Consider the following 72,089-nt stretch of genomic DNA (forward strand, 5'->3'; position numbering starts at 1 on the left):
AACTTGCACCTCTAATGCATACAGAATCCGGTGGGAGCTTCATACTTACTCCTTATGAGGCTGGTATTATTTTTTAATCTGGCTTTATTGTAAAGCCATTATAGAATATGGCTATTGTACTATCTTTCTTGTACCTCTAATCTTAAGAGTGATTTTGCAATGTTCAGAATCATGATTTCTATAATTATATTGGTCTAATAATCAGACTCCTGATTCACTTACCTGATGTAACTCGTTAGTTTCCTCTTCTCCCAGCCTTTAAGTAGGCTTAAGCTATCTTTCGGTCTACTGCTCAGGGTATTATTACTTTCTCCTTTGGTGGACGCCATGGAACATCCATAATATAATCTTCTAACAATTCAAGCCTTTGTCTGTGAGGTGGACTCAATTATTTCTTTTAACTTTATACCAGAGTCTCCTATAGCTGTAGGAATGTCAACATATATGCTGCATGGATAATACTCTGTAATGTTGACTGCGGTCATAACGTAACTAAGATTAAATAATTCCTTTTGTGCCTTCTCAGTTTTCTTTAAAAGTGCGGAATTACTTCTCTTGGCCGTTCTGCCACTTGTTGCATGAATACTTGGCTTATTTTAGTGCGGACACCTATTGGAATTTCGTGCAACTCATATGATCTCAAATATTACTTTTGATTTTTTCTTCCTATTCATTAGCCATGATAGGTGCCACTTTCTTATGGAGTGTATACAATATTATAGTGAGACTGTTGTTACAAGATCATTTCTTCTTTAGGTCACTATGCTTATGTTGAAGACTTCTTCCTTATTTCCTGAGCTAGTCTTTCATTGTAGCACTTAGGGAAGACCCTCTGACTCTTGTAAAGCTGGTAGCTTTTTACATCATATACCCGACGAAAATTTTGATGTACTAACTCGTCAATAATTATCCTTAATTACTTATCTCTGCGTCCTTATGCTCATAGGGTTACTTCTGCACTCAAATTTTTATTATCTCCTCAGTGGAACTCTCTCTTTTATTTCCATAACACTTATACGGTACCTTTTACTGCCCAACTCCTATCAGAATATTCCTCAAGGATTACGATATCATATCTACGAGACCAAATTTCCTATGTTGGGTTTCACTTCGTTTATCTTGCATGATCTACTGATTTATCTGAGACCTCTTATCTTGCCATGGCTAGGCTCTTCTTGAATTACTGAATGAACTACTAACTACTCGTCAGTCCATGCTCATATTTACCTTCTGGGTAACCTCTCTTGGGTTATGTCTTCTACCTAAACTTAACTTTTGCACTGGCTCCTAATGTATCAAGTGTTCATTCGCTCTTATTTATCAATAACATCTAGTGTGGGAATCCTTATTGCCTCTCCCTGGCGTCGTGTTTTCATAATGTTCTGGAGTCGTATAATGTCTGTAGGATCTGAATAAATGCAATATCATTCCTTTCGTCATTTACTGCATTCTTCCTTTACTATTCTATAGTTACCTGAACCACTTAACTCCGACTTAATACCATATTACACCATCTTACCCCCTTTAGGGGTGTATTAATAAGTAATGCTATGAAGACTTACTTATAAATATTTTACCTCTTCATCTTCGACGTTTTTTCACGTCTTTATTGACTCTTACTCGCCTTGCAGTAACCCTTATGTACCAAGGATAATTGAATATCTTACACACGACGGTATCAAATACCTAGTGTAACTAGAACACTTAGTCCCTTAAGATTAACTTTGCTCAAAGTGCTTGCTTTAGGGAATTGTCTTCCTGAGTGACCTTTAAAGGTTATTATTCTATTGTCGATTGTATTATTGCTGGAATGCGATCTTTGAAATTCTCTTGATGTCGACTATCATCACCTCATTCGATCCCTAATTGATGTTCAGTTTATCTTGTTCACTAGCCCATTCTGATTTCTATTACTCCGGGGGTCTAAATTATTTTGTTTTTGTAATCACGTTGGACGCACCAAATCATTTCTCTAAATGTGGATATGACTTTTGTCCTATACTCTTTTATTGTCTCAAGACCTGTCACCTCTTATTTTTTCCTTCACTTGACTATAGACTCTATCATCATATCATATTTTGATTTACTGTTATCACCCATTTATCACATCTTACTCATTAGACTTCATTTACTCTCTTCTTATTCTCCTGCTTATACTTCTGTTTATCGCATTATTCTGAAAACTTCAACAAAACACTGTTTCACTTTTAGCTCCCCTGGCTCAACCCACCATTTCGGGTTACTCTAACCCAAGCTGGATCTTGATATCCCATCCTTCTCTTAAACAATATATGTTAGCTCCCATAGGGCATAACCGAGATGTGTGTGGCCAATTGTACATACCTCTATTTTTGTTGAAGGTAACTTAGAATCATTTTATTTCTCTACCTGACATGGAAATTCGGACAATTTTCATTAACTAGGTACCTCGTACCCTTCTTCACCTTGCTTCTGTTACCCGTTGAAACTTATACTTTTACATTCTGATACTCCCATGGCCTGCTATTCACGGTGTATATTAGATATTCTCGTCTTAGGGTAAATGGGAAATTCGCACATATGGTAAGCACGATCTAATAGGGTCTCAAACAGGGCCACGTAGTCAAGAATTCTCTCTCTACTAATGCTTTTACATGCTATTGTATTAGCCCTTTAGCTAGCTATAATTTTTCTAATTGAAAGCATCTATATATCATTAGCAAACATAAGTTTTGGCTCGAACTCTTATGACTCAGCTCTATAGCACTATTTGGATTTGAATGAAGGGTAACAAACTCCTAAATGCCTTATAGCCTCCTGCTTATAAGTGTGGTGCACAACACACCCATAAATAAGACTCTACTAGACATGGCTTGTAGACTCCCTAGGATACACTACTCAGATACCAAGTTTGTCACGCCCCAAACCTGAAGGGGCGTGGCGGCACCCGGTACCCTACTCGGCCCGAGTGTACAACTCTGTAACTATGAACTCTAGAGGAATGACCCTTAACCTAGGCCGATGAGGCCATATTCTGAATCATCTGAAAATATCGTTTGTCTTATCAGAGGGGTAAACAACCCAAAAACTCATATATATATATATATATATATATAGGCAGTCTCTCGAGGCTGCTGTGAACATCTACTGATATAAAAACTATACAAGACTTGTCTACAAGCCTTTAGAGATAGTTAAACTGTATCATGGTCGGGACAGGGCCTCGACCTACCCATCAAACCTGTATATATATAAAACGGACTCCAAGGTCTAAACCTGGTAACTCTGGGGAAGTGGAGCTTACCAACCAAGCTGATATTTGGCTCTGTCTACTGGGAAGGTCTACCCAGCTGTCTATCAGGACCTGCAGGCATGAAATGCAGCGTCCCCAGCAAAGGGAAGTCAATACAAATAATGTACTGAGTATGTAAGGCAACAAAATAACTGAAAGTTGAAACTGAACTGATGATATAATAACAGAATGTAACTGGGAGTCAAAAATAATCTGAAGATATGCTTACCTGCTGATACTGACTCAACTCTCTCCATATAGTATGTAAAATAGTTGTCCGACCCTATAAGGCTCGGTATGTGTAACTGCCCTGCCGTAGTAGGCTCGCTCATAGGTGCTCGGCCATACTAGGGCTCTGTATCTCGGCCATTCTGGGCTCGCTCATAGGCGCTCGGCCACAGTAGGCTCGGTATATAACTTACCATCTAATCAGAGGTTGCCCAATAGGGGCCTGCCCATCGATTATAGCTCGATGGTAATGAAAATACTGTAATACTGTATATATAGATTCTCTGCTCTCTTGACTGAAAAAAGGAAATGCTCAATTAAATATATATACACACACACACACACACACACACACACACACACACTCTCTACTCTCTTGGCTGAAAGAAGACAATACTAAACTGAATATGAAATCCCAATAAGGGAGGATACTGTCACTTCTGAGACTAGGATAATGTGAATAAATTCAGGAATACGAACTTCTCTTTATGCCTCGTTATCAAACTCATGTAGTTACGGGATCATGCCAAAATGAAGAAAGGTTTAGCCGTAACATACCTTATCACAATCTTTCCAATCACCAACTTGAACTCGCCTCTTCTCACCTTAATCTACAATAACGATAATAATACTATCATTAAGTTACGAAAGGTACAACTAACGCACAACAAACAACAAGCTTATTTTGTATTAAAACGGACAGCATCTTCCCTATAATTCTTACTTCCTCCAAATTCAAGATAATACAAACAACACCAAAAACAACAATAACAACATATATACATTATTTTCCAATCTTATGCACACCACAAAATACTACAAAATAGCCCAACACACCCCAATCTCTTCATACACAAAACGACCACCGTAGTAGTGTCAACAACCCGAAAATGCTACGACGAACGACCAGCCCAACATCCTGCATTTATGTGGTGTTTCTCCACACCCTTCCTCCTCCAAAAATCCAAAAAATAGTAGTAAAACACGCAGCCCAACAACACCATAAAACAGTCCGCTACAAGTGAATAACTCGAACTCACGGCTTCCGATCACCGTCCCGTGAGTTCTTACAAATATAGAACGACTTACTATGCATCTACAACAGAAAAAAATGGATTAAATAGAGCAGTAAACTTACCTTATTTGTTGGATAACTCGGCTCCTATCTTGGTTCTTCAAACTCTAGGCTTTACCTCCAATTAGTACTTGAAAGGGAGAGAAAATCAATTGGGGTTTGGGGGAAATTATTTGGGAGGAGTTTTGCAGAGAATGAGTCTGGTTATTTTGCCCCATTATCAGCCTAATATATGAAGGGGATAGGACTTTAAAAGGCCTCTTTGAACGACCCGAACAGGCCCAGTTTTGGATTCTCGTTTAAGCAAGTAGGTGACGGTCTGTGCAGCTTCGAAATAACGTCCATATCTCTCTGCTACTTTATCGTATTGACAAATGGTTTAATGCATTGGAAAATAGACTCATAGATCTTTAATTTGATGGGTGGAACACCCCATAACTCTACGTATATTGGGAGAAAATGGCAGTTACATTTGACCCAAAGTTTCATTAAAACTTATGAATGTAACTTGTGATGACTTTCATCGACTTTTGTTCCACCACTCGCTTGACTTCAAAACATAACACACGACTATCATACGACTAACATAACTCACAACATAACCTCCTTATCAATTTAAACACCATGGTCTCACTCCAAAAGTACATGTTATAACATTCCCACTTTGTCGACTTTCGACGAAACATTATGTTTTTTTTCAATTCCTTTAGCTTCTGAACCTTCCAACCATCTTTGTACTTGTTGTTCATGATATTCAATATTTGTAACCTCCAAGGTAATATGATTAACTTACTTTGTAAACTTTTCAAATAAGATTTCATTTCTGAGCTTACATTAATTGACTTACGACGTACTCGTACATACGAAAACATGGGTTGTAACATTTCCTAACACCCTATAGCCTCTCGAAGATAGGTACAGACGTCTTCATACTGATCCATAAGACTCTATTAGGCCTGCTCATAACTTATGAAACTTATGTGAACCTAGTGCTCTAATACCATGTTGTCACGATCCAATTTCACCTATAGGTCGTGATGGCACCCAACATCACCGCTAGACAAGCCAACTAGTGAATTAGACATATTCCTCTTTTAATAAGTTTTCGAGCAATTAAACTTTCCTTATTTTCAAGATTTAAGAAAATAAAAAGGTTTAAATAAATAAAACCAAGTAACAAGTTCGAACACCACAATTCCACTAGTGTGTGTGCCAAGACCTGGTGTCACAAGTGTATGAGCATCTAGTACATTATACAAAATTCTAACTATTGTCTGAACGTAAAATAGACAGAACACAAATACAAAAGAGAGACTCTAGGGGCCGCAGAATGGCTCATAAAGCAGCTCACCACTAGGCCTCGGTATATCTAGGATACGCGCCGGTAGGACCGCCTGATGCACCTGACTCACATCCTGCACAAAAAGTGCAGCAAGTGTAGCATGAGTACGTAAACAACGACTACCCAGTAAGTATCAAGTCTAATCTCGAAGAAGTAGTGACGAGAGGTCGACTTCGATACTCACTATGGGTCAATAATTATTTAGATAAAAATCTTAAATAAATATTGGATGTGTAAATAAATTTAAGTCTTCTCAACAAGCAGGAGCAAATAAGTCTTTCACAATTATATAATTTCCAAATAAGCCATTCTTTTTAAAGGTTGTAATCCTACAAGCCACAATAAAATATCAAGACACCAAGTATTATTATTATTAAGCACGATTTATGTCGAGGTCGTACGGCCCGATCCGGAATAATGTGTACACTGCCGAGGGTCGAGCGGCACGAACCATAGATGTATCTATCTACTGCCAAGGTGTTCGGCCCGATCCACAAGAAGAGAATGATACTTTATAAGCGTTTGACTTAAACATTATTGAGGTTATACACAAAATAATACGAATTTCACAAGCGATCTTTCACAATTTCTCTAACAAATACTAATATAATTTAGGCATTTTTAAGTTACAAGTATGGTGAAAAAAATTCCAAATAGTTCATGAATTGGGTATTAAGACTACCCGGACAATAGTATAATTGTAGCTACACACGGATTCTCTTTACCTCGTACGTATGTAGGCCCTACAATTAGAAATAATTATTTATTTACAACTCATATGGGTTAAATTTCCTCTTATAAGGTTAGACAAGAGACTTACCTCATCTCAAAGCTAAATTCCCGATCACGATTTCACGTTAAAGCCTCAATTTGGTACTGAAAAATCCGAAACTAGCCAAATGTTATATAATTTAATCAATACATGCTCAACAATTCGAAATTTAACTTAATAACTAATTACCCAAACCAAATTGATAAAATTCCTAAAATTCACCGCAGACCCACCTACCCGGATTTCGAATATTTTTGGAGGGAATCGTTACCCATAACCTTAAGAACTCAAATATACAATTTTCATCCCATTCCATAACCATCTTCATGGTTAAAATCTCATTTTTATCAAAACCTAGGTTTTTCATCTAAACCCTTAATTTCCACAATTTACATATTAAAATCTACCCATAATCTATGTATTTAACTCACAATAGGTAGAATTAACTTTCCTCCAAGTTGCTAGGCGAATACCCCTCTCAAGAAGCTCCAAAATCGCCCAAGAATGAAGAAAATGAGCTCAAAAATGGCTGAGCCCCGTTTTAAGACATTCTACCCAGCGATTTTTCACTTATGCGGCTCGACAACCGCATATGCGGCTCCGCATCTGCGGAAAGGGCCTCGCAGATACGGTCCTTCCCCTTAGGCTCTTTCACTTCTACGACCAGCGGCTCGCTTCTGCGAGATCGCTTCTGTGGTGCGTGCGCCGCACGTGCGACCTCTGTCAGCTCCTACGATGCCTTCTCCGCACTTGCGCCTTCCCAGGTGCGGTCCATTTCACCGCTTCTGCGGTCACTGACAGCCTACTCTGGGATGCTTCTGCTCCTTGTGGCTCACTTCTACGAGCTCACACCTGCGGCTGGCCAAGCGCATATGCGATTGCAGCAGAAGCTGGAAGCTTCAGCTACTGCTCCTAAATCCATACTTGGTCTGAGCCTCGTTCGATTAACACCCCGGGCCCCGCCCGAACATTCCAACAAGTTTGAAATCATAAAACGGATTCGTTCAAACCCTCGTAACCAATTAAACAACATCAAAACTAGGAATCATACCCCAAACCAAATTGATTCAACTTAGAAACTTTAAGTTCTTCAAACTTACTCCGAAAGCGCTGAAATGCTCCCGAGTCGTCCAAAATCTGATTCGAATATACGCCCAAGTCCAGAATCATCATACGAACCTATTAGAACCGTCAAATCCCGATTTCGGGGTTGTTTACTCAAAACATTGATCGAAGTCAAACTTACCCTTTTAAAGCCAAACTAAGGAACCAAGTATTCCGATTTCAATCTGAACCTTTCCAATTCGTGAACTAACCATCCACACAAGTCATAAAATAGTGAAACCACATACGGGGTGTCTTATTTAGGGGAACGGAGTTCTAGAAATCCAAAACAACTGATTGAGTCATTACATTCAGGATGACTTAGATTTGGCATTGCAAGAAATGAGAAAAAATGCGGATAGGATGACGGACGAGGAGTTTGTTGTCATAGACAAAAAGGCAAAATTAGGTATCATCTTAAATCTCTCAAATGAGATTTTAGGTGAAATTTCTGTAGAAACCACAGCCAAAGACATGTGAGAAAAATTAAAAACCTTGTATATGAAGTAGAACAGTGAAAAATAAACTTTACCTGAATTAGAATCTTTATACAATTCGTATGGGTGAAGGTATATTTATTCTCTCTCATCTTGATACCTTTGATTCTATTCTTATGGGTTTGAGTCATATAGAAGTAGAAATTAAAGATGAGGATCAAGTCGTATCACTGCTTTGTTCTCTACCCCCATCTTTTAAGCATATAAGAGATACTATGCTTTATGCAAAAGATAATATCTCTTATAAGGATATTAAATCTATCTTAAAATCAAAAGAACAGATAGATAGTGATATTACTAGCGAAACTAGTGAAACTCAAGCGGAAGTTGGCTTGTTTGTTAGAGGTAAATCTGACTCAACATCTAGATACAATAATTTAGAATGTCGCTATTGTCATAAGAAATGTCACATTATTTCAGAATTCTATAAGCTGGAAAATAAAGAAAAGCATAAGTAAAGAAACACAGAGCACAACGATGACACTGTTGAAGCTAGTATAACTACTGATGAGATTGATTAGGGAACTATATTTTTAGTAGCTGAAACTAGTTTCAAATCTGACAATGAGCGGATTTTAGATTTCGGTTGTTCATATCATATGTGTCGCAACAGGGACTTGTTTTCTACATATGATTCAGTTGAAGGCGGAGTTGTCCAATTGGGCAACAATGCTACTTGTAACGTTATGGGTAAAGGTACAATTCAGATCGAAATGCACGATGGTGTGGTGAGAACTCTCACCGATGTTAGATATGTTCCTGAGTTGAAGAAAAATCTCATCTCTTTGGGCACTTTAGAATCTCTTGGGTGCAAATTCACTGGTGAAGGTGGAGTTCTGAAATATTTTAAGGTGCTCTTGTGATCATGAAAGCACACAGATCTGATTCATTGTATACTTTATTTGGATCTACTGTTATAGGCACTACTACAAGTTCGATATCAGACAACTTGTCTGATTTTGATGGTATTAAATTTTGACATAAGCCCATTGGGGCTTTTCGGGAGGTGGAGTAAAATAGTTATATCATCCAATTTAGGCCAAATTGGAGATTTGTAAGATATGGCCTACATTTGTCCATAGCAAACTTGGAGCCAAAGTATTCAAACTTGGAGCCAAAGAATTCTAGCTTGGAGCCAAAGAAAAAAAGTATTTTCTTTTATTCTTTTTTCTTTACTTAGGGACCAAGAACTTTTTCCTATAAATATAGGCCATCTTACTTCATTTGAATCATCCCATATTTTGATTAAAAAATTATATTGAGTATTCTTGTGATAGAGAGTTTTGTTATATTCCATAGAGTTAGTGTTGGAAAATAATTTGAGTGAACCTCTTCTTTGTGAGTGATTGTAGCGAGGTTATTCGCTTGATATATATTTTGAGATAATTAGAGTTTCATCTCTAATTTTGTACGTTCTTTTGCATACCAGTTGTTATAGTAAAATTGCTCATCTCCGCTTGTGGATGTAGGTCACCTTGACCGAACCACGTTAAATTTGTGTCTTCTTTATATGCTTTAATTACTGTTATTATCAACCTGCATTGTCTTTGTTATTGTCATTATAATATTGTTTGACTACGTTTTGCACTATTCGAGTTCCTGATCCTAACAGTTTACCGATTACAATAGCATGGAAGGAGAGATTTAAAATCTCAAAGGAGAGAGCTCCTTTTCAAAAGTTTACATCTCATATTTATAATAGGCTCATAAACCATCAAAGGAGAGAGCTTGTTTCACAACATTGTCAGCGGCTTCTTTTCTCTTGAATCTTTTGTCAGGAATCGGGTTCCTCTTAGTTGCTTTGTCTGTGTTGTGCTTGTACTGATCTTGCTTGAGGGGAGGACATTCCTTGATAAAGTGTCATGGCTTTCCACATTTATGATATAAGTCATACCCTCTTGGCTTGCTGGAGCTTCCTCTTTTTGGAATACCTCCATTTCTGCGAATCATTTTCTGAAATCGCTTTGTCAGGTAAGCCATAAGCCATATCAGCATCCTCACCACTTGAGTCATTGTTGTTTGTCTTGAGGACCAAGTTCTTATCCCTTTTGGGCTCTCTTCTCTCATGATCCTTCTTCTTCTTCATTTCATAAGTTTTCAGATTATCAATGAGTACATCAATGGTCAACTTTTATAGATCCTTTGCCTCCGTGATAGCATTTACTTTGCTTTCCCAGGAACCAGGTAATACACTAAGTATTTTTCTGACCAGTTTGTCATTTGAAATGATTTCTCCTAGAGAATGGAGCTCATTGATGATGAAAGTGAAACGAGTATGCATGTCCCGAATGGATTCATCTGAAGTACTTACCTGAAGTCTAAGTACTATGTGTAATATGAACAAGAAACAGTTACATTTGCATAGAGCCTAAGGAAAAAAGTTGAAGGGCTCCTTGCCAATGCTGTAATGTTCTACCTCTAGCATGTATATGTAATGCAATTTCTCTACGGATGCTATCTGTTTTGACCATACCTCGAAATATGAGCATATTCCTTTCCCTCCATACTGCGTATACCAACATGCCAAACAATGTCCAGATTTTCTTTTAGCACCTTTATTGATCCATTGTACTTCTTCTTGCAATCTCGAACAGGTCTAGGGTGACCTAACCAGACTTGCCAAATTTATTTTTCTCTTTTAAATAATACTAATTGCAAAATGAACTTAAACTGTTCTTTTTTCGAAATTTGATACTTAAAACTATTTTTTAAAAGATTAGCCAAACATAATTTGCGTGCAAAAAATACTACTTAAATGAATTGGCTAAACACAAATTGTTGCTTTAAAAGTACTTTTTTAAAAATTAATTTTAAATAAAATCACTTTTAAATAAAAGTACTTTCTTGTTCACAACTTTATTAAGGTTGAAATAATGACTATTTTTCAATGACTTTGCAAACATTGACTATTTTTGAATTATCAGTCCGAAAACTGACTAACCAGTGCTATTTTTACCATAAAAATAAGCTTGCTTTAAAAAACACCTGTCCCACAAAATCTTTAAGATCACATTCAGCTTTGAATTAGGGAGTCCTTTTAGGGCAAAAGGCGATTCAAAAGTAAGCCGGTCAATCAGGCCAATCGATGTCAACCCGCCCCCCTAAGGGTGAACTCCATCAGTTCTCGATCAGGGTCGATTCGGGTTGCCCTAGAAATGATCGGGCTCAATTATTATTATTTATATTTTTTCTATTACTACAATTGACATTCACATAAGCTATAGGCAACCATTTTGATATTGAAGTCTATTTTTTGTGTACAATTTTATATATCGAAAGATTGAAATGTTGTACCACTTTGAGGAAAAGTGTAAATTGAATAGAAAAATAATTATTTTTCTCAAAATTGCCTCAGTATGTTCACCTAGATCTCGGAAAATATACGAAATAAAAAAAATACTTACAACTACCTTTACACCTATTGATAGTTTATCATCCTATGATTAAAAACTTTGAATTAGATTAGGCTAAACAATTATGTAATATTATATTAGGCTACTAATATTAAGCTAATGATAATACAAGAAAATACTAACCGGGTCCGGGGCCTTGGTGGGCCGAGACCCGAGACTCAAATTCCAATCATTTTTATTTGAAAAAATGATACTGTACAGTCGCTCTTAAAATAATAATCGAAATATATTTTTACCTCGTAAAAAAAATCGATTAACTTTGATACAGTCAAGCTTTGACCGGATATCTTTTGGCGGATAAATTTGTGAAAATTTATGTATAATTTTATAGTATAAGATAAAATGAGGTGTATTAATATATGCATTAGACATAGTTAATTACTACTCCTTAAGTGAGTCAAGGATGCCTTAAACAAAAACACTTTAACCATATCATTACGGACATGTTAAAAACTACTACTCCACTTTCTTTGTTTCAACTTTCGGTCATATAACAACATCGTCTGCTCTAAATATTTTTTTGGATATTATAGCAAATTATTGTTATAGAAAATATATAATATAACAAAACATAAAATTTGATTCAGAAAAAAACTTGACTTTTATAGTGAAGTGTTGTCATACAAGAATATTGTTATAGAGATGTCTAATCGTATATGTTTAAGAATTTAAAAGGTTCATCTTTGACTAGGGAACCATTAAATGTGTTAAATGGTTCATCTTTGTAAGTAATTTTTAAATATGAAAATTTTGTTTTAAAAAACTTGAAAAATATATAATTTTATAGTCAAAATTTGAACTTTGACTCTCTTACCCCCGAATCAAATTATATAAATTGAAATGCTTAAAGATATTAAAATATATAAGCAAGTGGTATATATCAACTGGCATATATGTCAGTTCCAGCAACGCACAAAATATGTTTCAGCAAACCGGCTAACCAGTTTCCCAGTCACCAATTCCTTTTCAACCTCAAAACCACCATTAAAAAAACCTCACACAAACAACGCACAAACAAAAAAATTAGTCGGCGCAGTTTCAACATCTATATATATAATCACAAAATCCCATTTTTATCAGTCCAAAAGAATAAGAAAAACATGAAGGGGGCAGTAGAAAATGAAGGAGAAGAATTAAAAGGGGTGGTTAGTCTTGAACTACTGAAGGAAAACATGGCTGATTTTGCAAAAGAAAGAGAGTGGGATCAATTCCATACTCCAAGAAATCTCCTTTTAGCACTGGTTTGTACATATCTAACACTTTTCTTTAACTTTTATTATTTGACACCCTTTTTTTTTGTAGAATGAAGCAGTTTTGGTTATGTAGGGTAAGGTTCGTACATAGTGCAACTTTGTCCTCTATGTGTTTTTTTGTCCGTGTGTTTGTTTTTTTTCTGTTGTGCTCATTTCTGGGGTTTTGTTTTATCATGTTTATTTAGCTTTTAGTCTCACAAAAATGGTGTGTTCTTTTTATTTTATGATTTCTTGCTTTTATTGTTTACCATCTGATGTTCTCTCGCCATCGTTTGTTTCGGTTTTCTCGATATCTTGCTATTGGAAACAATCTTGCTATTGTAAACAACCTCTCTACCTTCCAGGATAGAATTGACCAATTTTATAGGTACTTGGTATCCCGAAGTTTAATAACTATGTTCACCAAAACTTGAAATATAAAAAAAAAAATGATCGAGTGTTTTTTGCCTAGAAATTTGACGGTATATCGCGTTATTAGGCAATTTTTCTGTGTTCTTTTGGAGTAACTTTGAGGAAAAACTAGTTTTTTTTCTTGCTCAATGGCTCAGTCTGTAAGTCAGTTTTGATTCTTTTTGCTTTTGTTTTAGTTTTTTTTTCTTTTCAAGAATACTTTTGCATATAGCTTAGTTGAATCAAAGGATAGTTGTGTTTTTCACTGAAATTAGTAATGGCTAAGAAGGAAAGTTGGAGTCTTTGAAAGCTCAAACCAGTTTTCTGTATTTGACAAAAGCATGAAACAAAAGTGATCTTTCTTTTTCTTAGAAATATATGTGGGTTTTGGATCATGTCATTGTTGAGGATTTCCAAATTTGTGAAAACCCCAGAAAAAGCATTCTTTTTCCCTCAGTTTTCTTGGTAACCACACAAGGCAGTACTAATTATGTTCCCTAGAATGTAATTATAGCATTGCTGTCAAAATATGGAAACTAGTGCAACACTTGCACTAAAACTGATCAGTTACCATAACACACTGCAGCAAGGGAAAAAAGCATAACATTGATTGATTGAGTAAAATGAGTCTCAACTTTTATACATGGACAGTGCAAAGAAATTTTGAACTATCATTAATTAAACAATGAATGTAGTAAGTAAGCAAGCAACTTGAAAAATAGATAAATAATTAGGCACACGTTAAGCTATACTAATAATATAAACTAATTTAGTATTAGTTTGTATAAATTAAATCCTTTGATAAATAGCTTAGTGTCTTTTATCACTGTCTGTTGCTGTGGTTTCTTTTTTTCTCTTTACTTGAGTCGATAGTCTATTGGAAAATGAGGGATAGGGGTAAAGTTTGCGTACGCATTAACTTTTACGACTCCACTTGTGGGATTTCGCTGGATTTGTTGTATAAATAGCTTGGTGTCTTTTATTGCTGTCTTTTATTAAACAATGATTGTAGTAAGCAACTTGGAAAATAGGATAAATAATTAGGCACACGTTAAACTATACTAATAATATAAACTAATGCGGGAAGCGAGGCTTAGATGGTTCGGACATATTCAGAGGAGAAGCCTAGATGCTCCGGTACGGAGGTGTGAGCAGCTGGTTGTGGAGGACACGAGAAGAGGTAGAGGGCGGCCTAAGAAGTATTGGGAGAGGTGATCAGGCAGGATATGACAGATTTCCGAGGACATGACACTAGATAGGAAGATGTGGAGGTCGAGTATTAGGGTTGTAGGTTAGGAGGTAGTTGAGTCGTGCCTTACTTCGTACCATTGTGGGACTAGCCATGTAGGGTTTTTGTCTGAGATAGCTAGTGGCAATATTGTGGTTTACTATTTCACTTTTCAGTGCATGTCCTATTTACTAACTATCGCTTTTTCTAGATTTCATGGTGTTCCTATTGTTCTTATGATTGTTGTGGTGATACTAATATTTACTAATATTGTCTCCCTTTGCTTTGCATCCTTCTTCTTGATTTCATGGTGTTTCTATTTATTCTATGATTGTTGTGATACTAATATTGTTTATTTTTTGCCCTTTTGTCCTTTTTTTTTTAGCCGAGGGTCTTTCGGAAACAGCCTCTCTACTCATTCGGGGTAAGGGTAAAGTTTGCGTACACACTACCCTCTCCAGACCTCATTAGTGGGATTTTACTGGGTTGTTGTTGTTGTTGTTTGTACAAATTAAATCCTTTGATAAGTAGCTTGGTGTATTTTATTATTGTTTGATGGCTATGATTTCTTTTTTCATTTTACTTGAGTCGAGAGTATATGAGAAACAGTTTCTCTACCTGCTCAGGACAGGGGTAAGGTCTGCGTATACACTAACCTCCCAGACTAGAAACAGACCTAGGGTTTTTTATGAAATGGGGGCACCATACTTAAATTTTTTTTAGTGTTTAGAGTGCCAAATTATGTATATTTTCATATTTTAAGGTATGTGCACATACATGTATAAGGATTTTGCGAAATTTATGGGGTCCGATGACCACTCAATGGTATACGTAGATAAACTCCACTTGTGGTATTACACTGAGTTTGCCGTTATTATTGTAGTATAAATAACTTGTGTTGATGATGATGAAGAATTTGGTATTTGGTTATTTTAATGCATGTTTGTTTTTGAATACTACTAGGTGGGTGAAGTGGGAGAATTGTCTGAAATATTTCAGTGGAAAGGTGAGGTCCCAAAGGGGCTACCAAATTGGGAAGAAAAAGAGAAGGAGCATTTAGGTGAAGAGCTCTCAGATGTATTGCTTTATCTTGTCAGGCTTTCAGATATCTGTGGCATTGATCTTGGTATAGCTGCACTCAGAAAACTAGAGCTTAATGCCATTAAATACCCTGTTAGCCTTTCCAAAGGTTCATCCAAAAAAAGTACTACCCTTTTGTGCAAAAGTACAACAACAACCTCCACCAACATCAACATCAGCAATGAGAGTGAAGATGGTGTGACTGATGATCTTCTCTAATTTCCTTTTTGTCCTTTTAGTTTCTTAGACTTGCTATGAAACCTACTAGTTTTGGTACTAAAGTGGGATAAAAGTGTTGATAAGAGGTACAAGTTACCAACTTTGGTGTTTGCCTTGTGCATGTTTCCTTTGACTCCTGGTTAATACTATCTTTTCTCAGACAAATGTGTTGAGATTTGTGTAGTAGTAGTACTAATATAGTTGGTTGTATGCTTTATCCATGTTCCTTTGCTATTTGGTTAATGAGTAGTACTATTTTCCTCAGACAAATGTATTGAGATTTGTGTAGTATAATACTCTTAAAAGTATTCTCTTTTCTTAAACTCCGTACCCAGGTTTACATAAATTGAAATGGAGTGAGAGGTACTCTCTCTGCCTCAAATTATCTTCGCGTTTCTGTTTTATACGCTCCTTAAGAAAATATTAATCGAGGTGTGATCACAAAATAGGACAAATATCACTTTTAGCTTGTAGCAGAAACTATTTAATTCGATAGTCACAAAAATGTAAAATTTGTATATAACATACAAATATCTATATATATATACAATATATATAAAAGTATATATTTTTCAAATAGTATTTTGAGAGTGGCTATACAATATCATTTTTTCAAAATAATATAGATATAGTACTCCTATATTACATTACAATTTTGTAATCAAAAGTTCTGCAAGCAAACTACACTGAACATGCAAATGTAGCCACTTATCTCCAATAAAAAATATGACATTGCATTACATTTAATTAAAAATCTAATAATGATGCCACGTAAGCATAAATAGATAATATCTAAGTTAAAAAATCTAATAATGATGCCACATAAGCATAACGGTCAATGACACAACACGTTCTCTTTCTTTTGTCCAAATTATCGCTATAGGTCGTCTACGATTATGGTGTGTATTGACAATTTTTACTATGCAATTTCATTGTGGGTGTTTCTTATTGAGCAATATTTTTGTCTGTTAGTATTGCTTAATAAGCAATATTTTGACTTTAATGGAACAGTAATTTGTAAAAATAGGTTCTTATTAGCTTGTTGTTCTTGTCTGTTAGTTGTACATTAAATTGTTATGTGAGATCGATATGATAGTATTTTAACTTCATGGAAAATTATAAAATGATATGAAGGATGCAAAAACAGGTTCTGTGCTAGTTCTGACGTTCATATATTTAGTGAAGTTATAGGTGGTAGTGTTAAGGTTATTACGTAACAAATTAAGTAAGATATTTTTAGCAAAAAATAATTGTTCTCTTCTTTTCCTTCTAATTGTCAAAATATTAAAACTCATTTAGGTTATGGGTCAAATCGGGCTGAAGAATAAATGAGTCTAACTTAGATATGGTCTATTTAAGCTTATGTGGCATTATTGTTAGATTTTTTAATTAAATTTAATGCCATGTCATATTTTATTGGGTATTTTGTAGTTTTTGAACTAGAATAACTTTTAAGTTGCAAAGGTAAAGTTTAGTGACTTTTAAGTGATGAAACATAGTTAAGTGACTTATGTAAAATAAATGATAAGTTGGATGACCATCAGTAAAATTAACACCTTAATACATAGTTTGGCCTCCGAACTTGTATCGAAATATCTTTGATACATTCATATTTCACTGAAAATCTCTTGCACTCCATTTCTTTTTCCTGAATTGTGTTTAGTACATGCTATTTATGTTTTTGGAAAATAATTTCATTTCATTACCAGGGAAAAAATAATAATGTACAAGACAGTTCAAAACCCCCTAAAGCTAGACATGAACATAAGTTGGAAAAATGGGTTAGAGTGTTTGACACTGTTAACTTGGAGGGGCAAAATTGAGCCACTATTTTAACAGCGATGGGTCAATTTTGTACCAAAAACCAAACAAATGGTACTAATTCTCTATTTCCAACAGTTTAGGGGCAATTGTTTAACAAATGGTATAAATACACCTCGGATATTTTTTATACGAGGTGCTGTTATCATTTTCCATTTCTTTTTCCTTTTTTTTCTTTTGCCAAAGGCTTGCATTTCTGCTTCTTCTTTTCTCCCGGTCGCAGTTCGGATCAAGGTAATTCATTGTATTTTATAATCTATTATTTTTGCAATTATTTTGTTGTATAAATAATTAAATCAGAGTTTGCAATTTCTATGCTTCTTTTTTGAATTTTCAGAATGTTGATGATGCAAGAAGAAATGATAATAGCTTGCGGAGGTTGTACTTAGAGCTGAATTAGTCATACGTAGCCGTTATAATTGGTTAAGTGGGTTAGGATATAATTTTATAGGTTATACACTTTAGTCCCTCAATAGTTTAAGTTACAAGTTTATATAGTTACACTTTAGTCCAGAAGATGTCACTGTTGGGGCACTTTAGGTCCCTGTCAGAATTAGTTATATTCTCTTGTCTTGTAGTGAGTAGTGGGGATTATATAGGTGCTTGTACTCATCTGAATGATTATCAATCAAAACCCCATTTTCAATTTTGCCCTAACTTTCTGTCTTGCTTTTCATTTGTAGCTGTAGCCTAGTTATTCTCTTTTCCAGTTTTTTTTGCTTGTGCATCAGTGGCATCAGAGCAGTTCTTGGCTCTGTGGAGATCATGACGTCGAAGATGAATGAGGTGATGAACATATTACAGAAAATATCACTGGACATGTCAAACTTTGCAGCTAGACAAGAGCAACTGGAGATAAACCATGAACAAAGTTGCAGAACTCAAGATGAAGCTTTAAACGAGCTAAGGGAAGTGTTGAATGAAGTTGTGCTTGGGGAAAAAAGACCAGAAAGAGATAAGGAACTAACGTACAATGGAGGTGAGCTATATTCACCCAATGATAAACCCTTCGATCTAGCAGATCTGGTGACTCCCACAACAGGAGGCAACCATGTGGAGTACCTTCCATTCCTGCTAGTATTTCTGCTAACACCCAGGCTTTGGGTTCTTCTCATTCCTAGGTCACTCATGCTGGCTCGAGCTCATCAGTGACATCTTCAAACAACCAAACATCCTTCAATCCCAGCTCCCAAATGCCTAACCCTGTCAACATATCAATATTAATACCACCATCTCACCAACACCAAAACCAGAACTTTGGAAGCCTGCAGTCTCCACATTTTAGATCTAACCTATCTCAACAGCCTATTCCTTATATTCCCCAGTTACCTGTGAGACTTGGCCTTCCCATACCACCTTGTAACCAGGGAACAATGATAGGCATGAACCTTGCTTATAATCCTTATCACTCGCACACTCCCTTCCCACTTGCTTACAACTACCAAAACACCCATGTACCACCTCCACTATATCACCAAGTCCCTTATGTACCTACCCCTATCCATTATCAGCCACATCCCACAACCACTCATCACCAAGCACCTCAGACAAACCACAATGTTCCCTTACCAAATTTGCCTTATACCAAATACACGAAAGTTGAGTTTTCTAAATTTAATGGAGTAGATTTAAGAACATGTAGAATAGTTTTTTGCTGATGAAGAAGTCTCCATTCAGCAGAAGATGAAACTGGTGTCACTTCACTTTGAAGGTGATGCATTACAATGTCACCCTGGGTATATGAGGAGAAGAGGGCAAATGCCATTGCCTACATGGGATGAATACCTATGGGCCCTTTGTGATAGCTTTGGAGCTGAGTATTCTGACCCAATGACAGAGCTAATGAATGTTAAATACACCAGTTATGTCAAGGAATACCAGAAGGCCTTCAATAGTGTGATGACCATGCTTAATTTATCTGTGGAACATGCAATCAGTATATTCTTGAACAGCCTCAAGCCTGAGATCAGCAATGCAGTAAGAGTAGGCAATCCTGGCACCTTGCCACAAGCCTATTGCTTAGCTAGGATGCAGGAAGCAAGTTTTGCTGCACAAAGTCGAGCCATCAGGGTACATCAACAGGGCCTTCTATGATCAGGAACTCAATGGGACACCAGTCCAGCTCTACACAGAAGCCTAACCATAACACTTTTAAAAGACCACCCGTTGCCAAGTTTGAGAACAAGAGGAGAAGGTTAACACCTGCAGAGATGGATGAGAAAAGGGCTCAAGAAATCTGCTTCTTTTGTGATAAGAAATTCACCCCTGGTCATAAAATGCAGGGCAAAAAGACACTTGTATTCCGTGGAATTAGAAGTGCTAGATGACCAATAAAAAAGTGTGGAAACAGAAGAAGATAGGGAAGTTGTTGCAGGAGAACCTGAAGAAGTATTGGAAGAGCCTTTGGAGAATTGTGCCATATCTCTTCAGGCCTTGAATGGAACCTTGGGCTACAAAACATTAAGACTCAGAGGATTCACTGAACAAAACCTATTGAGGTCTTTATAGATTGTAGCTCCACTCACAATTTCATAGATGAGGACACAACAAGGAGGTTAGGATGTGAGATATGTAAGATAAGACCACAACTAGTTCAAGTAGTTGATGGAAGGGAGGTTCCCACTGAGCAGATGTGCAAAGAGTTTAAATGGTTGATGCAAGGAGCAATTTTCCAGGATGATTTCCTAGTATTTCCTATTAGCAAGTGTGATTTGGTATTAGGCATACAATGGCTATATCCATTGGAAGATGTTAAATTCAATTTTAGGAAGTTGGTAATGGAATTTGAGTATCAAGGGAAACTACTGAGGCTCCAAGGTATACAACCAAGTTTCAAGGCTATGCAAGCAAAAACATTAGAGAAACTAGCAAGACAGGACTCTCAATTCTTTATGGTGAGAGTGAAGGGGGGAGAAGATGCTGAAAATACAAACGATGGGAGTCAAGCTGTAGAGGAACCTGCTGAGATTAAGGCAGTGCTGACGGAATATAGTAAGATCTTTGGGGAACCTACACAACTACCCCCTTCTAGGGGTGTCTTTGATCATCACATTCCTTTGTTAGAAGGAAGGACACCTGTAAATGCGAGACCTTACAGATATTCTCCTATACAGAAGGATGTTATTGAGAAGATGATTCAGGAAATGTTAAAGCAAGGAGTCATTCAACACGGTTCAAGCCCATATGCTTCTCATGTGGTCTTGGTAGGGAAAAAGGATGGGTCCTGGAGGTTATGTGTAGACTATAGGGACTTGAACAAACAGACAATCAAAGATAAGTTCCCTATTCCCATTATTGAAGAATTATTGGATGAGTTAGGGGGATCACAAATCTATCCTAAAATAGATTTAAGAGCAGGGTATCATCAGATAAGAATGGCTCCTGCAGACATAGCCAAGACTGCTTTTAAAACTCATTCTGGACATTATGAGTTCTTAGTAATGCCTTTTGGGCTAACTAATGCTCCCTCTAGTTTCCAAGGACTCATGAACCATATTTTCCAAAGGTATCTCAGGAAGTTCATCCTTGTCTTCTTTGATGATATCCTGATTTACAGTAAGAGCTTGGTTGACCATGTGGTGCATTTGAAAATTACCTTTGATCTACTAGTTCAACACCAGCTACTAGCAAAAAGAAGCAAGTGTGTGTTTGCAGCTAGGAGAGTGGAATACTTAGGACACTATATCTCAGCTGATGGTGTCTCAACTGATCCAAAGAAGATTGAAGTTGTGCAATCTTGGCCAGAGCCAAAGACTGTGTCATACTTGAGGGGCTTCCTAGGCCTGACAGGATATTACAGAAGGTTCATCCAAGGATATGGCATCATTAGCAAACCCTTAACTGACCTACTGAGGAAGGATGCGTTCAGATGGTCTGAGGAAGCTAAAGTTTCATTTGAATAGTTGAAGGAAGCCTTAATCACAGCCCCAGTTCTAGCCTTACCAGACTTTTCATCTACCTTTGAAGTGGAAACTGATACTTGTGATGTAAGAATTGGGGAAGTACTCATGCAAGAGAAGCAACCCATTGCATATTTTAGTAAGGGTCTGTCTAATCAACATTTATCACTATCCATTTATGATAAGGAATTACTAGCATTAGTAATGGCTGTCAGTAAATAGTCTCAATACTTGATCATTAGACCTTTTATTGTCAAGACAGATCAAAAGGCACTCAAGTTCCTATTTAGAGCAGAAATTAGATACAGGGAATCAACTCAAGTGGATAACAAAACTGATGCAATTCGATTTTGAGATAGAATACAAGAAAGGAAAAGAAAATAAGGCAGTTGATGCCTTGTCCAGACTCCCATCAGTGGAACTAACAGCCATGACTCTCATAAATGTTAAATCTGAGCTACTAGATATGATCAAGAATAGATGGGAAGAAGACACTACCCTAAAGGAGTTGATTAAATCTTTAAAGGGGAAAGGAACTAATAATAAGGGCTATGCATTTGTACATGGACAATTAAGGAAAAATGGTAGGTTGGTAGTGGGCTCTAACATTGAACTCAGAAAAGAGATCTTGCAAATCTGGCATAGCACACCAGTAGGGGGACATTCTGGAGATGATAACACTTATAGAAAAATAGCTGCATTTTTCTATTGGAAGGGAATGAGAGAAGAGGTACAAGAGTTGATTAAGGGCTGTGACATATGCCAAAGGCACAAATATGACAATGCACCATACCCTGGGTTACTGTAGCCACTTAAAATACCTGTAGCCGCATGGTGTAGCATAAGTATGGATTTCATAGAAGGTCCACCAAAATCCAAAGGGAAATCAGTGATTTGGGTAGTGGTCGATAGGCTCACTAAGTATGCACACTTCGTAGGATTGTCTCACCCTTATTCTGCCACTGATATAGCAAGACTGTTTATGGATAATATCTACAAGCTACATGGGATACCTGAAGACATTGTGAGTGATCGAGACCCAGTTTTTACAAGAAAATTTTGGCAAAAACTACTGTCTATGATGGGAGTGAATTTGAACACTTCAACAGCCTATCACCCTCAAACAGATGGGCAAACAGAGGTGGTGAATAGGTGCCTAGAAACCTACTTGAGATGTTTCGTTCAGACTCACAAGCTGATTGGTATCGGTATTTGGCAGCAGTAGAGTGGTGGTACAACACCACCTTTTATTCATCAATACAACGCACTCCTTACGAAGCTCTATATGGACAACCACCACCTTTACGTCTTCCTTATGTAGCTGGTGACTCAGAATCCCAAGAGGTTGACAGGATTTTACTCACAAGGGAATTCAAATTGCAGCTGCTCAAGTATCATCTACAAAGGGCTCAACAAAGGATGGTGGAACAAGCAAATAAGCATAGGTTAGACATGCAGTTTCAAGAAGGAGACTGGGTATATTTGAAGATACAACCTTATAGGCAAGTCACTATGTCGGGGTCTCATTTTACCAAATTATCAGCTAAATATTACGGACCTTATCAAGTGTTGCAGAAGGTGGGACAGGTTGCCTATAAACTCTCACTCCCTCCTCAACTGTTGATACATCCCACCTTTCATGTTTCTCAATTAAAACGATGTCATGAGCTGCCAAAGACCATAACTCACCCACAAGTGCTCGAATTAGCAAGTCCTTACTGCCCTCAACCTCAGAAAAATTTGGACAGGCGTTTGATTCAAAAAGGAAACAAAGTAGTGGCTCAAGTACTTGTCCAATGGGAGAAGTTGTCGGTTGATCTTGCAACCTGGGAAGATTATCAAGCTCTCAATATTCGCTTTCCAAAGTTTCTTCCTTGAGGATAAGAAATTTCTCAACAGGGGGGGACTGATGCAAGAAGAAATGATGATAGCTTGCAGAGGTTATACTTAGAGCTGAATGAGTCATACGTAGCCGTTATAATTGGTTAAATGGGTTAGGATATAATTTTATAAGTTATACACTTTAGTCCCTCAATAATTTAATTTACAAGTTTATATAGTTACACTTTAGTCCAGAAGATGTCACTGTTGGGGCACTTTAGGTCCCTGTCAGAATTAGTTATATTCTCTTGTCTTGTAGTGAGTAGTGGGGATTATTGTTACACCATGTGCGTCCCAAGGTGACGTAATGAATATGAGACTTGTTAATAATGATTTAAATGATGTTAAAGTCAAAATATGTCTATATATGATGTTTGGATAGAAAATATGAAGTTTGAGAAAAATCGGATTAAAGTTGCGGAAACACCGACTAAGGATTTGCCATGTAACAAAGCTTTTTGAGAAATATATTTCATGTGCTATATAAGATATTTTTGGTACATACTATATATCGAATTGAAGGTCTTGGAATGTAGTTTCCAACGCACTTAACCGTTCATTCATACGACACCTGGATAACAAGTTATAAGCATTGGAAGAAGGGTCAATCAAAGGGTGCCAAGTACCACATTTATGACTTTTAAAACAATTGGGATATTTGCATCCTATCTCGTATCTTTCTCCAATTTTCCAGAGATCTCTCCCAAATAACACCCCCAAATTTACTCTTAAGCTCTCTATGAGAGCTTCAAATAATATTATCATTCCGGGCACGAAATCAAGAAGCGATAACATTAAAACGACCCCTACGATGTAAGTATCGCTATATCGCCTCTCTTTTTCTTTGTGGTTTGAGTTTTGGAAGGTACTTCATAGTTAAAAAAATGTGTAATTTCTGTATTTAATTGTTTAAATATCAAGGAAGGTTGATAAAATTATTTTCTAATAATTAGAACTCACGGGATGGCGATCGAAAGTCGTAAGTTCGAGTTATTTGACTTGTAGTGGACTGTTTTGTGGGTTGTTTCGTGTTGCCTTTGGGCTGTATATTTTTCTACTGTTTAATAGAGTTTTGGAGGATAAATGGTGTGAATAAACACCACATAATGACGGAATGGTGGGCTAGTCATTCATCGTTACATTATTTTAAGTTGTTTGACACTGCTTTGGTTGTCGTTTTATGTATGAAGTGATTAGGGTGTGTGGGATGTTTTGTGATATATTATGATGGAGATAAGGTTGGAAAATGATTCTCACATGTTGTTATTGTTGTGTTCTTGTTGTTGTTGATATATGGTATTGGAGGAGGGCCTAGTTACAGGGGAGATGCTGCCCAAATTTACGTAAACAAACTACTAGTTTAAGTTGCGGACATAGCCTTTACTCATCATTGATTTTGAATCTCCTTATGATGTGGTAGATTGAATTGAGTTGTTTGAATAATTTCTTGGAAGGTATTAAGGACTTAACAGAGTTAAGGTATGTTAAGGCTATCCCTCCTTTCCGTTTGGCATGATCCGTACGATACAAACGAAACGAGCAAATATGCAACTTTCACAAATGACTCTATTCATAAAAATACTAGGGATGTCTGTATTCTTTATTCCCCATGTGAATTATTATTATATCCTCTGTTCATGGGTCTCAGAAAAATACGTATTTGACAAAGTTTGTCTGAAAGACATATTGATTTTATGATATTCGAGAAATCTTATTAACATATTTCTTATGCATTTCATGCATTTATACATGTACACTGACCCATGACCAGAAGGCGTTATATACCCGTATATTATATGTATATGGGATATGGAAAAAGGTTAAGGTGTTATATACGCACCACCACCTGATCAGCTGGTATACATTGATGATTTTGCCCACAGTGGCTGAGATGATATGATGGGATGCCCTCAGAGGCTTGATGATGTCATGTACACATATACCTATGCATGGTATCGTATTTATATGCACATGCATGACATTATAAATTTTCATGATTCACAGAGCTATTCAGAATTTCAGGTTGAGTTCTTTACTCCATGTTTCTTTTATATCTTTTAAATACTATGGCCATGCCTTACATACTCGGTACTTTATTTGTACAGACATCCCTTTTGCCTGGGGACGTTGAGTTTCATGCCCGCAGGTCCCGATAGACAGGTTGAGAGTTCTCCTAATAAGCTATCAGCTCAGCAGAAGGTGTTTGTGCACTCCACTTGCTCCGGATATGCCTATGTGGTCAGTATGATTTGAATATGTATTGTTTGGTATGGTGGGGCTCTGTCCCGACCTTTATGATATTTATGTACTCTTAGAGGCTTGTAGACAGATGTCATGTATACGGATACTGGTATGGCCTTATAGGCCAGTACGTAATATGTTTAAGTCGGTATATCAAGTTGGGTCACCCTATATTGAGTATTTCCTCATGTTTTATTCTACTTATCTCACGACAGCCTCTCCGGCTAAATTATCTATGATAGTATGATACGAAAGATATGTTACGTTGGTACTCGATTGAGTAAGGTGTCGGGTCCCCATCGTGGCCAATCGATTTGGGTCGTGACAAAAGTGGTATCAGAGCAGTTCCGTCCTAGGGAGTCTACAAGCCGTGTCTAGTAGAGTCTTGTTTATGGGTATGTTGTGCACCACACTTATAAGCAGGAGGCTACAGGGCATTTAGGACTGTCACTCTTTATTCTTACTCTAGATCGTGTGGTAGAGCTCAGTTGTAGGAAATTCAAATTCCTAAATTCTATTTTATTCGTTATACAACGACATCTACATCTAGAACGACAGTTGGTAAGAGATTGAATATGGATGTGGAAGAGTTGAGTTAGAGGAACTCGATTTTGCGTCATGCTTATGATGAGTAAATGTAAGGCCTTCAGTAGATATGTGTGTACTATGACGTGTGAGCCTCTTGATAAGGAGCCCTAAGGCATGAATATCTTATCTACCCATATGGTAAAAAGCAACGAGAGAATCAGAAGGTAGATACAAGTTTCAACAAGTAAAAGAAGCTAGGTGAAGAAGGATCCCAGTTAGTGAAGATTATCTGTATTTACAATTTAGGCAGAGAAATATAAGCATTCCGAGTTACTTTCAACAATAACAAAGATATATTCACTTGACAACACCCATTTCAGTTATGCCCTGTGGGAGCTAACAAATATAATTTAAGAGAAGGATGGGATATCAGCATCGAGCTAGGGTTAGAGTAACCCAAAATTTTGGACGGATTATTATCATTAGCTCACATTTCCGAGGGATATTGCAAACGTGGTAATGGTTCTCCTTGTGAAACTCCCAGATGGTGCACTCTAGAATAGTACAATCAGATATGAATACTAGAATGTTCAGAAATTTCAGAAGATTGGCATTGGAATCCTAAATGGGATAAATATTTACCTTTGTATGGCTCTCGTCCATAGTAAAGAGAGAGTGTTAGGCGACTCGAAGATCCAGTGAGTTGAATCAAGGGGGGCTAAAAGTGAAAGAATATTTTGAAGAAGTTTTCATAATAAGGTGATAGACAGAAATATTAGCAGGAGAATAAAAAGAAAGTAAATAAAGAATTATGAGTAAGATGTGATAAATGGATGATAGCGGTAAATCAAAACATGACAAGACTACAGATTCTATAGTCAAGTGAAGGAAAAGACAAGAAGTTACAAGCCTTGAGACAATAAAAGAGTATAAACCATAAAGTCATGTCCCCATTTCGAGAAATGAGTTGGTGACTCATACATGATTACCAGAAGGAAAAGTTAGACCCTCGGAGTAATAGAAATTAGTATGGGCTAGTGAATAAGAAAAATTGAACATAAATTCGGGACCGAAGGATTTGATAATAGTTGACATTGTGAGAATTTCAGAGATCGCGTTCCGGACGTTAATTGAATGGACAACAGAAGAATAACTTTTAAAGGTCATTCAGGAAGATGTTTCCCTAAAACAAGCGATGTGAGCAGAGTTAAGCTTAAGGGACTAAGTGTACGAGTTACACTAGGTGTCATCTTTGTGTGTAAGAAATTAAATTATCCCTGGTACAGAAGGGTTAACGCAAGGCAAGTAAGAGTCCGTAAAGATGTGAAAAGACACCAAATATGAAGAGGTGAAATATTTATAGGTAACTCTTCATAGCAATAAATGTTAGTACTCCCCTAAAGGGGGATGGTGTGATATGGTATTAAGTCGAAGTTATGTAGTTAAGGTAACTATGGAATAGTAAAGGAAGAATGTGGTAGAAAGGCAAAAGGAATGAGATTGCATTTATTCAGATCCTATATATATGATAGGACTACAAAACATTATGTAATCATGATGACGGGGAGAGGCAGAAAGGGTTCCATCACTAGATGTTATTGATAAGTAAGTGCAAATGAACAATGGATACATAAGGAGCCAGTGTGCGGGGTAAGTTAAGACAAATGATATAACCCACGAGAGATTACGCAGAATATAGATATGATAATGGACTAACATGTAGTTAGTAGTTGATTCAGGTAGAGCCTAGCCATGGCTAAACAAGAGGATACAAACAAATCAGCAGATTGTGCAAGATAAATATATCGAAACCCAACATAGGGAATTCAGTCTCTCAAATATGATGACATCGTAATCCTTGATAAATATTCAGATAGGAGTGGGGATTGTTAAAGGTACCGTATAAGTGTTACGAAAAACAAAAATGGTGCCACTGAGAAGACAGTCCAAAAATTTCAGTTCAGAATCAACCTTACGAGCACAAGGGCGCGGAGGTAAGTAATTAAGGATAATTATAGGCGAGTAAGAACGTCAAAAATTCTTTCGGGTATACGGTGTAATAAGCTCACAGCTTTACATAAGTTAAATAGTTTCTCTTAAGTACTACAAAGAAAGACTAGCTGAGGGAATAAGGAAGAAGGCTTCAACTTAAGCATAGTGACATAAGGAAGAAATGGTCTTGTAACAACAGTCTCACAATAACATTGTATACATACCATAAGAAAGTGGCACCTATCGTGACTAATGAACGGGAACAAAAAAAAAATCAAAAGATGATATTTGAGATCATATGAGTTAGAGGAAATTCCAGTATTTGTGGGCAATAAGATAAGCCATGTATTCATGCAACAAGTGGCAGAACGACCATGAAAAGTAAATGCTTATGTTTAAAGACAACTAAGAAAGCATAGGAAGAATTATCTGATCCGTGATTTAGAGTTAGCCGTGGTGATTCATGCACTAAAGATGTGGAGTTACTATTTATATGGCATTCATGTTGATATCTATACGGATCATAAGAGCCTTCAATATATCTTCAATCAAAAGGAATTGAATTTACGCCAAAGGAGATGGTTGTAGCTACTGAAAGACTACGACGATGATATTTTATACCATCCGGGGAAGGCGAATGTAGTAGTCGACGCCCTCAGTCGTAGATCTATGGGTAGTCGACGCCCTCAGTCGTAGATCTATGGGTAGCATGTCATATTTACAGCTAGAGAAGCGTGGGATAGCCCATGAAATTCACTAGCTAGCTAGTCTTGGAGTTCGATTACTGGACTTAGGTGATATCAGAGTTACTATTCAGGACACGACAACATCCTCTTTAGTAACTAAAGTGAAGGAACACCAGTATGAGGATCATGTGCTAGCTCATTACAGAGATACATCCCCTCAAAAGGAGAATATACCATTTGAGATTACAGGAGATGGAGTCCTTAAATATCGAGGTCGATTATGTGTTCTAATGTGGCAGGGTTGCGCCAACAGGTTATGGGAGAAGCTCACTATTCTCGTTATTCTATTTATCGAGGAGCGACGAAGATGTATCATGATATCAGGGAAATATATGAGTGAGACGAAATGAAGAAGGATATAGCAGAGTTTGTTGTTCAGTGCCCAAATTATCAGCAGGTTAAGATTGAGCATCAGAAACCCTGTGGATTATTACAGGCTATAGAGATTCTAACTTGTAAATGGAAATTCAATTTCGGTACAGAAATTCGGTATTTACCAAATTATGCACAGCCCTAGACCACGAGTTTCTTAAATGTTTTATAAATGTCTTAAATGTTTCATCTTTGTATGTAATTTTCAAATATGAAAATTTTGTTTTAAAAAACTTGAAAAATATATAATTTTATAGTCAAAATTAGAACTTTGACTCTCTTACATCAAATTATATAAATTGATATGCTTAAAAAATATTAAAATATATAAGCAAGTGGTATATATCGACTGGCATATAATGCTAGATGTCAGTTTCAGGCTTTCAGCAACACTTAAAATATGTTTCAGCAAGCCGGCTGACCAATTTCCCAGTCACCAATTCCTTTTCAACCTCAAAACCACCATTAAAAAAACCTCACACAAACAAAAAAATTAGTCGGCGCAGTTTCAGCATCTATATATTTAATCACAAAATCCCATTTTTATCAGTCCAAAAGAATAAGAAAAACATGAAGGGAGCAGTAGAAAATGAAGGAGAAGAATTAAAAGGGGTGGTTAGTCTTGAACTACTGAAGGAAAAAATGGCTGATTTTGCAAAAGAAAGAGAGTGGGATCAATTCCATACTCCAAGAAATCTCCTTTTAGCACTGGTTTGTACATATCTAACACTTTTCTTTAACTTTTATTATTTGACACCCTTTTATTTATTTATTTATTTATTTTTGTAGAATGAAGCATTTTTGGTTATGTAGGGTAAGGTTGGTACATAGTGCAACTTTGTCCTCTGTGTTTTTTTGTCCGTGTGTTTGTTTTTTTCTGTTGTGCTCATTTCTGTGGTTTTGTTATATCATGTTTATTTAGCTTTTAGTCTCACAAAAATGGTGTGTTCTTCTTTTTATTTTATGATTTGTTGCTTTTATTGTTTACCATCTGATGTTCTCTCGCTATCGTTCGTTTCGGTTTTCTCGATATCTTGCTATTGTTATTGTTTGTTGCTACTGCTTTAATGGTCTATGGTAAATAACCGTTCTACCTTCCCGGGATTGACTAATTTTATAGGTACTTTGAATCCCGAAGTTTAATAACTATGGTCACCAAAACTTGAAATATAGAAAAAAAATGACCGAGTGTTTTTAGCCTCCGTTGAAATTTGACGGTATATCGAGTTATTAGGCAATTTTTCTGTGTTTTTTGGAGTAACTTTGAGGAAAAACTAGTTTTTTTTCTTGCTCAATGGCTCAGTCTGTAAGCCAGTTTTGATTCTTTTTGCTTTTGTTTTAGTTTTTTTTTCTTTTCAAGATTACTTTTGCATATAGCTTAGTTGAAACAAAAGTGATCTTTCTTTTTCTTAGAAATATATGTGGGTTTTGGATCATGTCATTGTTGAGGATTTCCAATTTTGTGAAAACCCCAGAAAAAGCTTTCCTTTTTCCCTCAGTTTTCTTGGTAACCAAACAAGACAGTACTAATTATGTTCCCTAGAATGTAATTATAGCATTGCAGTCAAAATATGGAAACTAGTACAACACTTGCACTAAAACTGATCAGTTACCATAAAATACTGCAGCAAGGGAAAACAAGCATAACATTGATTGATTGAATAAAATGAGTCTTAACTTTTATACATGGACCGTGTAAAGAATTTTTAAACTATCATTAATTAAACAATGAATGTAGTAAGTAAGCAAGCAACTTGAAAAATAGATAAATAATTAGGCACACCTTAAACTAAACTAATAATATAAACTAATTTAGTATCAGTTTGTATAAATTAAATCCTTTGATAAATAGCTTGGTGTCTTTTATTACTGTCTGTTGCTACGGTTTCTTTTTTCGTCTTTACTTGAGTTGAGGGTCTTTTGGAAACAGTCTCTCTATCTGCTCTGGATAGAGGGGTACAATTTGCGTACACATTAACTTTTTCGACTCCACTTGTAGGATTTCACTAGGTTTGTTGTATAAATAGCTTGGTGTCTTTTATTACTGTCTGTTGCTACGGTGTCTTTTATTGCTGTCTTTTATTAAACAATGATTGTAGTAAGCAACTTGGAAAATAGGATAAATAATTAGGCACACGTTAAACTATACTAATAATATAAACTAATGCGGGAAGCGAGGCTTAGATGGTTCGGACATATTCAGAGGAGAAGCCTAGATGCTCCGGTACGGAGGTGTGTCTTTTTTCATTTTCTTTGAGCCGAGAGTTTATGAGAAACAGTCTCTCTACCTGTCGAGGACAGGGGTAAAGTCTGCATACACACTAATCTCCCCAGACTAGAGACAGACCTAGGGTTTTTTATGAAATGGGGGCACCATACTTCAATTTGTTTTAGTGTTTAGAGTGCCAAATTATGTATATTTTCATATTTTAAGGTATACACACATAAATATATAAGGATTTTGCAAAATTTATGGGGTTCGGTGACCCCTCAATGGCATGCGTATGTGAAATCCACTTGTGAGATTAAGCTGAGTTTGATGTTGGTCTAAAATAGCTTGGTGTTGATGATGATGAAGAATTTGGTATTTGGTTATTTTAATGCATGTTTGTTTTTGAATACTACTAGGTGGGTGAAGTGGGAGAATTGTCTGAAATATTTCAGTGGAAAGGTGAGGTCCCAAAAGGGCTACCAAATTGGGAAGAAAAAGAGAAGGAGCATTTAGGTGAAGAGCTCTCACATGTATTGCTTTATCTTGTCAGGCTTTCAGATATCTGTGGCATTGATCTTGGTATAGCTGCACTCAGAAAACTAGAGCTTAATGCCATTAAATACCCTGTTAGCCTTTCCAAAGGTTCATCCAAAAAAAGTACTACCCTTTTGTGCAAAAGTACAACAACAACCTCCACCAACATCAACATCAGCAATGAGAGTGAAGATGGTGTGACTGATGATCTTCTCTAATTTCCTTTTTGTCCTTTTAGTTTCTTAGACTTGCTATGAAACCTACTAGTTTTGGTACTAAAGTGGGATAAAAGTGTTGATATGAGGTACAAGTTACCAACTTTGGTGTTTGCCTTGTGTGCATGTTTCCTTTGACTCCTGGTTAATACTATCTTTTCTCGGACAAATGTGTTGAGATTTGTGTATGCTTTTTTAGTCCGTAAAAAAAAGAATGATATTTTTTTCTATTTAGAAATAATTTATCTTTATGCAATTATTTATAGTCATACAAAATATATGTGTCTCATTTTACATCACAAGTTTAAAAGTCTTCTCTCTTTTCTTAAACTGCCTAGTCAAATGGGTTAACATAAATTGAAATTGAAATGGAGGGAGTAGTACTTTCTCAACTTCAAATTATCTTCGTGTTTCTCTTTTATATGATTTTTAAGAAAATATTAATTAGAATTTTGGCTATTTTACCCTTATTTATATCTTAAGACGTAATCTTTTTTTATTGAATATATACTCTATTAAGGATAAAATCGAAAAAAATTAATTAATTTTGTCTTGAATTTTTAAAATAACAAATAATTTAAGACAACTATTTTTAGTAATCACAACAGATAATTTAAGACGGAGAGAGTAATAGTAGTAATATGATAGTTGGTCTTGGAAAATGATAAATTGGTGAGTCTCGGTGGTTGTCTTGCATGAAGGTGTTTTTTCTTTAGTTTTCCATTTGAGTTTAACTATCACATAAAATAGTTTTTATATTTTTTATAATTACAATTATATTTTTCTTTAGCCGACAATTTATAAAAAATAGTGTTTCTGTCCTTTCAAGTAGAGGTAAGGTCTGTCTATATAATATTCTTTTTAAATTTTACTTGTTGAAATTTACTGAATTTGTTGTTATAGTTACGCTACCGTCATTTGCTACACGAACTAAAATATAGGGATAGAGTGACATTTATTTATTGTGTCAATGTTAAATCCTTTCTATTTTTGTTTTGTTTATGATTGAAGAGAGATTGGGTGACTTGTTTCTGTGTGAAGGACAATGTGTGTGGCAAAAAAATCTGCCTGACTGAATGGGTTGATTTGGTGAGATACTGTGCAGTTTAATAGGTTTGGCTGCCTCTTTTTTTGTGGTAGGGTTTCAATAGAGTTCAGTAGTGAGAAAAATCCAAATTTGGCATATTATGTCTCCACAATCAGAGGCGGATCTAGAATTTTTATAACATGAATGCACTACTAAAAAAGAGGAAAAAAATATATTAAGTGAGAATTGATCCATATTTCTCTAGGTAAATAACTTAGCATTCAACCAAATACACCATTTAGCCTTTTTGGAGCATGAGTGCCAATATGTAATATTTGATCAATTCTAAAAAATAAGTACATAAATAGCCTAGTTTGACGGAAAAATAATGAGTTCACATGCCCCATACTCTGGGCTATAGATGCACCCATTCCCAAAACCATGCCAAAAACAAAGCGTAGGAATAAGTAAACTTATATCCTTTTTCTTTATTGGGGAAATTAGAGTTATCGGCACTCAATTTGGGAGGAGATAGTACGTATTCTGTAAAATTAATCGAGGTGTGAGCACAAAATAGGACAAATATCACTTTTAGCCCGCTGCATGAACTATTTACATTCGGTAGCCACAAAAGTGTATAAAATTTGTATATAACATACAAAAATCTATCTATCTATATATATACACACAATATATAAAAGTATATATTTTTCGACTATTATTTTGAGAGCGACTATACAAGATCATTTTTCTAAAATAATATAGATATAGTACTCCTGTATTACATTACAATTTTTAATCAAAAGTTCTGCAAGCAAACTACACTAAACATGCAAATGTAGCCACTTATCTCCAATTTTGACCTTTAATACATTTTTTGCATTGTATTAAAATAAATTACACACGTAAATGATAGAAAAATATAGCTTAATACATAGTTTGGCCTCCAAACTTGTATCGAAATACCTTTGATACATTCATATTTCACTGAAAATCTCTTACACTCCATTTCTTTTTCCTGTATTGTGTTTAGTACATGCTATTTATGTTTTTTGGCAAATAATTTCATTTCATTACCAGGGAAAAAATAATAATGTACAAGACAGTTCAAAACCCCCTAAAGCTGGACATGAACATAAGTTGGAAAAATGGGTTAAGAGTGTTTGACACTGTTAACTTGGAGGGGCAAAAGTGAGCCACTATTATAACAGCTATGGGTCAATTTTGTACCAAAAACCAAACAAATGGTACTATTTCTCTATTTCCAACAGTTTAGGTGCAATTGTTTAACAAATGGTATAAATACACCTCGGATATTTTTTGTACGGTACTGTTATCATTTTCCTTTTGCCAAAGGCTTGCATTTCTGCTTCTTCTCTTCTCCCGGTCGCAGTTCGGATCAAGGTAATTCATTGTATTTTATAATCTATTATTTTTGCAATTATTTTGTTGTATAAATAATTAAATCAGAGTTTTGCAATTTCTATGCTTCTTTTTTGAATTTTCAGAATGTCGAAGCAATTTTTCAGTCTTTAAACCCTAATCAAACATAGGTTTCTGAATTTCTGGATTATTATGTGAATCACTATGAATGTGGAAGTCATGATATTCCTAGTTTGGGGGTGCGGTGTTGAGCTAATATGTGACTAAACTGTAGAACTAGGTGGAAAGATCCAATTCAAACGTGTTTCAGGGTAGCTAAATGTTCAGTTCATGTTTTCACACACACACACACACACACACAGACTTTGATAATGTTTTGAGTCAATTGTTTCAGGCTAGCAATGCAATGTTTGATTGCGGATGATTGATCAGACACCTTTTAGTACTTACTAACCAGCTGAAACCATGACCACTAGGATTATCAGATCCCTTTTCACGTCATTTTCCAATCCCGCTACTCTAATTCCAAATCCAAGTCTCCGCTATTAAAGCACTAACCCAACAGTTGCAAAACGGATATCCAAGTTCAATATCCTCCACAGTTCCAAGAATATACCCCGTCAAGTCTTCTTAAAAGATATGGTTTTCCAGCTCTAGAACTTCCGAATTTTCTCAAGAAGAATCGCCGTTTACTAAATCTAGATCCCACCAAAATTGAGAAGTCTCTTAAGATTCTATTATCCTTGAAACCATCTCAAGAATTCCTTGTGTCCATGATAAATAGTTGCCCTAGGGTTCTAGAATATGATGCTATAAGGAAATGGGAAGGAGGCATCCGAGGATTAGAACAGGGGATCCAATTTATCCTCCTTGGCTGTGCAGAATATTCTGGAGGTCTTGGTGAAGTTTTAACTAGATTATGATTGTGTTTTGGGGTCTCTGAAATGCCTCAAAGATTTGGGGGTTAGTGATATTACTGCAAATAAGGTTTTGGAGACACATCCCAAGGTTACTATGATGTCCGCAGACAAGAATCATGACTGTTTTGAATTTGTTGTTGATTCCTTTAGGATTGACAATTTTGGATTTGATCGCATTCTCTGCGTCTATCCAGGTGTTTTGGCCTTTGGGATTCAAAATAAGTTTAAGCGATTGCTTGATGAATTTAAAGTTCAAGGCTTTAACATGGACGTGGTCAAGAAACATGTCCTGAGAGATCCTAGAATTCTTGCATTGAAAGTTGGGGAGTTATCGTGGTGTTTGGAGCTACTTAAGAGTTTGAAATGCAGGGAATCTATTAAGGAGTATATTTTTCATGAGGGGGCTTTTAAGGCTGGGTACGAGGTGAAACTAAGGGTTGATTGCTTACGCAATCATGGGTTAACCTTAAGGGATGCTTATTCTGTGTTATGGAGAGAGCCGAGAGTGATACTTTATCGTGTAGAGGATGCTGAGAAGAAGATTCAGTTTTTAGTGCACGTGATGGAAGTTGATATTCAGTGTCTTTTTGAAGTTTCAGAGTACCTGGGGGTGAATTTCGAGAAATATATTCTACCAAGATTCAAGGTAATTGACCATTTAAGAGCAATAGGAGGACTTGGTGATGAGGTGGGATTGAGGGAGTTAATCAAACCTAGTAGAATGAAATTTTATAATCTATATTGCAAGCCTTATCCAGAGTGAAGCAATATATGGAAGATTTGCAAGAAATGCTGAAGTGAGAAGTCGATCCAGTGGGAATGTGGAAGCTTTTCAAACCACAAAGTAATCCAAAGAAAATATTATGAACATTAAGTCGTATATGACTAGGGGTGGGCATTCGGTATTCGGTTTATCAATTGTGTATACCAAATACCGTACCAAAGTATTTCGGTACGGTTCTGTATTTCTTATTTTGGTTCGGTACGGTTTCGGTTTAATAATCGCTAAATAAGCAACACTAATGAATGACAATAATCGCTAAATTCAACACTAAGCAGTAAGCAACAATGCACAATTCAAGGCAACACTAACTAGTGAAAGTGTGCAAGTGCAACAATGCACAATTCAAACTTCAAAGCAAATGCAATAACGATTAATGAGTGCACAATTCTGTGCAACAATGCACTGTGCACAATGATTAGCGAGTGCAACATCTTCACAGTGCACAATTCAAACGACAAAGGCTCAAAGTTGTCAATTCAAAGTGCACATTGCACAATTCAAAGCTGCCAATTCTGCGTAGCTCACAAATAACCACAATTCAAATCTGCCAATTCTGCCTAACTCACAAATAACTACAATTCAAGTTTAACACAGTGCAGCAAAATTAAACAAAAAACAGAGACTCTAACAGTGCAACAGTAGCAACAGTATTAACTTAGTCTTAAATTATACCCCAAAACTCAATACTACAGCTACATCAAAATTCATACCCCAAAATTCAAAATAACATTCTTTCTCCAACAGTACAACTATTATTATAAAAAAACTGAAGATTGAAGAATGAAAAGTTATGAACTTGTTGAAGAGTTGAAGATTGAAGAATGAAGGTAAAAAATGAGGAAACCAGCAGTCACACTTGAGAGTCGTTGGCGTCGAGGTCGTGAAGTCGCCGTGACGTCGTCTGACTTGTCTCTATCGCGCCGAGGTTCTCACTTCGAGTTCTCTCTCACAGTCACAGTCGATCTCTATTCTCTTAGGTTAGGTTTCTGTTTCTCCCTTTCTAATTTCCTATAGTGAAGTGAAACTAGGGAAAAACTAAAGAGGGTAAGAGTTGGGCTTTATTGGGTTGGGCTGGGCACTAGGGCAGTGTAGAGAATTAGAGATACAACATATTGGGTTGGGCTGGGCAGTATAGGTCCAACATAAAATTCTTTAAAAATTCGGTATTTCGGTATACCGAAATTTCAAGATCCTAATACCGAGGACCGTACCGTTATACCGAAATACCGAAAATATAATACCGAATTATACCGAAAAAACCGAAACCGAAATACCGAATTAATTCGGTCCGGTTCGGAATTCGATTTTTCGGATTTTATGCCCACCCCTATATATGACTGGCTTGAGTTCTGGACCTTTCTCTAAATTGTACCCGAAAACACATCTATGTAGCATTCTCTTGGAAGATCCTTTTCTGAGGTATGTGTATCATCCTTATTCATATGCTTTTCCTTAATGCCGTTGTGGTGTGATGTTCTGTTTTGTAGTCTCATTATTTGTATTGGCAGATTTGTTACTAAGAATTCCATGTTGCAGCAGCGTGCAATTTTTCTATAATCCCTTTAATAACAAAAGATAATTTTCTTTGTTTTAATGAAGTAAGTAACATTGATAAGGCATCAAGAAGATGCAGATTTACAAAAGATAATTTTTTTTGTTGTAATTTCTATGTATGCTGGGAGGTAAACCAGTAGGATTTTTTTGGCTGGCTATGTGCCTCTTTTGGTTCCTGTATAATACTTCCGCTAACATTATCAGATCAACTTGCTCAGGCTCGTTCGCATCCTCTATGTTCAGAATTAGAACCGAATAGACAGACAATATTCCTTGGTTTCCAAAGTTTTTTGTTCTCCTTTTAGCACTGGTTTGTACATATCAAAGACTTTTTAAACTTTTCTTTGACACCCTTTTTGTAGAATGAAGTTATGAAGCATTTTAACTTATGTGGGGTACGGTTGGTACATAGTGCAACTTTGTCCTCTGTGTGTTTTTCTGTCCTTGTGTTTGTTTTTTTCCTGTTGCGCTCATTTAGGGGTTTTGTTTTATCATGTTTTCTAAGCTTCAGAGTCACAAAAATGGTGTATTCTTGGTTACCCTTTTATGTTACATTAAGTTATTAGGCAAATTTTTCTGTGTTTTTTGGATGAACTTTGAGGAAAAACTAGTATTTTTTCTTGCTCAGGGACTTGGTCTTTGCGCAAGTTTTATGATTTTCTTCCTTTTGATTAGGTGATTACTTTTGCATATAACTTAGTTGATTCAAAGAAAATTTGTGTTTTTCAGTGGAATTAGTAATGGATAGGTAGGAAAGTTGGAGTCTTTAAAAAGCTCAAACCAGTTTTACTGTAACTTCTTTTGACAAAAAGCATGAAAAAAAGTGTTCTTTTTTATTTCCCAGAAATGCATGTGGATTTTGGGTCATGTCACTGTTGAGGATTTCTAATCTTGTGAAAACACCAGAAAAAAGCTTTCTTTTTAGCTCAGTTTTCTTGGTAACCAAACAAGGCAGTACTAATAATCCTCATGTATTTTTATGTTCCCCAGAATGTAATTATAGAGCATTGCTGTCAAAACATGGAAACTAGTGCAACACTTATAGCCAGTTTGGTCAAGCTTCACCAAACCCAAAAGCACTTTTTATATTTAAAAAGATATTTGTTTTTCAAAGTTGAAGTGTTTGGTCTAAGCTTTTAGTAGAAAAAAATTTCTTTTGAGTAGAAGCAGAAGCAAGTTTTGAAGAAGCAGGAAAAAATAACTTCTTTACAAAAGCACTTTTTTGAAACACACTTTTTAAAAGCTTGACCAAACACTAATTGCTGCTCAGAATTGTTTTTCAAATTAATTGACCAAATACAAACTGTTTCTCACCAAAAGTACTTCTGAAAAAAATAATTTTGAGGAAAAACACTTCATAAAATAAACTGATTTTAGAAGCTTGATCAAACAAGGAATTGCACTAAAATTGATCAGTTACCATAAAACACCGCAGGTTGGAAAAAAATAACATAGGATTGATTGATGGAATAGAATTTTTATACATGAATAATGTAAAGAACTTTTAAACTGTTGAATTACTTAAAAATAATCGTAGTAATCAAATGGTAGCTGTGGATTTGTAACTTGAAAAGTAGGATAAATACTAAAGTACAAGTTAAGCTATACTAATTATAGTGTCAGTTTGTATAAATTAAATCTTGAACAGATAGTTTGAGGATGACAATGAAGATTTTGGTGTTTAGTTAATTCTGATGCATATTTGTTTTTGAATACTAGTAGGTAGGTGAAGTGGGAGAATTGTCTGAAATATTTCAGTGGAAAGGTGAGGTCCCAAAAGGGCTACCAAATTGGGAAGAGAAAGAGAAGCAACATTTATAGATGAAGAGCTCTCAGATGTATTGCTTTATCTTGTCAGGCTTTTAGATATGTGGCATTGATTTAGGTAAAGCTGCACGCAGAAAACTGGAGCTCAATGCCATTAAATGTCCTGTTAGCCCAAATATGTTGAGATTGTGCATCGGGCTGCCCAAATATGTTGAGATTGTGTAGTATAATAGTAGTACTAACATAGTTGGTGTTAGAGAATGGTAAATTGGTGTGCACCGGACATTGTCTTGCATGGGCACCATTTGAGGTGGTGTGCCTTGAATGTGTGTCAAGGGTGTTTATTTTTACCTTGTTTATTTGACGTAGATGAATTTTTTCATTATCATATCATTCTAAAGATAGCTATAATAAATTTTTAAAAAGTGAAATTAAGAACTTGAAAAATAAGGAAATTAAAGTTATTTGCTAGAACAGATTAAAATATGTCAACTGTGTAAAATTTCTTTAGATTGTTAGTGTATATAAGTTAAATTATTTTTCGTTTTTGTTTTGTTTATGACCGAAGAGAGAATGGGTGACTTGTTTCTATGTGAAGCGGCACAGTGTGTTGCAGACCAATCTGCGTGATTGCAGGAGTTGATTTAGTCAGATATTGTGACAATTTTTGATTTTTCGTGTGCTAATGTTCATGGCATTTTTATCAATTTGGGTGACGGACTCCGAATCACATAAATTTTTTTAGGCCATCAGAAACGACCAAGTGAACAATAGTCATGGCTTCTCCGTGAAGGTTCCTCATTTTTGGCGTTTTAGTGCCATAAAACATGAATTGAGGACGATTTTCATTTTTTCTTGTGCTACGCCATCTTCATGAATTCGAGCGACATGCTTTGAATTGCTAAAAATTTTGCGGGCCCATCAGAAATGGCTTAATGAATAATAGTCATTCTTCACCATGATTGTTCCTTGTTTCTTGGTATTTTAGGGCCATAAAATAGGAAGTAAGGACGATTTCTGTTTTTTTCATGTGCTAATGTCCACGCATCTTCATGAATTCAGGTGATTGACTTCGAATCGCCTAAAATTTTGTGGGCTTATCAGAAACAACTAAATGAACAATAGTCATTTATTTTGCCATGGCCGTTCTTCATTTTTTGGCGTTTTAGGGCCATTAAACAGGAATTCAAGACGATTTTTATTTTTTCATGTGCTAATGTCCACGCTACCTTAATGAAATAGGACGACGAGCTCCGAATAACTTAAAATTTTGTGGGCCATAAAAATAACCTATTGAAAAATAGTCATCGCTTCTCCATAACTGTTTTTTTTTGGCGTTTTAGGGCCATTATACAAGAATTTAAGACGGTTTCTAATTTTTTGTGAGCTAATAGTCACGCCATCTTAATGAATTAGGGCGACAGGCTTCGAATAACCTAAAATTTTGTAGACCCATCAAAAAAGACATAATGAACAATAGTCATCGTTTTGTCATGATTGTTCCTCATTTTTTGGCCGTTTTAGGGTCATAAAATAGGAATTTAAGACGATTCCCATATTTTCGTACGCTATTTCACGCCATCTGCATGAATTTTGATGACTGTTCCACGTTTTTAGCGTTTAGGACCATAGAATATGGATTCAGGACGATTTTCAGATTTTTATGTGCTATCGTCCATGCCATCTGCATGAATTCTGACGACCAACCTCGAATTTCCTAAATTTTCCAACCTCATAAAAAGCGTCCTAATGAACAATAGTAATCGCTTCGCCATGGCCGTTCCTCGTTTTTTGGCATTTTAGGGCTATAAAACAGGAATTGAGGACGATTCTCATATTTGCCTATGCTATAGTCCATGCCATCTACATGAGTTAAGGAGACCATCCCCGAATCTCCTAAAATTTTACAAGCCCATCAAAATCGACCTAATGAACAATAGTTATCGCTTCGCCATGCCGTTCCTCATTTTTAGCATTTTATGGCTATAAAACAGGAATTCAAGACGATTCTCAGATTTTTGTATGCTATAGTCCACGCCATCTACATGAATTTGGGTGACCGGACCCGAATCTCCTGAAATTTTGTGGGCACATAAAAAGTGACATGATGAACAATAGTCATCGCTTCGCCATGACTGTTCCTCATTTATTTTTTGTATTTTAGGGCTATTAAATAGGAATTCCAGACGATTTTCAGATTTTTGTGTACTCTACGCCATCTGCATGAATTCAGGGGATCGGTCCCGAATCTCTTAAAATTTTGCAGGCCCATCAAAGATAACCTGATGAACAATAGTCATCGTTTTGCCATAATCGTTCCTCGTTTTTTGGCATTTTATGGCCATAAATCCGTAATTCAGGACGATTCCCAGATTTTGATGTACTATTCCACGCCTTCTACATGAATTCGGGTGACCAACCCTGAATCTCCTAAAATTTTATGGGCCCATAAAAAAATGACCTAACGAATAATAGTCATCACTTGGCCATGATCGTTTCTCGTTTTTTGGTATTTTAGGACCATAAAACAAGAATTCATGACGATTCCCAAATTTTTGTGTGCTATAGTCCACACCATCTACATCAATTCGAGCGACTAGCCCCGAATCTTCTAAAATTTTACGGGCCCATTAACAATGACCTAATTTATAATAGTCATCGCTTCACCATGACAGTTCCCCATTTTTAGCATTTTAGGCGATAAAATGGGAATTCAGGATGAATCATAAATTTCGTGTGTTATAGTCCACGCCATCTGTATGAATTCGGGCGACCGACCCCGAATATCCGAAAATTTTGCGTTCCCATAAAAAACAACCTGATGAACAATAGGCATTGCTTCACCATGACCGTTCCTTGCTTTTTGGCGTTTTAGGTCATGACAAAGCGATGACTATTATTCATGACGATTCCTAGATTATTCATAAAACAGGAATTCATGATGATTCATAGATTTTTGTGTGCTATAGTCCATTCCATCTGCATGATTCGGGCGACCAACCCAAAATCTTTTAAAATATTACGGGCCCATAAAAAATAACCTAATGACAATAGTTATCGTTTCGCCAAGACTGTTTCTCATTTTCTGGTGTTTTAGGGCTATAAAATAGGAATTCAGGATTATTCCTAGATTTTCTTGTGCTATAGCCACGCCATCTGTATGAATTCAGGCGATCGACCCCGAATCTCTTGAAATTTTACGGGCCTATCATAAACGACCTAATGAACAATAATCATCGGTTCACTATTACCATTCCTCATTTTTTGGCGTTTTTAGGGACGTAAAATAAGAATTCAAGACGATTCCCAAATTTTCGTATGCTATAATCCACACCATATGCTAAAAATTCGGGCTACCGACCCCGAATCTCCTAAAAATTTACGGTCCATAAATAATGACCTAATGAACAATAGTGATCGCTTCACCATGGCCGTTCCTCGTTTTTTGGTATTTTTGGGCCATAAAATAGGAATTCAGGACGATGCCCATATTTTCGTGTGCTATAGTCAACGCCATCCGCATGAGTTCGGGCGACCGATCCATTTCTCCTTAAATTTTACGGGCCCGTAAAAAATGATCTAATGAAGAATAGTCATCGTTTCGCCAAAAATGTTCCTCATATTTTGGTGTTTTAGGGCCATAAAACAGGAATTTAGGACGATCCTCAGATTTTCATGTTCTATAGTCCACGTAATGTATATGAATTCAGGCGACCGACCCTGAATCTTCTAAAAATTTTCTGGCCTATAAAAAATGACCTAATGAACAATAGTCATCGGTTCGCCATGACCGTTCCTCTTTTTTTTTTTTTTTGGCATTTTAGGGCCGTAAAATAGGAATTCAAGATAATTCCCAAATTTTGGTGTGCTATATAGTCCACGCCTTCTGGATAAATTCGGACAACTGACCCCGAATCTGCTAAATTTTTGCGGGCCCATAAAAAATGACTTAATGAACAATAGTCATCGCTTCGCCATGATCGTGCCTTATGTTTTTGCGTTTTAGGGCCATAAAACATGAATTCAAGACTATTCCAGATATTCATTTGTTGTTGTCCACCCATCTACATGAATTCAGACGACTGTCCCGAATCTCCTAAAATTTTGCGGGCCTATAAAAAATGACCTAATGAATAATAATCATCGTTTCTCCATGATTGTTCCTCGGATTTAGCATTTTAGGACCATAAAATAGGAATTCAGGACGATTCCCAGATTTTTGTGTGCTATAGTCCACGCCACTTGCATGAATTCAGGCGACCGACCCCGAATCTCCTACAATTTTGATGCCCCATAAAAATCGAACTAATGAATAATAGTTATCGCTTTTCCATGATCGTTCCTCGTTTTTGGCATTTTAGGGCCATAAAACAGGAATTAAGGACGATACCCAGATGTTCGTGTGGTATAGTCTACGTCATCTGCATGAATTCGGGCGATCAACCCCGAATCTCCTAAAATTTTGTGGGCCAATAAAAAAATGACCTAATGAACAATAGTCATTGCTTCGTTGTGAGGGTTAATCATTTTTTGATATTTTAGGGCCATAAAACAGGAATTGAGAACGATTCCTAGATTTTCGTGTGCTATAGTGCAGACCCCGAATGTCCCAAATTTTGCGGGCCCCTAGAGACCTAATGAACAACAGTAATCGCTTAGGTGTGTTCGTTCCTCATTTTTTGGTATTTCAGGGCCACAAAATAGGAATTCAGTACGATTATAAGATTTTCGTGTGCAATAGTACACACAATTTGCATGAATTCGAGCGACCGGCCCCGAATGTCCTAAAATTTTACGAGCCCATAAAAAATGACCTAATGAACAATAGCCATTCCTTTTCCATGACCACACTTCGATTTTAGGCGTTTTAGAGCCATAAAATAGGAATTCGGGACGATTCTCTGATTTTTGTGTGGTATAGTCCACGACATATGCATGAATTCGGGAGATCGCCCCCGAATCTCCTAAAATTTTGTGAGCCCATAAAAAATTACATGATGAACAATAGTCATATCTTCGCCTTGACTGTTCCTTTTTTGTTTTTGGCGTTTTAGGGCAATAAAACAGAAATTCATGACGATACCCGAATTTTCTTGTGGTATAGTCCACGCCATCTACATAAATTCGAGAGACCGACCTCGAATCTACTAAAGTTTTGCGGATAAAACAGGAATTCAGGACGACCTAATGAATAATAGTCATTGCTTTGCCATGACTGCTCCTCATTTTTTGGGGCCATAAAATAGAAATTCAAGATGATTCTCAAATGTTTGTGTGCTATAGTCCACGTTATCTACATAAATTCGGGCGACCGGCCCTGAATCTCCTTAAAGCTTGGCAGGACTATAAAAAATGACCTAATGAACAATAGTCATCGCTTCGCCATGACCGTTCCTCATTGGTTTGGCATTTTAAGGCCATAAAATAAGAATTCAGGATAATTCCCAAATTTTCGTGTGCTATGTTTATGCTATCTGTATGAATTCGGGTGACTGACCCCGAAACTCCTAAATTATGCGGGCCCATAAACAATGACCTAATGAACAATAGTCATTGCTTTGCTATAACCGTTCCTCGATTATTAGCATTTTAGCGCTATAAAACTGGAATTCCGGACGATTCCCAGATTTTTATGTGATATATAGTCCACGCTATCTGCATGAATTCGGGCGATAGACCTTGAATCACCTAAAATTTTGCGGGCCCATAAAACGACTTAATGAACAATAGTCTTCTCTTCACGATGATCGTTCCACATTTTTTGGCGTTTTAAGGCCATAAAACAGGAATCCAAGACGATTCTCAGAATTTCATGTGCTATAGTCCATGCCGTCTGCATGAATTCAGGCGACCGTCCCTGAATGTCTTAAAATTTTGCAGGCCCATAAAAACGACCTAATGAACAATAGTCATCACTTCACCATGAATGTTCCTCGTTTTTTGGCCTTTTAGGGCCATACAACAGGAATTCAAGACGATTCCTAGATTTTCGTGTGCTATAGTCTATGCCATCTGCATGAATTCCGGCGATCAACAATAAATCTCCTAAAATTATATGGTCCCATAAAAAAATCTAATGAATAGTAGTCATCGCTTCGCCATGTTAAAAAATGACCTAATGAACAATAGTCATCGCTTCTCCATGACCATTCCTCGTTATTTAGCGTTTTAGGGCCATAAAACAGGAATTCAAGACGATTCCTAGATTTTTGTATGCTATAGTCTAGACCATCTGCATGAATTCCAGCGAAAAGCTTCGAATTTTCTAAAATATTGTGGGCCCATAAAAAATAACTTAATAAACAAGTCATTGCTTCACCATGAATGTTCCTCATTGTTTTGGCATTTTAGAGCCATAAAATAGGAATTCATGACAATTACCAGATTTTCGTGTACTATAATCCACACAATCTGGATGAATTCGGGCGATCGACCCCGAATCTCCTAAAATTGTGCGGGCCCATCAAACGACATAATGAATAATTTTCATCGTTTCACCATGACTGTTCCTCGTTTTTGGCGTTTTAGGGCCATAAAGCAGGAATTCAAGACGATTCTCAGATTTTCGTGTGCTATAGTCCACGCCATCTGCATAAATTTGGGTGACCGACTCCGAATCTCCTAAAGCTTTTCGGGCCCATCAAACGAACTAATGAACAATATTGTTTTTCCATGACCGTTTCTCATATTTTGTCATTTTAGGGCTATAAAACCGGAATTCAGGTTTATTATTAAATTTTCGGGCGACCTGTCCCAAATCTCCTAAAATTTTGCGGGCTCATCTAAAATGACACGGTGAACATTAGTCATCACTTTGACATGACCGTTCCTTATTTTTTGGCGTTTTAGGCTTTTAGGGCCATAAAATAATAATTCAGGACGATATCCGGATTTTCGTGTACTATAGTCTACACCATCTGCATGAATTCGGGCGACCGACCCCGAATCTATGCCCTTATAAAACTACCTAATGAAAAGAAGTCAACGCTTCGTCATGACCGTTCCTTATTTTTTGGCATTTTAGGGCCATAAAATCGGAATTCAGGTCGATTCCTAGATTTTCATGTGCTATAGCCAATGCCATCTGCATGCATTCGGGCGACCGGCCCCGAATCTTCTAAAAGTTTCTGGGCCCATAAAAAATTACCTAATGAACATTAGTTATCGCTTCTCCATGTCTGTTCCTTGTTTTTTGACCTTTTAAGACCATAAAACAGGAATCCAGGACGATTCCCAAATATTTGTATGCTATAATCCATGCCTTCTACATGAACTTGAACGACCGGCCCCGATTCTCATAAAATTTTGCGGGCCTATCAAAAAGACATAATGAACAATAGACGTTGGTTTGCCATAACTTTGTTTCGATTTTTGGCATTTTAGGGCCATAAAACACAAATACAGGACGATTCCTTGATTTTTGTGTGCTATAATCTACGCTATCTGCATGAATTAGGGCGACCGACTCCGAATCTCCTAAAATTGTGTTGCCATAAAAAATGATCTAATAGGAAATAACCATCACTTGCCATGACTGTTCCTCGTTTTTTGGCATTTTAGGGCTATAAAACAAGAATTGAGGACGATTTCAAGATTTTTGTGTACTATAGTCCACATATCTGCATGAATTTGGGCGACCAACCCCGATTCTCCTAAAATTTTGTGGGCGCATACAAAACGACCTAATGAACAATAATAATCGCTTCTCAATGACCACTCCTCATTTTTTTAACATTTTAGTACCATAAAATAAGAATTCAAGACGATTCTGAGAATTTCGTATGCTATAGTCCATGCCATCTGCATGAATATAAGCGACCCGTCTAGAATCTTCTAAAATTTTGTGCGCCTATAAAAACGAGCTAATGAACAATAGTAGTCACTACGTCCTGATCGTTCCTTATTTTTATGGCGTTTTAATGCCATAAAAAAGGAATCCAGGACGATTTCCACATGTTCGTTTGCTATAGTCCTTGCCATTTGCATGAATTTAGGAAGCCAACCCCGAATCTCCAAAACTTTTGCGGGCCCAAAAAAGATCTAATGAACAATAGTAATCACTTCGACATGACCATTCCTCGTTTTTGGTATTTTAGGGCCATAAAATAAAAATTCAGGATGATTTTCAAATTTCTTGTGTTATAGTCCACGCCATCTGTATGAATTCGGGCGACCGGCCTCGAATCTTCTAATATTTTGCGAGCCCATAAAAAATGACTTAATGAACAATAGTCATCACTTCACCATGATCGTTCCTTGTTTTTGGCGTTTTAGGGCCATAAAACAAGAATTCAAGATGATTTATAGATTTTCGTGTGTTATTGTCCACACCATCTACATGAATTCGGGCGGCCGACTCCGAATCTCCTCAAATTTTGTGAGCCGATAAAAATGACCTAATAAAAAAAGCCATTGATTTGCCATGATCTTTCCTCATTTTTTGGCATTTTAGGGTCATAAAAAAAGAATTTAAAATGATTCCCCGATTTTCGTGTACTATAGTCCACGCCATCTGCATGAATTCTGGCGATCGATCCCGAATCTTATCAACTTTTTCGGCCCATAAAAACGATCTAAAAAATAATAGTCATCACTTCGCATGACCGTTCATCATTTTTTGGCGTTTTTGGGCTACAAAATAGGATTTAAGTACGATTCTCTGATTTTTGTATGCTATAGTCCACATCATCTGCATGAATTCGGGCGACCGGCGTTGAAACTCCTAAAAATTGCAGGCCCATAAAAAATAACCAAATGAACAATAGTCATCAATTCGCCATGATCGTTCCTCATATTTTGTCACTTTATGGCCATAAAACAAGAATTCAGGATTATACTTAGATTTATGTGTGCTATATAGTCCACACCACCTACACGAATACCGGTAACCGACCCCAAATCTCAAATTTTGCGGCCCATAAAAAATGACCTAATGAATAATATTCATCGCATGTCTATGATCGTTACTTGTTTTTTGGCGTTTTAGGGCTATAAAACTAGAATTCCACCAGATTCCTAGATTTTCGTGAGCACCCACGCCTTCTGCATGGGCCCAAGCCACCGGACCCGGATCGCTTAGAAATTTGCCGGACCATAAAAAATGACCTAAGAAAAAATAGTCACTGTCTCGCCATGACCGTTACTCTTTTTTTGGCATTTTAGGGCCATAAAACTAGAATTCTGCCCGATTCCAAGATTTCGTGTGGTATAATAGCCAACTCATTCTGTATGGGCCCGGGCCACTAGTCCTGGATTGTCTTAAATTTTTCCGGACTATCAAAAACGACCTAAGGATCAATAGTCACCGCCTCACCATGACCGTTCCTCAGTTTTTGGCTTTTTAGGGCCATAAATCTGGAATTCCGCCCGATTCCCAGATTTCATGCGTGCCCACGCCTTCTACCCGGGCCACCGGACCCGGATCTTCCTAAATTTTGCAGGACCATAAAAAATGACCTAAGGAATAAAAATCACCGCCACACCATGACCGTTACTTTTTTTTTGGCGTTTTAGGGCCATAAAACTTGAATTCTACCATATTCCTAGATTTTCGTGTGCTATAGCCACGACTATTGTTCCTTAGGTCATTTTGGATGGTCCAACAAAATTTTAGGAGATCCAGGTCTGGTTGCCCAAGCCCATGCAGAAGGCGTGGGCAATAAATAATACATGAAAATCTAGGAATATGGCGGAATTCTAGTTTTATAGCCCTAAAAAGCCAAAAAATGAGGAACAGTAATGGCGAGGCGGTGACTATTGTTCCTTAGGTCATTTTGGATTTTCCGGCAAAATATTAGGCGATTCGGGTCCGGTGGCCCGGGCCCATGCAGAAGGCGTGGGCTATAGCACACAAACATTTGAGAAACAGTCACGGCGAGGCGGTAACTATTGTTCCTTAGGTCGTTTGTTATAGTTCGGAAAATTTTTATATGATCCACGTCCGATCGCCCGGGCCCATGCAGAAGGCGTGGGCTATATAACACACGAAAATTTGGAAATCTGGCAGAATTTTAATTTTACGTCCCTAAAAGGCAAAAAATGAGTAATTGTCATTGTGAGGCAGTGACTATTTTTTCTTAGGTCGTTTTTTGATGGGCTGGCAAAATGTAAGACGATGCGGGTTCGGTAGTCTAGGCCCATGCAGAAGGCGTGGGCTATAGCACACGAAAATCTAGGAATAAAGCGAAATTCCAATTTCATGGCAAGGTGGTGACTAGTGTTCCTTAGTTCATTTTTTATGGTTCGAAAAAATTTTAGGCAATCGGGGTCCGATTGCCCGGGCCTAGAAGGCAATTGGCTATATCACACAAATATTTGGGAATCATGCGTAATTTCAGTTTTATGGCCTAAAACTCCAAAAAACGAATAACACTCATGGTAAGGCAGCGACTATTGTTCCTTAGTCGTTTTTGATAGTCCGACAAAATTTTAGGGATCCGGGGTCCGGTCGCCTGGGCTTATGCAGAAGGCGTGGTCTATAGCACACGCAAATCTAAAAATCTAGCGGAATTCTCGTTTTACGGTCCTAAAACGTGAAAAGATGAGGAACAATCATGGAGAGGTTGTGACAATTGTTAATTAGGTCGTTTTTGATGGTATGGAATAACTTTAGACGAACCGGGTCCGGTCGCCTGAGCCCATGCAGAAAGCGTGGGCTACAACACACAAAAATCTGGTAATCGAGAAGAATTCCAGTTTTACGGTCCTTAAACGCTAAAAAATAGGAACGATCATGGCGAAGTGGTGACTAATGTTACTTAGCTCGTTATTTTAGTCGGGAAAAGTTTTAGGTGCTCCGGGTCTGGTGTGCCGGGCTCATGCAGAAGGCGTGGGCTATAATAGCACACAAAAATCTTGGAATCAAGGAAAATTCCAGTTTGATGGCTTGAAAACCCCAAAATATAGGAAACGGTCATGGCGACACGGTGAATATTGTTCATTAGGTTGTATTGGTTGGTCCGGCAAAATTTTAGGCGATCGGTGCCTGATTACCTGGTCCCCTACTGAAGGCAAAGAACACGAAAATCTGGAAATCAGGTAGAATTCCAGTTCTATGGCCTTTAACCGCAAACAACATGGAACGGTCATAGTGAGGCGGTGACTATTGTTCCTTAGGTTATTTTTGATGGTCCGAAAATTTTTTAGGCGATCGAAGTCCGATGGCCTGGGTCCATGCAAAAGGCGTGGGCTATAGCACACAAAAATCAAGGAATCCGGTGGAATTCTAGTCCCTAAAACTCCAAAAAATGAGTAACGGTCATGGCGATGTGGTGACTATTGTTCCTTAGGTCGTTTTTGATGGTAGGGAAAATTTTTAGGCGATTCGGGTCCCTGCACCCCAGCCCATGCAAAAGGTGTGGGCTATATCATACAAAAATATAGGAATGAGGTGGAATTCTAGTCCCTAAAACGCAAAATAAATGAGTAACGGTAATGGAGAGGTGGTGAATATTGTTCTTGGGTCGTTTTTGATGCTCCAACAAAATTTTAGGCGATCTAGTCCTGGCGCTCCGGTCCATGCAGAAGGCGTGGGCTATAGCCTATAGCACACGAAAATATGGGAATCGGTTGGAATTCCAATTTTATGGCCCTAAAATGCCAAAAAATGAGTACCGGTCATGACGAGGCTGTGACTATTGATCCTTAGGTCGTCTTTGATGGTCTGGAAAAATTTTAGGAGATCGGGATCCGGGCGTCCTGGCCCATACAACAGGCGTGGGCTATAGCATACGAAACTGTGAGAGTCGAGCGAAATTCCAGTTTTATAGCCCTAAAATGACAAAACGAGTAACGGTCATGGAGAGATATTGACTACTGTTCCTTAGGTCGTTTTTGATGGTCAGAAAAAATTTTAGGCGAACCGGGTCCGGTGGCCCGAGCTCATGCAGAAGGTGAGGGATACAGCATACAAAAATCTCGGAATCAGGCGAAATTCCAATTTTATGGCCCTAAAACGCCAAAAAATGAGTAACGGTCATGGCGAGGCGGTGATTATTGTTTCTAAGGTTGTTTTGAATGGTCTGAAAATTTTTTAGGCGATCGGTGTTTGGTCACTCGGGCCCATGCTGAAGGCAGAGCACACTAATATCTCGGAATCGGGCAGAATTCCAGTTTTATGGCCTTTAAACGTCAAAAACAAGGAACAATCATGGTGAGAAGGTGACTATTGTTCCTTAGGTCATTTTTGATGGTCCGACAAAATTTTAGGCGATCCGCGTCCGGTCGTCCGGGCCTGGAATTTTAGGCGGTCCGCGTAACACATGAAAATCAAAGAATCAGGTGGAATTCTAGTCCATTAAACTCCAAAAACTAGTAACGGTCATGGCGAGGTGGTGTCTATTGTTCCTTAGGTCATTTTTTATGGTCCGACAAAATTTTAGGTGATTCGAGTCCCGACGCCCCAGTCCATGCAGAAGGCGTGGGCTATAGCACACAAAATATGGAAATAGGGTAGAATTTCGATTTTATGGCCCAAAAATGCCAAAACACGAGTAACGATCATGGCAAGGCAGTGACTATTATTCCTTAGGTCGATTTTTATGGTCCGCCAAAATTTTAGGCGATCAGAGTCCGATTTCTTGGGCCCATGCAGAAGGCGTGGGCTATATAGTACATGAAGATTTGGGAATCGGGTAGAATTCCAGTCCCTAAAATACCAAAAAATGAGTAACGATCATGGCGAGGTGGTGAATATTGTTCTTGGGTCATTTTTAATGCTCCGATAAAATTTTAGGCTATCCGGGTCCCGGTGCCCCGGCCCAGGCAGAAGGCGTGGGCTATAACACATGAAAATATGGGAATTAGTTGGAGATCCAATTTTATGGCCCTAAAACACCAAAATATGAGTACCGGTCATGGCAAGGCTATGACTATTGTTCCTTAGATCATTTTTGATGGTCTGACAAAATTTTAGGCGATTGGAGTCCGGACGCCCTTGCCCATACAACAGGCGTGGGCTATAGCACACGAAAATATAGGAGTCGGGCGGAATTCCAGTTTTATGGCCCTAAAATGCCAAAAAAGAGTAACGGTCATGGTGAGGCGATGACTGTTGTTCCTTAAGTCATTTTTAATAATCCTGAAATTTTTTAGGCGATTTGGGTCGGTGGCCCGGGCCCATGCAGAAGGCATGGACTATAACACACGAAAATCTGATAATCGGGCAGAATTCCAGGCCCTAAGACGCAAAAATAAAACGAATAATGGTAATGGAGAGGCGATGACTATTGTTCCTTGGGTAGTTTTTGATGCTCCGACAAAAGTTTAGCTGATCCTTGTCCGGTGACCCGGGCTCATACAGAAGGCGTAGGCTACATCACACGAAAATCTGGGATCAGGCGGAATTCCAATTTTATGGACCTAAAACGCCAAAGAATCAGTAACGGTCATGGCAAGGCGGTGACTATTGTTTCTTAGGTTATTTTGGATGTTCTGGAAAAATATTAGGCAATCGGTGTCTGGTCACCCGAGCCCATACTGAAGGCAGAGCGCACGAAAATCTGGGAATCGGGCAGAATTCCAGTTTTATGTCCTTTAAAAAAATAAGAAACGGTCATGGTGAGGCGGTGACTATTGTTCCTTAGGTCAGTTTTGATGTTATGACAAACTTTTAGGCGATCGGAGTCCGATTGCCGGGGCCCATGCACAAGGCATGGGCTATAGCATACGAAAATATAGGAATCAAGCATAATTCCAGTTTAATGGCCCTAAAACGCCAAAAAATGAGTAATGGTCATGGAGAGGCGGTAACTGTGGTTTCTTAGGTCGTTTTGGATGGTCTGGCAAAATTTTAGGCGGTCCGGGTTCGGTGGCCTGAGCCAATATAGAAGGCATGGGCTATAGCACACGAAAATTTGGGAATTAGACCGAATTCAAGTTTTATGGCCCTAAAACGCTAAAACATGAGTAACGGTTTCGGAGAGGCGGTGATATTTTTCCTTAGGTCATTTTATATGGTCTGACTAAATTTTAGACCATCAGATCTAGTGGCCCAGGCCCATGTAGAAGACGTGGGCTGTAAAACAAGAAAATCTATGGATCGGGAAGAATTTTAATTATATGGCCCTAAAATGACAAAACATGAGTAACGGTCATGACGAGGCAGTGATTATTGTTCCTTTGGTTGTTTATGATGGTCCGGCTAAATTTTAGGCGATCGGGGTCGGGTCAAAATCTGAGAATCGGGCGGAACTCTATTTTTATGGCCGTAAAATGTCAAAAGATGAGTAACCGTCATATAGAGGTCGTGGCTATTGCTCCTTAGGTCATTTTTGATGGTCCGAAAACTTTTTAGGCGACCCGGGTCCGGTGGCCCGGGCCCTTGCAGAAGGCGTGGGCTATAAAACACGAAAATATGGGAATCAGGCTGAATTCGAGTTTTCTTGCCCTAAAATGCCAAAAATGAGGAAGGGTCATGGAGAGGCGGTGTATATTATTCCTTAGGTCGTTTTTGATAGTCTGACAAAATTTTAGGAAATCAGGGTCCGGTGGCCCGAGCACATGCACCAGGCATGGGTTATAGCACACGAAAATTTGGGAATCGGGCGGAATATCAGTTTTATGGCCTTATAATGCCAAAAAACATGTAACGGTCATGGATAGGCAGGGACTATTGTTCCTTAGGTTGTTTTGGATAGTCCGACAAAATTTTAGGGGATCCAGGTCTGGTGGCCCGGGCCCATATAGAAGACATGAGCTATAGCATACGAAAATTTGTGAATGAGGTGGAATTCCAGATTTATGGCCCTAAAATGCCAAACAACGAGGAACAGTCATGGCGATGCGGTGACTGTTGTTCCTTAGGTCGTTTTGGATGTCCGGCAAAATTTTAGGCGATCCAGTTTCGGTGGCCCGGGCCCATGTAGAAGGTGTGGGCTATAGTGCACGAAAATCTGGGATTCGGGCGGAATTCCAGTGTTATGGCCCTAAAAGGCCAAAAACGAGTAACAATCATGGCTAGGTGTTGACTATTGTTCGTTATGTTGTTTTATATAGACCAGATAAAATCTTAGGTGATACGGGTTCGGTGGCCCGGGCCCTTGCAAAAGACGAGGGCTATAGCACAAGAAAATCTGGGAGTAATGCGGAATTCTAGTTTTATGGCCCTAATACGCCAAAAAAGAGTAATGGTCATGGCGAGGCGGTGGCTATTGTTCTTAGGTCATTTGTTATAGTCCAGAAAAATTTAGGCGATCCGGGTCCGATCACCGAGGCCCATGTAGAAGGCGTGGACTATAGCATACGAAAATTTCAAAATCAGGCAGAATTCAAGTTTTATAGCCCGAAAACGCAAAAATCCGAATAACGATCATGGATAGGCGGTGACAATTGTTCCTTAAGTTGTTTTTTGGTGGTTCGAAAAATTTTTAAGCGATCGGGGTCTAGTGGCCCGGGCCCATGCAGAAGGCGTAGGTTATAGCATATGACAATTTATGAATTAGGCAAAATTCCAGTTTTATGGCCCTATAATGCCAAACAACGAGTAACGATCATGGCAAGGTGATTTCTATTATTCCTTAGGTCATTTTTATGGTTTGTAGAAACATGAGGCGATTGAGGTCCGGTGGCCCGGGCCCAAGCAGAAGGCGTGGGCAAAAGCACATACAAATCTGGGAATCAGGCAAAATTCTAGTTTTATGGCCCTAAAATGCCAAAAATTGAGGAACGGTCAAGGCGAGGTGGTCACCATTGCTCCTTAGGTCATTTTAGATGGTCCAGAAATATCATAGGTGATCCGAGTTCAGTGGTCGGGCCCAAGCAGAAGGCATGGGCTTTAGCATAGGAAAATCTGGGAATCGGGCGGAATTCCAGTTCTTTTGCCTTAATATGAATAAGAACGTGTAACGGTTAAGGCGAGATGATGGCTATTGTTCCTTAGGTCATTTTTCATAGTCCGATAAAATTTTAGGTGATCGGGGCTTGCTCGGCCGGGCCCATGCAGAAGGCGTGGGCTATAAAATCTTAGAATCGAGTGGAATTCTAGTTTTATGGCCGTAAAATGACAAAACATGATTAACGGTCATGGCGAGGCGGTGACTAATATTTCTTAGGTCATTTTTGATGGTCCGACAAATTTTAGGCAATCCGGGTTCGGTAGCCCGGGCCCATGCAGAAGGAGTGGGCTAACACACGAAAATCTGGGAATTAGACGAAATTCAAGTTTTATGGCCTAAAGCGCCAAAATACGATGAACGGCCATGGTGAGGCGGTGAATACTATTCCTTATTTCATTTTTTATTGTCCGAAAGTTTTTTTGGCAATCCAGATCTGGTGACCCGGGCCCATGCAGAAGGCGTGGACTAGCACACAAAAATCTAGGTATCAGGCGGAATTCCAATTTGATTGCATTAAAAAGCCAAAAATTGAGTAACGGTCTTCGCAAAATGGTGATTAGTATTCCTTAGGTCATTTTTGATAGTTTGAAAAAATTGTAGGCGATTAGGGTCCGGTCGCCCGGGCCTATGTAGAAAGCGTGGGCTATAGCACACAAAATTTTGGGAATCAAGCAAAATTCCGATTTTATGGCCCTAAAATGCCAAAAACGAGTAACAGTCATGGTAAGGCAGGACTATTGTTTGTTATGTCATTTTTGATCGTCCGAGAAAATTTTAGGCTATCCGGGTTCTGTCGCCTCGGCCCATGCAGAAGGTGTGGGCTATAGCACACGAAAATCTGGAAATGTAGCGAAATTCTAGTTTTATGGACCGAAAACGCGAAAAGATGATGGACGGTCATAGAGAGGCAGTGAAAATTGTTCCTTAGGTCGTTTTTGATGGTCTGACAAAATTTTAGGCGAACGAGGTTAGGGTCGCCTAGGCCCATGCAGACGACGTGAGCTATAGCACACGAAAATCTGGGAATCGAGTGAAATTAAAGTTTTATGGCCCTTACATGCAAAACAATAAGGAACGGTAACATCGAGATGGTGACTATTGTTAATTAGGTTATTTTTGATCATCCGACAAAATTTTAGGCGAACCGGCTCCAGTCGCCCGAGTCCATGCAGTACGCGTGGGTCATAGCACACGAAAATCTAGAAATCGTGCAGAATTTCAGTTTTATGGTCCTAAAATGCCAAAAATGAGTAACGGTCATAGCGAGGCGGTGACTATTATTTCTTAGGTCATTTTGGATAGTTTGGAAAAATTTTAGGCGATCCGGGTTCGGTGGCCCCGGCCCATGCAGAAGGCGTGGGCTATAGTATACGAAAATCTGGAAACCGGGCGGAAATGCAGTTTTATGGCCCTAAAATGCCAAAACATGAGTAACAGTCATGGCGAAGCGGTCATTATTATTTCTTAGGTCATTTTTGATGGTCCGACAAAATTTTTGATTAATCAGGTTCGGTATCTTGGGCCCATACAGAAGACATAGGCTATAGCATGCGGACATCTAGGAATTGAGTGGAATTCAAGTTTTATGGCCCTAAAATGCCTAAATATGAGGAACGCTCATAGCGAGGCAGTGACTATTGTTACTTAGGTCATTTTTGATGGGTCGAAAAAATTTTATGCGATCCGGGTCCGGTGGCCTTTCAAAACCATGCATGAGACTTCATATCACACGACTCCTAAGTGATAAAAGAAAGAAGAACCCATTTTCTTTCTTTTTTGATTACCTTCCGAACGCGAAAAGGATCCAATGAATTTGAAAGAATTGAACGAGGAGCCTCATAAAAGCATATTCGTAAAAATATTTGGAAAAGGAAGGGATATTCGATAGCATTAAAGGCTTTTTCGTTAGCGAAATCTCTTTCTACCGGGAATTCAAAAAGGTTTTTTGTACGCAAAACAAAAAAAGAGTCATTGATTCTCCCGAGAGGTCACAATTGTCGTCGTATCTATAAATTCGATCAAATAGAGTGAGCAATTGTCACCGTTTATGGATATTGAAATGAATTCCTTCCCATTACTGATAATCTCCTATCTACCCCATTCTATGGGACTAATGCAACATAAATCAAAAGAAAAAAAGGGGTTGTCCTAGTCTTTTTGATTTTTACGAAATGCGAGCTGTCTAGGCACAATTAATGCCAATCAATAAAAAAAATTGGAACAACTTCGTAAATATATTTTCGGTATGAAAATCGAAAGAATCCAATTTGAGCAAGTTTCCAATTCAAAAATTTCTTGGAATTGATCAAACGCTTTCGATCCAAAGTATTTCATGCGGTCCATCATTCAAGATATTATATGAATTAATATATTACTGAATCTAATGAGTTAAGCTTAAATTAAAGTAAAATTAAAAAGTTGTGGTTTTAGAAATAATATTCTATATTGGATTTTTATTGCTTTTGCTGTCAAATCGCCCATTATCCTCCTACACACATGGTTACCAGATAGTCATATGCGGTAGCAATACCAAACTAAATACGACGAGTAGTGGGGTCTTGAGCTAAGCCTTGATAGTGGACATTATGCCCTTGTTACACAACAACCCCTTTGAGAACCCAGCGGTAGAGTGTCACCTTGAAGTGGTGGAAGTCATTAGTTCGAGCCTGATTATCCCTAAGCCCAAGTTACCAAGGAACCATGCATAGCACTGAATAGGGAGCCACCGAATACACCAGCTACGCCAAACGAAATGAAAAGAGATAGAATCAGGCCGATTCCCGAAATGCCTTTCTGATACAGCTTGGAGGGAGATCTTTCATATCTTTCGAGATCCACCCTACAATATGGGGTAAAAAAGCCAAAATAAGTGATTTTATCCCTTATAAAAAGAAAATTGATTCTTAAACCCCTTTCACGCTCATGTCACGTTGAGGTACTGCAGAAAAAAAATAGCAAAATCCGATCCAATTTATCGTAATTGGTGTTTTTTAATGGATTTCCATTTCAAGTATTGCTCCTGTTGGACTTATTATGTCGGGATATGGATCAAATAATAAATATTCCTTTTTAGGTGGTCTAGATTATGCTCTGACCCGAGTAGCATGGGGCACGTGGAATCCCGTGTGAATCAGCAAGGACCACATTGCAATGCTAAATACTCCTGGGTGACAAGGCGTGAAGCTTATATAACTCACTCAGAATGCTTTTTAAAAGATTACGTGGTACAATTAGGTTGAATAAACCCTTATGGAATAAGTATTCAACTGCTTGTGAACCTTTGGGTAAGGAGTTGTGGATACTGTTGTACGAACTTCAGACACTGGATATCTCACTCGCAGACTTGTTGAAGTCGTTCAACACATTGTTGTACGTCGAACAGATTGTGGCACTGCCCAGAGTATTTCTGTGAGTCCTCGGAATGGGATGATTCTGGAAAAGATTTTTATCCAAACATTAATTGGTCGTGTATTAGTCTAGCGAAGTATTATTTATGATTGAAGGTGAAAACCTTTTTTTGATTGTTCCTCGATATGATCCATTTAAAAAAGGATCATATATTTTAGGTTGCCACATATGAAATTGAGCACCGTTTTGCAAAGAAATGGCGCACTTGTTTCTATAGAAGAGATGGGAAACACGCACAATATCATTTGATTGAATAGTTAGCCCAACCCCTTGTTAGGTGGGATAGCCGAGCCATTCTCTTTTCTTTCGGATAGCAGGTTGGGCAAAACCACTAAAGAAAAAAATCTATTCAATTAGCAACAAAGGAGAGAGAGGGATTTGAACCCTCGATAGTTCTTTGTTAAAACTATACCGGTTTTCAAGACCGGGGCTATCAACCGCTCAACCATCAGTAGGGATGACATGATTTGAACTTGTGACATTTTGTACCCAAAACAAACGCGCTACCAAGCTACGCAAAAATCCTTTTTTTGATTTATTTCATCTATTCCATGACTAGAACAAGATCAAAAGGATAAAAAACCGCTAATTCATACAAAGCCATCGAACCGGCCTTCTTGAAGGATTTCCCAAACAATCGGCTCTTTTTCTCGAATTTTACTCTTAGAAACTCCTATGTTCGAAGCAAGATGTTGTCTAATTAGACCACGAATTACAAATGTCTGGAAAAGTTTCCTATTCAAAGATCAGCCCCATGGCTCTGTGTTTTCACATCGAGAATTATTTGCATTCCGATTTTACATTATTTAAATTAGAAAACAAAAGATTCAAGTTCGAATATTTCTCTTCTTCTCGAAGCTTCCTTCGTAACTCCCGGAACTTCTTCGTAGCCCGATCCCCAAGGACCATGATTAGGAATTGTTTGATCCTCTTTCTTTGAGGAAGAGTCAAAATAGAATCAACTTGAATTCATGACCTCTATTAGAAATTTGAGCTCATTAGTTTACCCCCATCTATCTGAATGATCGGTCTCAACTCAGGAGGTCCATGCAGAAGGCGTAGGCTATAGCACACAAAAATATATTAATTAAGCAAAATTCTTGTTTTATGGCCCTAAAATACCAAAAATTAAGGAACAGTCAGGGATAGGCGGTGACTATTATTACTTAGGTCATTTTTGATGGTCTGAAAAGTTTTTAGGTGATCCGGGTCCGGTGGCGCGGGCCTATGCAGAAGGCGTGGGCTATAGCACAAGAAAATCTGGGAATCGGGCGAAAATCTATTTTTATGGCCCTAAAATGCCAAAACATGAGTAGAGGTCATGGCGAGGCGGTGACTAATATTATTTAGGTTGATTTGGATGGTCCGAAAAAATTTTAGGCAATCGGGGTCTGGTCACCCGGACCCATGCAAAAATATGGGCTATAGCATACAAAAATCTGGAAATCGGACATTATTCTAGTTTTATGGCCTTTATATGCCAAAAACAAAGAACTGTCAAGGCGAGAAGGTGACTATTGCTCCTTAGGTCATTTTTGAGGGTCCGACAAAATTTTAGGCGAGCGGAGTCCGGTTGTCCGGGTCCATGGAGAAGGCGTGGGCTATAGTACACGAACATATATGAATCAGGTGGAATTTCAGTTTTTTGGCCCTAAAACGCCAAAACCCGAGTAACGATCATGCCGAGGCAGTGATGATTTTTTATTTAGGTCATTTTTGATGGTCTGACAAAATTTTAGGCGATCCGGGTCTGGACGCGCCGACCCATACAACAAGTGTGGGCTATATATATAGCACACGAAAATAAGGGAATTTGATAAAATTCACGTTTTATGGCCTTAGAACGCCAAAAGATGAGGAACAATCATGGAGTGGTGGTGACTATGGTTCCTTAGGTTGTTTTGGATGGTCTGAAAATTTTTAGGCGATCTGGGTTTGGTGGCTAGGGCCCATATAGAAGGCGTGGGGTATAGCACACGAAAATCTTGGAATTGGGCGGAATTCCAGTTTCATGGCCTAAAACGCTAAGAAATGAGTAACGGTCATAGAGAGGCAGTGACTATTGTTCCTTCGATTATTTTTTATGGTCCGACAAACTTTTAGACTATCTGGGTATGGTGGCCCGGGTCCATGCAGAAGGCATGGGCTATAGCATACGAAAATCTAAAAATCGGACAGAATTCCATTTTATGGCCCTAAAACGCCAAAAAATGACTTACAGTCATATTGAGGCAGTGAATATTGTTCCTTAGTCATTTTTATGGTCCAGCAAAATTTTAGGCGATCTGGATCCGGTAGCCCGGACCCATGCAAAAGGCTTGTGCTATAGCACATGCAAGTCTGGGAATCAGGCGCAATTCCAATTTTATGGCCCTAAAATGCCAAAAAACGAGGAACGGGCATGACGAGGTGGTGACTATTGTTCCATAGGTCAATGTAGATGGTTCAGAAAAATTTTAGGCAATTGGGGTCCGGTGGCCCGAGCACATGCAGCAGGCGTGGGCTATGGCACACAAAAATTTGGAAATTGGGCAGAATTTTATTTACATGGCCCTAAAATACCAAACAATGAGTAACAGTCATACAGAGGCGATGACTATTGTTCCTTATGTCGATTTTGAGGGTATGAAAAAATTTTAGGCAACCCGGGTCCGGTTGCCCGGGCCCATGCAGAAGGCGTGGGGGCTATAGCACACGAAAATCTAGGAATCAGGAAAAATTCGAGTTTAGTGGCCCTAAAATGGCAAAAAACGAGGAAGGTCGCGGTAAGGCGGTGACTATTGTTCCTTAGGTCATTTTTTGTGGCCTGACAAATTTTAGGCGACCGGGATCCGGTGGCCCGAGCCCATATAGCCGGCATGAGCTATAACACACGAAAAACTAGGAATGAGACGGAATTCCAGTTTTATGGTCCTAAATGTCAAAAAACGAGGAACGATCATGGCAAGCCGGTGACTATTATGCCTTAGGTCATTTGTTATGGTCCGGAAAAAATATTTGGCTCTCCTGGTATGGTGGACCGAGCCCATGTAGAAGGTGTGGGCTATAACAAACGAAAATATGGGAATATGGTGGAATTCAAGTTTTATGACCCTAATATGCCAAAAATGAGGAACGATCATGGCGAGGCAGTGACTATGGTTCTTTAGGTCGTTTTGGAATGTCTGACAAACTTTTAGGCAACCCGTGTTCGGTGGCCCCGCCCCATGCAAAAGGTGTGGGCTATAGCACACGAAAGTTTGAGAATCAGGCGGAATTTTATTTTATTGTCCTAAAACGCTAAAAAATGAGTAACGGTCATTGAGAGGCGCTGACAATTGTTACTTATGTAGTTTTTGATGGTCCGGAAAAATTTTAGGCAATCCGGCTCTATAGGCTCGGGCCCATGCAGAAGGCGTGGGCTATAGCATACAAAAATCTGGAAATCAGACAAAATTCCTGTTTTACAGCCCTAAAATGCCAAAAAATGAGGAAATATCATGGAGAGGTGGTGACTATAGTTCTTTAGGTTGTTTTATATGGTCTAGAAAAATTTCAGGCGATAGGGGTCCGTTGGACCATGCTCATGCAGAAGGCGTGGGTTATAACATACAAAAATCTGGGAATCGGGCGAAATTTCAGTTTTATGACCCTAAAATGCTAAAAACCGAATAACGGTCATGGCGTGGTAGTGACTATTATTTCTTAGGTCATTTTTGAAGGTCCGACAAAAATTTAGGAGATTAGGGTATGGTTCTCTAAGCCTATGCAGAAGGCGTGGGCTATAGCATATGAAAACTAGAATTCCATCTGATTCCCATATTTTCATGTGCTACATGAATCAGATGGAATTCTAGTTTTATGGACCCGGATCGCCTAAAAATTTTTCGGACCATAAAAAAGACTAAGGATCAATAGTCACCACCTCTCCATGACCGTTACTCATTTCTGCATGAGCCTAAAATGCCAAAAATGTGGTACGGACATGGCGAGTATGTGACTATAATTACTTAGGTCATTTCTGATAGTCCGGCAAAACTTCAGGCGATCAAGGTCTAGTGGTCCATGCCCATGCAGAAAGCATGGGCTAGCACACAAAAATTTAGGAATCAGGCGAAATTCCAGTTTCATGGTCCTAAAATACCAAAAAACGAGTAATGGTCGTGGAAAGGCGTTGACATTTGTTCCTTAGGTTGTTTCTTATGGTCCAACAAAATTTTAGGCGATTCGAGTTCTTTGGCCCGGACCCATACAGAAGTTGTGGGATGTAGCACACACTTATGTGAGAATCGGGTGAAATTATAGTTTTATGCCCTAAAATGCCAAAAGACGAGGAACGGTTATGGTGAGGCAATGACTATTATTCCTTAGGTCGGTTTTGGTGGTCCGAAAAAATTTCACGCGATCGGGGTCTGGTGGCCCATGACCATGCAGAAGGCGTCGGCTATAGCACACAAAAATCTAGGAATCATGCAAAATTCCAAATTTTTGGCCCTAAAGGCAAAACAATGAGTAACAGTCATGGAGAGGTGGTGACTATTGATCCTTAGTCTTTTTTATGGTCCAAAAAAATTTTAGGCGATCCGGGTCCGGGCGCCTAGGCCCCTGCAGATAGCGTGGGCCATAGCACATGAAAATATGGGAATCGGGCGCAATTCCAGTTTTATGGCCCTAAAACCCCAAAAATAAGGAATGGTCATGGAGAGACAGTGACTATGGTTCCTTAAGTCGTTTTGGATGGTCTAACAAAATTTTAGGTGACCCAGGTCCGGTGGCCCGAGCCCATGCAGAAGGCGTTAGCTGTAACACACGAAAATCTAGGAATCGAGTCGAATTTCAATTTTATGTCCATGCAACGCTAAATAATAAGTAACGATCATGAAGAGGAAATAACTATTGTTCCTTAGGTCGATTTTTATGGTCATAAAAAGATTTAGATGATCCAGGTCTGGTGGCCCGGGTCCATGCAGAAAAACGTGGGTTGTAGAACTCGAAGATATATGAGTCGGGTGGAATTCAGTTATACGGCCCAAAATGCCAAAAATGAGTAATGTTCATGGAGAGGCGGTGACTAATGTTCCTTAGGTCGTTTTTGATGGTTCGGCAAATTATAGGCGATCAGGGTCCTATTGCCAGAGCCCATGTAGGAGGCGTGGGCTATAGCACATGAAAATTTATGAATCGGGCAGAATTCCAGTTTTATGGCCCAAAAATGCCAACAATTGAGGAACGGTCATGGAGAGGCGGTCAGATGGAATTCTAGTTTTATGGACCCGGATCGCCTAAAATTTTTCCGAACCATAAAAAAGACCGTTACTCATTTCTGTATGAGCCTAAAATGCCAAAAATATGGTACGGACATGACGAGTATGTGACTATTGTTACTTAGGCGGAATTCCAGTTTTATGGCTCTAAAACGCAAAACAAAAAATGAGGAACGATCATGGAGAGGTGGTGACTATGGTTCCTTAGGTCGTTTTTGATGGTCTGGCAAAATTTTAGGCGATCTGGTTCTGGTGGCCCGGGCCCATATAGAAGGCTTGGGCTATAGCACACGAAAATTTGGGAATTGGGAGGGGGGGGGGGAATTTCAGTTTTATGGCCCTAAAACGCTAAAACATGAGTAACAGTCATTGAGAGGTGGTGACTATTGTTCCTTAGGTCCTTATTTATTGTCCAACATAATTTTAGACGATCAGGGTCCGGACGCCCCGGCCATGTAGCAGGCGTGGGCTATAACACATGAAAATCTGGGAATCGGGCAGAATTCCAGTTTTATGGCTCTAAAACGTGAAACAATAAAGAACAGTCATGGAGAGGTGGTGACTATGATTACTTAGGTCATTTTGGATAGTCTGGCAAAATGTTAGGCTATCCAGGTCTGGTGTTCCGGGCTCATATAGAAAGCATGGGCTATAGCACACAAAATTCTGGGAATTTGGGGGAATTCCAGTTTTATGGCCCTAAAACACTAAAATATTTGTAACGATCATGGAGAGGCTGTGACTATTGTTTATTAGGTCATTTTATATGGTCCAGCATAATTTTAGACGATTCGGGTCCGGACGCCCTGGCCATGCAGCATGCATTGTCTATAGCACATAAAAATATGAGAATTAGGCGGAATTTCAGTTTTATGGCTCTAAAATGCAAAATAAACGAGGAATGATCATGGAGAGATGGTGACTATGATTTCTTAGGTCATTTTGGATAGTCTAGCAAAATGTAAGGTGATCTAGGTCTGGTATCCCAGGCCCATATAGAAGGCGTGAGCTATAGCACACGAATATCTGAGAATTGAGCAAAATTTTAATTTTATGGCCCGAAAACGCTAAAAGATGAGTAACAGTCATGGAGAGGCGGTGACTATTGTTTCTTAGGTTGTTTTATACAAGCCAACATAATTTTAGACGAACCAGGTCTGGTGGCCCGGGCCCATGCAGAAAGCGAGGGATATAGCACACGAAAATATGGGAATCAAGCGAAATTCCATTTTTATGGCCCTAAAATGCCAAAAAATGAGTAACAATCATATAGAGGTAGTGACTATTATTCCTTAGGTCATTTTTTATGGTCTGACAAAATTTTAGGCGGATACGGATCCAGTTGCCCGGGCCCATGCAGAAGGCATGGGCTATAGCACACGAAAGTTTAGGAATCAGGCAGAATTCCCGTTTTATGGCCCTATAACGCCAAAAAACTAGGAACGGTCATAGCAAGCCGGTGACTATTATTCCATTCCAGGTTGTTTTTGATGGTCCCACAAAATAATAGACAATCATGGTCCGGTGGCCAGAGTACATGCAGCAGGCGTGGGTTATAGCACACGAAAATCTAGGAATCAGGCGAAATTTCATTTGATGGACGTAAAATGCCAAAAACGAGTAACAATCACATAAAGATGCTGACTATTGTTGCTTAGGTAATTATTTATTGTCTGAAAGTTTTTTGGTGATCCATGTCTGGTTTCCCAGGCCCATGCAGAAGGCGTGGGTTATAGCACACGAAAATCAGGGAATGAGGCAAAATTCTAATTTTATTGCCCTAAAACGACAAAAAGCGAGGAACGGTCATGGAGAACCAGTGACTATTGTTCCTTAGGTCATATTTGGTGATCCATCAAAATTTTAGGCGATCGGGTTCTGGTAGCCTGAGCCCATACAGCAGGCGTGGGCTATAGCACACGAAAATTAGGGAATTAGACGGAATTCTAGTTTTATGGTCCTAAACTTCAAAAAATGAGGAACAGTTATGGCAGGGCGATGACTATGGTTCCTTAGGTAATTTTTATGGGCCGACAAAATTTAAGACGATTCGGGTCCGGTCGCCTTGATGCATGCAGATGGTGTGGGCTATAACACACGAAAAGTTGGGAATCGGGCGGAATTCCAGTTTTATGGTCCTAAAACTCTAAAAGACTAGTAACGGTCATGGAGATACAGTGACTATTGTTACTTAGGTTGTTTTTATGATCAGGCAAAATATTAGTTGCTCCAGGTACGGTGGCCCGGGCCCATGCAGAAGGCGTGGTAGCACACGAAAATATGGGAATTGGGCAGAATTCTAGTTTTATGACCCTAAAATGCCAAAATTTGATGAACGGTCATGGCGAGGCGGTGACTATAGTTCGTTAGGTCATTTTGGATCGTCCGGCAAAATTTTAGGCGATCTAGATTTTTTGGGCCCGAGCCCATGCAAAAGGTATGGGATATAGCACACGAAAATCCGGGAAGCATACAGAATTCAAGTTTTATTGTCCTAAAACACTAAAAAATAAGTAACATTCATTGAGAGGTGGTGACAATTGTTCCTTATGTTGGTTTTGATAGTCTGACAAGAATTTAGGCAATTCGGGTCCATTGGCCCGGGTCCATATAGAAGGCTTGAGATGTAGCACACGAAAATCTAGGAATCGGGTGGAATTCGAGTTATATGGCCCTAAAATGCCAAAAATGATCATGACGAGGTGATGACTATTGTTTCTTAGGTCGTTTTTGAAAGTCCGACAAAATTGTAGGAGATTAGGGTCTGGTTGTCTGAGCCTATGCAGAAGGCGTGGTCTATAGCACACGAAAATCTGGGATTCAGGCGAATTTCTAGTTTTATGGCCGTAAAATACCAAAAATTGAGAAACAGTCATGGGGAGGTAGTGACTATTGTTCCTAAGGTCGTTCTTTATGGTCCGGCAAAATTTCAGGCGATAGAGGTCCGTTGGCCCATGCTCATGTAGAAGGTGTGGACTATAGCACACGAAAATCTGGGTATCAATCGGAATTCCAATTTATGGCTCTAAAACGCCAAAAAACGAGTAATGTTCATGGAGAGGCGGTGACTATTTTGTTTAGGTCATTTTTGATGGTCCGAAAAACTTTTAGGCAATCCGGGTCAGGTAGCCTGAGCCCATGTAGAAGGCGGGGCGGGGCTATAACACACGAAATATTAGGAATCGGGCAGAATTCCGGTCTTATGATTGTAAAACGCTAAAAATGAGTAATGGTCATTGATAGGCGGTGACAATTGTTCCTTATATCATTTTTAAGGTCCGAAAATATTTTAGATGATCCAGGTCCGGTGGTCCGAGCCCATGCTTGCGTGGGCTGTAGAACACGAAAATCTTGGAGTCAGGTAGAATTCAAGTTATGTGGCCCTAAAACGCCAAAAAATGAGTAATGGTCATAGAGAGGCGATGGCTATTATTCCTTAGGTCATTTTTGATGGCCCGGAAAAATTTTAGGCGATCATGGTCTGGTTGCCTAAGCCCTTGTAAAAGGCATGGGCTATAACACACGAAAATCTGGGAATCATGCGAAATTCCAGTTTTATGTCCCTAAAATGCGAACAACGAGTAAGGGTCATGGAGAGGCGGTGGCTATTGTGCCTTAGGTCGTTTTTGATGGTTCTACAAAATTTTAAGCAATTCGGGTTCAGTGGCCCGAGTCCATGCAGAAGGCTTGGCTATAAAACACGAAAATCTCGGAATCAGGTGGAATTTCAGTTTTATGGCCCTAAAACGCCAACAAACGAGGAACGGTTATGGAGAGGCAGTGACTATTGTTCCTTAGGTCATTTTTGATAGTCTGAGAAAATTTCAGGCGATCGAGGTCCGATGGACCATGCCCATGCAGAAGGTGTGGTCAATAGCATATGAAAAATTGAGAATCGGGCAAAATTTCAATTTTACGTCTCTAAATGTTAAAAAACGGGTAAAGGACATGGTGTGGCATTGGCAATTTCTCCTTTGGCGATCCGGGTCCAGTGTCCCGGGCCCGTACAGAAGGTGTGGGCTATAGCACATGTAAATCTAGGAATCAGACGAAATACTAATTTTATGGCCCTAACATGCCAAAAAATGAGGAACAACCTTGGAAATGCAGAGACTATGGTTCCTATCACGACCCGAAATTCCAACCTTCGGGACCGTGATGGCGCCTAATATTTCACTTTCTAGGCAAGCCAATGTTAGAATAATTTAAATTATTTTTAACAATCCATTTTAATTATTTAATAAAGAAGCCAAACAACTGAAAAACAATGTCTGAATTAAAGTGAACAATCCAAAATAATAACACTGGCTAAATACCAACCCAGAACTGGAGTCACAAGTGCACGAGCTTCTATAATAATACAAACAAGGGTCTGAATAAAAAAAAAAGTTGTCTGAAAGAAAGAACACAACTAAAATAAAGTAGAAGGGGACTTCAGAGCTACGAACGCCGTGCAACTATACCTCAAGTCTCCATTGATAGCTGAATCCAAGAAAAATCTATAGTACGCCGCTCGGACCAACTCAAGAATCTGCACAAGAAGGGCAGAGTGTAGTTTGAGTACAATCGACCCCTTGTACTATGTAAGTGCCGTGCCTAACCTCGACGAAGTAGTGACGAGGCTAAGGCATGTCACGTACATTAACCTGTACGCAATAATAATAACAATAATAATAACAGGAATAGAAGTAAGACAGGTAAATCATATCAATAATGAAATTATTTCAGCAGTCACAACCAATTATTTCTTTTCTCATTCTGTTGCGGCGTGCAACCCGTTCCCACCATATAATCCTTCAATTAAATACCGTTGCGGCATGCAACTCGCTCCAATAATAGAAGCTTAAAATATAATCCGTTGCGGCGTGCAACCCGCTCTAACAATATAAGCTTAAAATATAATCTGTTGCGTCGTGCAACCCGCTCCAACAATATAATTTAACAACTCTTAAATGTAATAAAAATACTCCAATATATATCACATTCAATAAGAAATTATTAGGCAACAAAGCATACAATATTTATAAATTATTTAGGAAATAAGTAATGACAAGTAGCAATTAATTATGGAAATCAGTGAGAAAATAGGCAATTTAATATCTAATATACTAAATGTCAAGTAGCAATTAAGTCACATAAGTCAAATAAGCATGTACCAATTATAGCATGAATTTAAGAATTAATATTTGGCGAGGAATATGAGAGAAACAATTAATATAATAATTAACTCATGATAAAGAAAATAATTTATGATTTCCAGATAAATATGCAAACAATCAATTTGACGACGTATAGGCACTCGTCACCTTGCCTATACATCGTTACAAATGAAATTTACGTAACAAACAATTCAAAGGTTATATTCCCTCAAGTCAAGGTTAACTACGACACTTACCTTGTTCCGCAATTTCAAATGATCACTCGACCACAACTTTTCCTTTCGAGTTATTCTCCAAACCAATCAAACCTAGCAAATTATTTACCAACAATTCAATTTGAGCTTTGGAAATTATTCACAATTCGAAAGAGACTTAATTTAAGTCATTTTCGGAAAAGTCAACCAAAAGTTAACATGGGACCCACTTTTCGGAACCCGACAAAAAATCAAGAAATCCGAACGCCTGTTCCAATACGAGTTCAACCATACAAAAATTATCGAATTCCGACATCGGATTGCCCTTCGAATCCTAAAATTATAGTTTATGAAATTTCTATAATTTCCCCCAAATTTTCATCGTAAAATACTAATTGAATGATGAAAACAATGATATATTCATGTATATTAACCAAATACGAGTTAGAATCACTTACCCCGAAGAATTTCTTGATAAACTGATGAAACATCACCACAAACCGAGCTCTCTAGGTGCAAAAATGAAAAATGAGATGAAACCCTCGTTTATATGGTACCATATCTGCTCTCCCAATGTGCTGACCGCACATTGTTTTGTGTGGTCCGCACATCCTACGTTTGCGGCCGCAATCCAAATTGTGCGGCCGCACTTCAGCAGCTCTGCACTACCAGGCTTCAGTAAATTGACCATAACTTTTTCTACAAATAACCAAATGATTAATGGTACACCTTGGAAACTAGACTCAAAGGCCTCCAACTTTCGTTTTTGAAGCATCTCCCTTGTAAATTAAAAGATATAAGCTTCCAAAGTCAGACCATCGAACCTGCAAAATCTCCTTTCTGCGGCCGCGAGAGGAATTCTGCGGATTTCAATATTTCAACTGATGTCCGCACATTTTAAATTGCGGTCCGCACAATTACCACTGCCTCCGCACTTTGGGAGTTTGCGGCCGCACATCCGCACTCCAAAATGTGCCATCCACACTTCAACTGTTCCAAAACATCATCAGAGTGCCGAATTGCCCATACTTGTTCAAAACTCACCCCGAAACTCACCCAAGCTACTCGGGACCCCACGTCGAAACTACAATTCGCACCTCGATTTAGACTTATGAGTTTATGAAATTTTCAATTCTATAACTCACGCTGAAACATGTCAATTCAATCCGGAATATTCTGAAATTTTGCAGGTAAGTCCCAAATGACATAACGGAGCTATTTCAACTGTCTGAATCTCAATCCGAGTCCGATATCGAGAAAGTCAAATTCACGGTCAAACTTTGGAAAACTTTAGCCTTTAGATTTCTAGTTTCCGTTAAATGGCGATAATTTGAGCTAGGGACCTCTGAATTTGATTCTGGGTATACGCCCAAGTACCAAATCATGATATGGACCTACCAGAACTGTCAAAACACTTATCTCGGTCCATTTTCTCAAAATATTGACCGAAGTCAACTCGGTTGAGTTTTAAAGCTCTATTTCACATTTTAGTCAATTTTTCACATAACACTTTCCGAAAAAATTTACGTATTGCGCAGGCAAGTCGAAGAATACTGAAAGGTGCTATTTGAGATTTTAGAACATATAAATAATTATTAAATTTAAAGATGACCTATCGATTCATCACATTCTCCACCTTTAAAACAAACGTTCGTCCTCGAACGAAATTAGAAAAGTACCTGGGCGGGTGAAAAGGTGTGGATATCTACTCTGCATGTCCGATTCGGACTCCCAGGTAGCTGCCTCAATCGACTGACCTCTCCATTGCACCTGTACTGAAGGATAAATATTAGACCTCAACTGTCAGACCTGCCGGGTTAGAATAGCTTCCGGCTCCTCCTCGTAAATCAAATCCTTGTCCAATTGGAGTGAGCTGAAATCTAACACATGAGACGGATAACCATGATATTTCTGTGAGCATAGACACATGTAACACCGGATGACTTGCTGATAAACTAGGTGGCAATGCAATCATATAGGCTACTTCACCCACCTTTTCAAGAATCTCAAAGGGTCCAATATACCTAGGGCTCAACTTGCCCTTCATTCCGAATCTTATTACACCTTTCATAGGTGAAACACAGAGCAATACTCTTTCTCCAACCATGAATGCAATATCACAAACTTTAGTCGATCCTGAAAAATCTTGACCTTATCCAAGGCATCCTGCACCAAATCGGTACCCAACAACCGAGCCTCTCCTGGTTTCAACCAGCCAACTGGCGAACGATATCGCCTCTCGTATAATGCTTCATATGGAGCCATCTGAATGCTCGACTGGTAGCTGTTATTATAGGCAAACTTCGCAAGTGGCAGGAACTGATCCCAAGAACCTCCAAAGTCTATAACCCAAGCGCGAAGCATATCTTCCAATATCTGAATAGTGCGCTCTGACTGTCCGTCTGTCTGTGGATGAAATATTGTACTCAACTCAACCCGCATTCCTAACTCACATTGTACAACCCTCCAGAAGTGCGAGGTGAAATACGTACCTTGATCAGAAA

The 72,089-nt window shown here is 38.3% G+C and overlaps 3 protein-coding genes and 1 pseudogene across 4 annotated transcripts; all 4 read left to right on the top strand.

Moving 5' to 3' along the window:
* The first annotated feature begins 12,601 nt into the window (after positions 1–12,601).
* Positions 12,602–16,135, top strand: LOC142168659 (uncharacterized). 2 transcript variants are annotated; one of them, XM_075229212.1, is made up of 3 exons: positions 12,602–12,943; positions 14,959–14,997; positions 15,537–16,135. In XM_075229212.1, the coding sequence occupies exons 1-3, from the start codon at positions 12,803–12,805 to the stop codon at positions 15,870–15,872; spliced, it is 516 nt and encodes a 171-aa protein (XP_075085313.1). In that variant the 5' UTR covers positions 12,602–12,802; the 3' UTR covers positions 15,873–16,135. The 2 variants fall into 2 exon arrangements, with proteins under 2 accessions (XP_075085313.1, XP_075085314.1); XM_075229213.1 differs by lacking the exon at positions 14,959–14,997 and having other exon boundaries at positions 12,609–12,943.
* A 6,304-nt stretch (positions 16,136–22,439) lies between these two features.
* On the top strand, positions 22,440–23,470 carry LOC142169188 (uncharacterized). The gene is made up of 3 exons (XM_075230424.1): positions 22,440–22,800; positions 22,914–23,068; positions 23,168–23,470. The coding sequence occupies exons 1-3, from the start codon at positions 22,440–22,442 to the stop codon at positions 23,468–23,470; spliced, it is 819 nt and encodes a 272-aa protein (XP_075086525.1).
* Positions 23,471–29,722: 6,252 nt separating this feature from the next.
* LOC142168660 (uncharacterized) lies at positions 29,723–32,478 on the top strand. Its single transcript, XM_075229214.1, has 2 exons — positions 29,723–30,063; positions 31,981–32,478. Exons 1-2 carry the CDS (start codon positions 29,923–29,925, stop codon positions 32,314–32,316), a joined length of 477 nt encoding a protein of 158 aa, XP_075085315.1. The 5' UTR covers positions 29,723–29,922; the 3' UTR covers positions 32,317–32,478.
* Positions 32,479–34,619: 2,141 nt separating this feature from the next.
* Positions 34,620–36,792, top strand: LOC142168661 (transcription termination factor MTERF15, mitochondrial-like; annotated as a pseudogene).
* The last annotated feature ends 35,297 nt before the right edge of the window (positions 36,793–72,089 follow it).

This window comes from Nicotiana tabacum, chromosome 14 (genome assembly GCF_000715075.1).
Source record: "Nicotiana tabacum cultivar K326 chromosome 14, ASM71507v2, whole genome shotgun sequence".
Classification (NCBI taxonomy): Eukaryota; Viridiplantae; Streptophyta; class Magnoliopsida; order Solanales; family Solanaceae; genus Nicotiana; species Nicotiana tabacum.

Coding starts and splice junctions, on each gene's coding strand:
- LOC142168660 (XM_075229214.1), top strand. CDS start 29,923: ATGAAGGGAGCAGTAGAAAATGAAGGAGAAGAATTAAAAGGGGTGGTT. Junction 30,064..31,980: donor GAAATCTCCTTTTAGCACTG/GTTTGTACATAT, acceptor GAATACTACTAG/GTGGGTGAAGTGGGAGAATT.
- LOC142168659 (XM_075229212.1), top strand. CDS start 12,803: ATGAAGGGGGCAGTAGAAAATGAAGGAGAAGAATTAAAAGGGGTGGTT. Junction 12,944..14,958: donor GAAATCTCCTTTTAGCACTG/GTTTGTACATAT, acceptor TTTTTTTTTTAG/CCGAGGGTCTTTCGGAAACA. Junction 14,998..15,536: donor AGCCTCTCTACTCATTCGGG/GTAAGGGTAAAG, acceptor GAATACTACTAG/GTGGGTGAAGTGGGAGAATT.
- LOC142169188 (XM_075230424.1), top strand. CDS start 22,440: ATGGATTTCATAGAAGGTCCACCAAAATCCAAAGGGAAATCAGTGATT. Junction 22,801..22,913: donor TCACAAGCTGATTGGTATCG/GTATTTGGCAGC, acceptor TTCCTTATGTAG/CTGGTGACTCAGAATCCCAA. Junction 23,069..23,167: donor AGTTTCAAGAAGGAGACTGG/GTATATTTGAAG, acceptor CAAGTGTTGCAG/AAGGTGGGACAGGTTGCCTA.